The sequence below is a fragment of the Lepidochelys kempii genome, chromosome 7 (genome assembly GCF_965140265.1).
Source record: "Lepidochelys kempii isolate rLepKem1 chromosome 7, rLepKem1.hap2, whole genome shotgun sequence".
NCBI lineage: Eukaryota > Metazoa > Chordata > Testudines > Cheloniidae > Lepidochelys > Lepidochelys kempii.
In genome coordinates this window covers 85,736,507-85,790,171 of record NC_133262.1, presented here as the reverse complement: position 1 = coordinate 85,790,171, position 53,665 = coordinate 85,736,507, and the positions used below count along the sequence as shown (strand labels likewise).

At 42.9% G+C, this 53,665-nt stretch overlaps 1 protein-coding gene across 8 annotated transcripts; it reads left to right on the top strand.

Annotated features, from left to right (window-relative positions):
- The first annotated feature begins 23,709 nt into the window (after positions 1–23,709).
- DNAJB12 (DnaJ heat shock protein family (Hsp40) member B12) lies at positions 23,710–52,773 on the top strand. Of its 8 annotated transcripts, none has more exons than XR_012160006.1 (10): positions 23,710–23,911; positions 31,805–31,979; positions 33,487–33,632; positions 38,647–38,832; positions 40,652–40,731; positions 42,511–42,620; positions 44,525–44,697; positions 45,866–46,017; positions 47,458–47,503; positions 49,504–52,773. XR_012160006.1 is itself a non-coding variant. In XM_073353619.1 (10 exons), exons 2-9 carry the CDS (start codon positions 28,691–28,693, stop codon positions 45,985–45,987), a joined length of 1,002 nt encoding a protein of 333 aa, XP_073209720.1. In that variant the 5' UTR covers positions 23,841–23,911; positions 28,558–28,690; the 3' UTR covers positions 45,988–46,017; positions 47,458–49,474. The 8 variants fall into 8 exon arrangements, 4 of the variants coding, with proteins under 4 accessions (XP_073209717.1, XP_073209718.1, XP_073209720.1 ...); XR_012160007.1 differs by having other exon boundaries at positions 45,866–46,027; XR_012160005.1 differs by lacking the exon at positions 49,504–52,773 and adding an exon at positions 47,615–49,474.
- Positions 52,774–53,665: the final 892 nt, after the last annotated feature.

Genomic DNA, 53,665 nt, shown 5'->3' with positions numbered 1-53,665 from the left:
GGAACTGTTGGGGAGCACTAGATGTGGTCTTGATTGTACATGTTGATGAGACAGTGAAGGATGACCATGCTGGACATTTTTCTGAGATAAATATGTAGGCACAATGAAGGGGGCCTCAAGATCCTCAGATTCAGGCTCTTACTGAAGAGACCCCCTTTGCCTGTGGGACAATTCTGGGAGAAATTCTCTGATATGTCCAGGCCACAAACCATCAGATTTATTGGATTCTAAGCAATTCCTAGGATAATATATTCCTGGGGGAATTCTGCTCCAAAAAATTAAAAAATTCGGCACCATAAAATTAAACATTCTGCGCAGTATTTTAAAATTCTGCATATTTTATTTGTCAAAACAACACACTATAATCATATCCATTTCAATTATTTTGGTAATTTATTTCAAAATACCAAGTATGTCTGTAACAATACAGGCAACAAAAAAGATTCACCCCCCACTCAGACACCCACTCCCCCCCATCCCCATGTGGCCTTGCACCCCTCCCCATCCGGCTCTGTACCCCCTTCCCCATCCCCGTGTCTCTGTGCCCCCCCAGCAACTCCTCCATCCCTATGTGTCCCTGTACCCCTCCCCCTGTCCCATGTGTCTCTGTGCCCCCACCCATACACTCCCTGTCCCTATGTGTCCCTTCACCTTCCTCCCCTGTGAGGCCCTGTGCCTCCACTCCTATTCAGTCCCTGCCCTAGTCTGTCCTCTCCCACTAGCCCTTATGAGTTCCTGTCTGACCCCCCCAGCACCCCATGCTGTCTGTCTCCCCATAGCCCCTGTCTCCTGACCTGGCCCACTGTGAAGAAGGTTCCGCGGGCTCTTTCTCTTTCCCCGCTGGCCGAGAGCTGCTGTTGTGTTCTATTGCCACAGCACCTTCTGGGAGGCAAAAGGTGAAACTGCAACATTATTTCGACAGAAGCTTTTTTCTGCGCAAAAATTTATAAGTATGTGCAGCTCACTAATTATGCGCATGAAATAGCGCAGAATTCCCCCAGGAGTAGATAATAAGATTTAAGATTCCTGCTACATCCCCGTCCTTGCTTGTCACTTCACCATACCTTTTTTTTCCTGTTTCCTACCCCTTTTTTCTTTTGTCTAATACATTCCAAGCTTGATCAGCTTTGAAATTAATTTAATTCTATGATATAATTACCATAATTAGCACAACAGGCTGACAGCCTAAGCACCCTTGACCATGAGTCAAGGAGAACTGATGGGAGGGGACGTCATCCTACACCAGAGACGTGAGCTGGAATCTAGATTCTAAACTGCAGCTGTCTGTACAATTCAATATCCTGTCTGCAGCAGGGAATGAAGCAAACATCTGGGTGACAGAAGTTTCTCTTTCTTTTCTAACTTCTCATCCCCTCCTGTCTGAAGAGCAGCAACAATAACTGTTGAACCAAAATCCAGCAGATTGGACAAGGTCCAATACAGTGGGCTCTCACTTCCCTCCCTCCACCCGCAGAGAGAGACTTTCAGTATCTGCAAGAGACTTTTAAAGCAGTGATTCCCTTTGAAGGACTTCACTGAATGTAGAAGAGAAAAATGGGGAACTTCTCCAAGATGAATAATGATTTAACTTCTGAATTACAAGTACCCATGATCTATAATTACCCATTTAATTCTCTAACCATAAAAAAAGGGGTCTAGAAACTCCTTTGAGCCAGTTACCCATATCCAAACAACTCAACTGAAATCCATGGAGTTACACTAGCCTGACAGCTGGAAATGAGAAGAAATCCATGTTGCCAGGGTGGCGGCACTCCCTTGGGGCCCTTTTGGGAACAACTCACCCAGCTGCAGGTCTCCACTGGCATGTCCCTAAGATGGCTTGTGTAGTGGTGGTTTGGGCCTTCTGGCCAAAGCACCATTCAGTCCTACCCCTTTCAGGGCAGTAAGGTTCACAGGCAATCAGGAACAAAACAAATGAGTCAAAAACAGGGTTGTCCCATAAACTTTGTTGGGCACTGCCCTTCTATTCAGGCCTGGTTTTCCAAACAATTTGTGCTTCTGCCAATTCCCTTCTCAAGGTCTAGTCATCCCGTCCAGAAAGGTTGATCTGCACGCTCCATCTCAGGGCTGCCCTCAGGCTTCTCTCCCACCAAGAGAGGCAGAATTCTGTCTTCCTTCCTGGTCACCGCTGAACTGGGCTAGGCCTTCTTTTATCTCCCCCTCTGCATGCCTGACACTGGCTGCAGCTATAGCAAGACAGAATCAGTTGGTACCACAGGATCTGTTGTGACAATTGGTCTATAGCTTTTACCCACTTTGGAATTTATCATGGAAGTAGGTCAAGTTAAATTCAATAAAAAAATGTTATCAGCAGGTACAAGAGTAGGGTTGCCAACTTTCTAATCACACAAAACTGAACACCCTGGCCCCGCCCCTTCCCCGAGGTCCTGGCCCCCGCTCACTACAGTAGGCTGGGGTGCAGGAGTGGGTGAGGGCTCTAACTGGGGCAACAGGCTCTGGGGTGGGGCCAGAAATGAGGGGTTCAGGGTGCGGGAGGAGGCTCTGGGCTGAGGGTTGGGGTGCAGGAGGGGGTGAGGGCTCCAGCTGGGGGTGCGAGCTCTACGGTGGGGCCAGAGATGAGGGGTTTGGGAGCAGGTAGGGGCTCCAAGCTGGGGGGTGGAGCAGAGGGGTTCAGGGTGTGGGAGGGGTCTCTGGGCTGGGGCAGGGGGTTGGGGTGCAGGGCGGTGAGGGCTCCTTCTAGGGGTGCAGGCTCTGGGATGGGGCTGGGGATGAGGGGTTTCGGGTGCAGGAGGAGGCTCTAGGTTTGGGGGGGCTCAGGGCTGAGGCAGGGGGTTAGGGCATGGGCTTACCTCCAGCGGCTCCCGGTCAGCAGCGCAGCGGGGGAGCTAAGGCAGGCTTCCTGCCTGTCCTGACTCCACGCTGCACCCCAGAAGCGGCCAGCAGGTCCGGCTCCTAGGCAGAGGCGCAGCAGATGGCCCTACAGCTCCCATTGGCCATAGTTCCCAGCCAATGGGTGTCTGGAGCCGGTGTTTGGGGCGGGGGCAGTGTGCGGAGCCCTGTAGCCCCCCTGCCTAGGAACTGGACTTGCTGGCCTTTTCCGGAGAACAGCGTGGAGCCAGGATAGGTAGGAACTAGCCTGTCTTAGCTCCACAGCACTGCCAACTGGACTTTTAATGGCCCGCTTGGTGGTGCTGACCAGAGCCACCAGGGTCCCTTTTCGACCAGATGTTCTGGTCGAAAACCGGACACCTGGTCACCCTGTACAAGAGAACCAGACAGAGACACTAAATTAGTCCAGACAAAAAGCTGTTGTACCAAAATGTTGTACCAATAAAATAAAAACCAGCAGGATCTTATTAGAGGGGAACGGCAAAATGCCACATTTATTGTAAATATAATAAAGAAATATAAAACTCACACTGTCCTATCGTTACTTATTCCTTGCTTAACTATATATATATATATATGTTCATTCATTCATTCATTCATTCATTCATTCGTACCAGTTCTGCATAGGGGTTTATAGTTACCAGCCTAGAGGTTGCTCGTGACAGGCTACTGGCCAGGTAACCTGTACACGAGAGTGGAGCCGAGTCCGTGTCAGATGCGCATCCGATGCTCCTGAAGGGTAGTGGCAGAACTGGAGACTCAAAGTTCTCAGTCCTTAGTATCCATTTTTATAGGAATTTCTTCCTATGCCAGTCCATGGAATTTGCTTTGTCATATTGTTAGTCATGACTGCTCCAGGACGGCTGTCAGGTGCTCATCAGCTTTTCTTCATCCTTTGAATTGGTCGGGTGGATCCCAGTCTGCCCTCCGGTGGGGTTCTCTGGTTGTCTCCACCTGGCGTCTTCTTCGGCCAATCGATGTTAAATTCCTAGGCTGGCACTTCCCTGATTATTCAAAACCCACCATTCATTCACATACATTCCTTACTTTAATAAAAAACGTATTTCTCATTTCACCGAGTATTGTTATTTTATTTGAGACTCCCTGTCTTTTAACATTCCTTCGGTATTGCCTTTCTTCTATTATACAAAGGTGTTATTTATTTGAGACTCCCAGTTTTTTTTTAACATTCCTGATCCAAACTATAGAGGGTGGGGGTCTCTATGTGACATTTCTATGAGTGCCGCTCCAATTCGCGGTTCTTCATGGGTGTTACAAACAAGCATGTCAATCTCCATCACAAAGTATCCGTTTGCAAAGTAGAGCCAATTGAACATAACCATTTGAGAAAGTAACGTTAATTGATTGGTTTACATTTATAAGCGTCAATCTCAATTATAATCAATGAAAAGCGCCAATACAGAGAAAGCAGAGTCAATTAAGCCGTTTAGTTTTACAAGCGTCAATCTTAATAACAAGTGAGAAAGTATCAATTCAGAGTCAAATTGAGCCGTTTAGTTTTACAAGCGTCAATCCTCATAACAAGTGAGAGAAAGTATCAATTTAGAGTCAAATTGAGCCGTTTAGTTTTACAAGCGTCAATCCTCATAACAAGTGAGAGAAAGTATCAATTTAGAGTCAATATGAGCGGTTTGGTGTTACAAGCGTCCATCTTAATAACAAGTGAGAAAGTATCAATTTAGAGAAAGCAAAGCCAATTGAGCGGTTTGCAAGGTACGGTTTGCAAGCTTTAATACAGAATTGTAAATCAATATTGCAGATTTACAATTATGTCAAATAGAAGAATTATAAATGCAGATTTAATTGCAGATTTACAATTATGTCAAATAGAAGAATTATAAATGCAGATTTAATAAATATTATGAATCAATATTGCAGGTTTACAATTTCTTATGAACAGAATCACAAATATTGGAATATGCCTACATAATCCCCCTTTTGACACTAAGATATACAGATAATCGTCAGTGTCACCTATTATGTAGCCTGTTCAAGAGGAGGTACTGTGAGGCTATTTGACTCTGCGATTCTAATCGAGTGTACATTCTTTTTATCCAAAAACCCATACCACACATTCCGATTATGCAGATACAATTTAATAATAAAACTATTATCAAGGGATGTAGCATTACAGATAGGATACCAGTGGTGGTTGGGGACCATCCAGAGAATATATCATACCAGTGATAAGTTGTTATTTGTTTTTCTGCTGTGGCAATTCTTAACATGTCCCCATTGGTATGTATAATATGAATAGTTCGATTTCCCACCTGATCATTTGTTTGTTCTAGAAAATGTGTCACTTCTTTACTTCTTATTAGACTATCAGTAAGGTCGTGCCATTGAATTCCAAGGTCAATGGAGAATTCAGCCAACTCTGCATTTAATGTTAGCTGAGACTTTTTTGGCTGTGGTAAATAGTATGTGTGGCTTTTCGTGAATATAGCACTTACATTGCACTTACATTCATCTACTGGAGGACTGCTAACACTCCCGTCTTCCCAGAATACTTCCTCCCAAGAATTAATACACACACATTGTCCATTATACAATACTTTGGTCTCATTGTCCAATTCATCCCATATACATGATCCTAGTGATGTATCTTTACTACAAGGTTCTGGAGCCACAGGTAAGGTGAGGCACACCCACTGTTGAGGAGTCCATTTGGTACAACCTCTAGTGTCCAATAGCTTCCCTCCCTCCCCAGCCCATTGGCTCGAGGTTTGGGGTAGCCAGAAGGATCCCATGTGTAATATGGGAAGTGGGCTAACTTTCCATACCTTTGCCTCCAGGGACCGCTGGTGTGCAATTTTGACAACAATTTCCCCTATTAACAAGTCTGGTTTTACACTACTGGAAACGTACTGCATCCAGTCATATTGATAAGTGTCAAATAAAGATCTCTTTCTTTGTTTTACCAAATGCATCAAAACCTTAATATTTCCCGATATGACCCAGAACATTTCATGTTCCAGCGTGGCTAGGGCAAGTATCTGCATTTCAGTGCATCCCATGGCTATGGCCGTGTGGTTTCCTATATCTAAACTTTTCTTGTGCATAAGCCATGTAGTAGTATTGAGCCATTGCCAGAGATTCCACTGCGCCTTTAAGTTGCCCAGACCAATTTGGACCAAGTCTACATTGGCATGTACTTGTTTTTGTATCAAGTTGTCCTGTAGTTGAGCCAGGGAGTTTAATTTGTTTTTAATAGTTTCCAAATCCACTGAGTTGGCAAGTCCTGCTCCTGCTCCGAACCCGCCTAGCATGGTATCCATAATGTCTCTTTTAGTTCTGGGGTGAGGGGTATCTGGAGGGGACAGCTTATGTGTCTTTAGCCAGGCTATTAGTATGGGGAGAGAAAAAGGCATACACTTGGGCTCTACTTTTGATACATTTAGTCGTGTCCAATCCATGTCAATTCTTACTTTAACCAGCAGGGGGCTCACCAAGGCTTTTACCGGGGTAGTCTGAGTTTTAAATAACGCTGGTTTTGCCATTTGTACCGGGGTGTTTCTTATAAACACATACTCTTTTTCCCAAGTCCATTCACACCCATCTGGGAATGTCATTGCATGTGTGTGACTTGGGCAGTAGACTACAATTACGGTTACAAGGTCCCCGGATTTTATAAAGCCCTCCCATATATAAGGGAGCGAGGGGTAGTCTGAAAGTATGGTGGTATCTCCCACATATCCTGCCGTCCGTACCCCCACCATCCAATGTTTTTTCCTTCCTGCGGCGACTGAGATATTTACTTGTAGCCCCAGTTCCCCTTCTCCAATATATACATGTGTTTCCCCTAAAGTTGTTAATGTGAGATTAGTTTTTAGATCAACCCATCTTAAGTGAATGTCTGTCTCTTGTGGTGGAATCCATGGTGTGTTGTTGGCTTGTGCATGTATTAGTAAGGCAGTGAGAATTGATTTACCTTGTCCCATGTATCCCGGAGCATGGATATCATTGTTATTGATGGTCATGAAAGCGCCTGAGTGTCGTGTGCTCACCACTGTAAGTAGGGTTAACGCTTTGATCCAGAACGGGGGCTGCCGCCTCTGTGGCAGCTCTGATTTCCATCTCGTTGGAGGCATTGTTTTGCCCTTCTGAGAAGGATCAGAGCTGGCGGTTTTACGCAGCAGTCTTTGGTGCCTGCAGGAATGAAAATAAACGTACCACGTCTGCAGGTCCTGGTTCACAACTGTTATCAGGGTGTTGTGTCTGAAAATACAATTACAGTGTGAGAGGATTAAGTCATGAGAACAGCTTGAGTTGTGAAACGTGAACCCATTTTAATTTCCCATTCTTGTCTATGCGATAAATGAGAGGGCTGAGGCGATCAACTATGGAGTAGGGTCCAGTCCACTTCGACTCTAATGTGTGATCCCTTTTGCCCAGCCTTAAGTACATTACCTGATCCCCTGGCTCCCATAATAGTGAGTCCCCAGGTTTTTTGTTTTCCATTCTTGTATTCATGAGCTCAATGGCTTGGCTCACCCTATGCTGTAAGGAGGCTTTATCTTCCTGCAGCTGCTTTAGCCACTGCCAGTGCTCATGAGCTCCGAGCGGATTGTTTATCTCCGTATCTGATGTTTGCTCAGGGTTAATGACCAGCCTCATTGCCTGCCCGAAGAGGATTTGGTAAGGCTGTATTTTAGTTCTCAGCCTGTTGCTGCTGCGGATAGCTGCCAGTATTAGTGGAAGCTTCTCAGGCCAGTCTTTACCGGTGCGGTCCACAACTTTCCTGAGAGCTTCTTTAATAGTGCGGTTCATTCGTTCCACTTGTCCCGAGGACTGGGGTCTGTATGGAACATGAAGTTTGTGTGACACCCCCAAAGCTTTAAGCATTAGGGTAAATATGTTTCCCACAAATGATCCTCCGTTGTCTGAATCAATAATCTCGGGAGTCCCATATCTGCAAACTACTTCAGAGAATAGTTTCTTAGCCGCGGTACGAGCGCTATTGTCCCTAGTAGGGAAAGCTTCCACCCATCCTGAGAACGAATCTATGATTACTAGCAAGTACCGGAATCCTTCTTTACTTCGTGGTAATTTGTCAATGAAATCTATTTGGATCCTATGCCAGGGACCCAGCCTTCTTTGATGTAGCAGTTGAGGCTGGTATGGGGGTCGGGCTTTATCTCTGGCGCACTGAACACAGTTCCTGACCCATGTTTCTACATCATCTCTCATCCCCCTCCATTCTGCCACTTGCTTCAACCTTCCCAACGTCCCCTCCACTCCTTCGTGCATGAATTGGTGAGCTATATTCACCAGTTCCTGCCTTTCAATTCTTCCTGGGACGTGGACTGATCCTAATACCTTCTGTTCCTGCCTTCGGGTTACTGCTGCTATCCCTTCATAGTCTCTGGCTATAGCATCGGCACGGTTATTCCAGATGGTTTCAGCTGCTGAGCCTTTCCCATGTGCCTTTACATGTTTGATTTTTAACTGATCGGGATGAGAGGTAACCCAGGCATAAATCCATTTCCATTCCTCTATGTACGCTATTTCTTTACCATCCGCGGCTTTCCAGCCATTCTTTTGCCAATCAAACATCCAATATTGCATTCCATTCACGCAATAGTTGCTGTCAGCATAGATGTATACAGTTTTGGGGCATTTGTCTGCTGCATACTGTTTTAAAACTTGATATATTGCATGGAGTTCGGCATGTTGTGCCGAGCCGTGATCTAAATATCCTGTTAACACCTCTTCTTCTAAATTTATGGCTGCATATCTGATTCTCTTTTTGCCATGGATCACCATGGAACTGCCATCTGTGAACCAAATGTGTCTTTCCCGACCCACTGTGTCTAGTTCTTCAAGGGGGGGCGCTTGGGCTTGCATGATTCTCTGTTCTAGTGTAACTAGCGGACATTCATGCTTAGTCCCCCTTTCGATAAGAGCATGAGTCAGCATGTCAGGTTTAGCCACTGTGTCAGCCCGGACTCCTCTGTTTACCAGGGTTAGGGTCCATTGCGCCATCCTGGTATTAGATACCCTGCCTCCTATCAACTTTCCAGACAGGATGTATTTCAGAGGTGTATGTGTGCTCTGTATTGTAATTGGGGCACTGCCGGTAAGCGGCTCAAAGGATTGAACAGCCCATACTGCTGTCAGGCACTCCCGTTCGCAAGTGTCGAAATTTAATTCCGCTCCCTGCAATTTCTTAGATTCGTATGCTACGGGTACCAATTTCTGGTTCTCACTTTGTTGTAAGAGGGTGGCTGCCATGGCCACTTCATTAGCTGCTAACCGGATGACAAATGGTTTTGATTCATCCGGGAAGCGCAAAGCAGGGGCGGTTAGGGCTTTTTGTTTTAAGGTGTTTAAAGCGGTATCCTGGTCTGGACCCCATTCCCAATGTGTCTTTTTCTTAAGTAATTTCCATAAAGGAAGGGTGATCTCTGCATATTTATAGATATGGGGCCGTAAAAAGTTGAATCCCCCTAGCAAAACCCTTAAGGAGTGTACATCGGTAGGAGCTGGCATTTCAATTAATGCCCTCACCTTCCTTTGATCTACCTGCCTTCCCTCTTGACCAATGATAATCCCTAGGTAACTGACCTGGGTTTGCACCAATTGTGCTTTTTCCAGGCTTACCTTGAATCCGGTGTCCTGGATCAGTGTGAGGACATCCTCTGTAAGCCTTTGTACCTGCGTCTCCAGCTCCCCGAAAACCAAAATATCATCCACATAGGAAAAAACGAGTAGTCGATCTGCTGGACTTAATTGATCCAGCATATCTACCACATGTCTGTGGGCAATAGCTGGAGAGTCTTGGAATCCTTGGGGTAAGCGTTGAAATGTGTATTGCTGATCCCTTATGGTGAAGGCAAACCGGTCCTGTGAATCAGGGTGTAAGGGTATTGCAAAGAAACAGTTAGCCAGATCTATAACTGAAAAGTACCTGGAGGTGGCTTGTACTTTTTGGATAACTTGTGTCATATCTGCCACAATGGGAGCCATGGGTATGCTTCCTTTGTTGATCCTTCTGTAGTCAATAGTTAGTCGCCAGGACTGTCCGTCTGCCTTTATGACTGGCCACACAGGGGAGTTAAAGGGAGAGTTAGTTTTCCTGATAACCCCCTGTTCTTCCAGGTCCTTGATGATCTGGATCAATTGTGCTTCAGCTTCTTTGGGGTACCTGTATTGTTTCTGGGGCGGTATTAGTTCCCCTATAATTTTGACACAAGCATTGATTTTACCACAATCTGTTTTCTTCTGGTTCCAGACCACGGGAAACTTTGCACGCCACTCCTCTTTCTGTTGGGCAGTGAGGGCTGCAATTGATCGGTCTCCTCCTTTGGAAACCACGTTGTTTTGGCTCTCTTTTGATAAAAAAGGGGGGAGGGCTTCCAGCCTCCACAGGGCCCTCCGGGGTAAATCAATTAGGATATTGTTTTTAAACAACCAGTCCGTTCCTAGAATTACATCGTTAGTCATGTATTTTGTTTGAATTAAGTTCCCAGTTGTGCTATAGCATTGCACTGAGGACGGGAAACCTTGTACTGTGAAAGGGACTTGTGTCCATTCTTGTCCCATACTGGGTTTCCCCTGAAATGACTGCAGGATTACCTCCTGCCCCTTCCTGCCATTGTGGGGGGTTGCCTTAATTAGGGAGACTGAGGCTCCGGTATCAATTAGGGCTAGGGTAGGAGCTTGGTCTCCCTGCTGAATGTATATGTGGGGTCTTCCTCCTGGATCCCATGTTAACTTTCCTATGAATCTCCACTGCTGTGCTCCTATACCAGGTGGGGATTCTACACTCAGCGGGCTTCCCTAGAAGTATTCTTGATCCTCTGCGGGGGGAGGAGGCAAATCCATCGGAGGAGCGCTTGGGGTGGTTACCCCAGATACCCTCCTCTGCTGGCTTTGCAGTCTTAGGATTTCCCTCATGATATCAGCCATAGGAGCCTTGTCCCATTTTTCCCGATCCCCACCCAGCTGCATTAACAATCTCCACATCATTCGACGCATATCTGGATCGAGCTTATCGGGGCATCCCTGAGATGGTCTATTCTCCTCAGTTATTCGAGCTCTGTGTGTTTCTGGATATAACCTCCCTCCTGCATGATAATTTCCCCGTCCTCGAGACCTCCCTCTCCAGGAACCTCCACGGGGTGCTAAAATTCCCTTTTCCCCACTTTCATTTGAATAGGTGACTGTTGGCTCCATGGCAGCTACATATGCCACTCTTTCTTTTTTTATGTTAGGTTTTGGTCCTGCATGTGTGGTAATTTGCTGCACCATCCCCCTTAATTCTTCTAAAGTAGCAGGATGGCCATCCTGCCAAACAGCCAGTTTCCCTGAATAATATGGTAGTAGTGACGCGGCACAATCTCTCAGGGAGGAGATGGGGAATGGTAAGGTATATAAATTGGCAATGCCAGCCACGGTTACTAGACCGGCCATCACCTGCATTAATGCCCATCGAGTAAGATAGTTTTCTGGGTCTTCATTGGGACCCTGGGCTGAAGCCACAGCTTGGGCTATAAAATTTCTCCTGCCTATTTGTTCCCCGAAAATCGCCATAAGGGATAATTCATTGGTAGCTTCTTCTACCCTAATGCGGTCCAGTGTGGCTCTTATTTCTGGAGCTGCGCATATCCCCATAAGTCGGTAGATCTCTGTAGTGGTTAATCTCTCCCTCCCGGCTAATAGGAAGGCATCGGTACACCACCGGGAAAAGGATTCCCTATTTAGTGTACCTAGGTGGTCCGCCATTGCTTTTAGGTCTGCTGCTGACACCGGGATAGTTGTGATTTGTTCATTACCCCCTCCCTCAGCGTCCGCCCTGGGGGTAGTAATGGTGCGCCGTTCTAAAGCAGCCACTGAGGCTGAAGGACTTTCCTTTAGGTCGTCCAAAATATCTTTCTCCCAAATTCCTTGGGGGTCCCAGTGATCCCAGGCTTCCCCCCCGCAATCTGATTTTAGATTAAGGTCGGCAGGGTCCCATTCTCCTGAGCTAACAGCCGCGATTTGACGGGTGGCAAAGCCCAATTTCAATTTAAGCTGTTTGATAATAGATTCACAACGACTGTGGTTTACCGGGGTTCTGCCTTGTTCTAATGTTAGCTTTTTAACCATCCCTTGTAGGACCTGATTCTCTTTAATTAGGGCTTGGTTTTCTTTTTCTATTTGTTTAAATGCGGTAGTTTGCTCGGTCAGGAATCTCTCTTTACTTTTGTATTCCTGCAGTGCCTCTTTTATTATTTCCATCTGGCTTTGTGAGTTTATTGCCACCACTTTCCAATTCTCTATCCCTTTTTCCAATTGGGTTAGTTTTTCCTGCAGAGAAATTTTATTTTCTTTACAGGTAGTTAGGCGGAGGTAACTGTTATTACATGCCTCCCATAATAGCCAAATAGCTGCTGCGTCTCGTTTGGCAGCACTAGAAGGTTTGTACATGAGGATGTATTGAGCCAATCTATCCTCTAGGTCTGATATAGTACAGACATCTACAAGGACTTGTTCAGTCCATGGATTATGTCCATATCTTTGGAGGACTTGTTTGAAAGGTGTAATTTCTCTAATGAAAGCGGAGGCTGGAGCTCCCTCCGGTTTCATTCCTCCCTCCATACCTGCTTTACCCTGTTTTTTCTTTAACATTCTAACAAATTTTTAATTTTTCTATCACTCCTGATTTTATTCAGTGCTTAATCTATGCTTGTTCTTCCCTGCTACCTTCTCGGAGGCCAGCAGGTCCGGTTAACCTGTTTCTCCCTGCTACCTTCTCGGAGGCCAGCAGGTCTGGTTTAATCTGTTTTTCCTGCTACCTTCTCGGAGGCCAGCAGGTCCCCTGCTACCTTCTCGGAGGCCAGCAGGTCTGGTTAAATCTGTTTTTCCTGCTACCTTCTCGGAGGCCAGCAGGTCCCCTGCTACCTTCTCGGAGGCCAGCAGGTCTGGTTAAATCTGTTTTTCCTGCTACCTTCTCGGAGGCCAGCAGGTCCCCTGCTACCTTCTCGGAGGCCAGCAGGTCTGGTTAAATCTGTTTTTCCTGCTACCTTCTCGGAGGCCAGCAGGTCCCCTGCTACCTTCTCGGAGGCCAGCAGGTCTGGTTAAATCTGTTTTTCCTGCTACCTTCTCGGAGGCCAGCAGGTCTGGTTAAATCTGTTTTTCCTGCTACCTTCTCGGAGGCCAGCAGGTCCCCTGCTACCTTCTCGGAGGCCAGCAGGTCTGGTTAAATCTGTTTTTCCTGCTACCTTCTCGGAGGCCAGCAGGTCCCCTGCTACCTTCTCGGAGGCCAGCAGGTCTGGTTTAATCTGTTTTTCCTGTTACCTTCTCGGAGGCCAACAGGTCCCCTGCTACCTTCTCGGAGGCCAGCAGGTCTGGTTAAATCTGTTTTTCCTGCTACCTTCTCGGAGGCCAGCAGGTCCCCTGCTACCTTCTCGGAGGCCAGCAGGTCTGGTTAACCTAATAGAAATGCCTAGCTCACTAGAGCTGGCGGTGTGCACACCAATATTTACAATAACTGAGGTTTTTTACCAATATTCCCCCTTTCGCAATTCTCCACCAAAATGTTGTACCAAAATGTTGTACCAATAAAATAAAAACCAGCAGGATCTTATTAGAGGGGAACGGCAAAATGCCACATTTATTGTAAATATAATAAAGAAATATAAAACTCACACTGTCCTATCGTTACTTATTCCTTGCTTAACTATATATATATATATATGTTCGTTCATTCATTCATTCATTCGTACCAGTTCTGCATAGGGGTTTATAGTTACCAGCCTAGAGGTTGCTCGTGACAGGCTACTGGCCAGGTAACCTGTACACGAGAGTGGAGCCGAGTCCGTGTCAGATGCGCATCCGATGCTCCTGAAGGGTAGTGGCAGAACTGGAGACTCAAAGTTCTCAGTCCTTAGTATCCATTTTTATAGGAATTTCTTCCTATGCCAGTCCATGGAATTTGCTTTGTCATATTGTTAGTCATGACTGCTCCAGGACGGCTGTCAGGTGCTCATCAGCTTTTCTTCATCCTTTGAATTGGTCGGGTGGATCCCAGTCTGCCCTCCGGTGGGGTTCTCTGGTTGTCTCCACCTGGCGTCTTCTTCGGCCAATCGATGTTAAATTCCTAGGCTGGCACTTCCCTGATTATTCAAAACCCACCATTCATTCACATACATTCCTTACTTTAATAAAAAACGTATTTCTCATTTCACCGAGTATTGTTATTTTATTTGAGACTCCCTGTCTTTTAACATTCCTTCGGTATTGCCTTTCTTCTATTATACAAAGGTGTTATTTATTTGAGACTCCCAGTTTTTTTTTAACATTCCTGATCCAAACTATAGAGGGTGGGGGTCTCTATGTGACATTTCTATGAGTGCCGCTCCAATTCGCGGTTCTTCATGGGTGTTACAAACAAGCATGTCAATCTCCATCACAAAGTATCCGTTTGCAAAGTAGAGCCAATTGAACATAACCATTTGAGAAAGTAACGTTAATTGATTGGTTTACATTTATAAGCGTCAATCTCAATTATAATCAATGAAAAGCGCCAATACAGAGAAAGCAGAGTCAATTAAGCCGTTTAGTTTTACAAGCGTCAATCTTAATAACAAGTGAGAAAGTATCAATTCAGAGTCAAATTGAGCCGTTTAGTTTTACAAGCGTCAATCCTCATAACAAGTGAGAGAAAGTATCAATTTAGAGTCAAATTGAGCCGTTTAGTTTTACAAGCGTCAATCCTCATAACAAGTGAGAGAAAGTATCAATTTAGAGTCAATATGAGCGGTTTGGTGTTACAAGCGTCCATCTTAATAACAAGTGAGAAAGTATCAATTTAGAGAAAGCAAAGCCAATTGAGCGGTTTGCAAGGTACGGTTTGCAAGCTTTAATACAGAATTGTAAATCAATATTGCAGATTTACAATTATGTCAAATAGAAGAATTATAAATGCAGATTTAATTGCAGATTTACAATTATGTCAAATAGAAGAATTATAAATGCAGATTTAATAAATATTATGAATCAATATTGCAGGTTTACAATTTCTTATGAACAGAATCACAAATATTGGAATATGCCTACAAAGCTATATCGATATATTCCAAGGACAATGTTGAAATCGTTCTTGGTAAAAACAGAAGTCATGGAACCGGAAATTAATGACCTAAAATTGGTGTGTCAGATATTAGGACTAATTGGTGGACAAAATAATGAGGTGACTGGCTATTCCACCCCACCATTCCCTTTTATGGGTTCTTAAAAAAAGAGATGGAGAAGAATAACAGAAAGAGGCTACTGAAGCAAGCTTCAATATCATATCTGCCACCCACACCAACTCCTGGGACCTTGCGCCCTCATCATCCTGATCCTGAGAGATGTCCTGACCGAATCAGGTCAGAGAGAAGGATCCAAATGACACTGCCATCTGCACCAGCTCCAGCTAAATCCCAACCAACACCTGGAATGAAAAGGGATCAGACTTTAACAGCAGCAGCAGCAACAGTTCCAACTCATACTAACTAACTTCTTCTATTTTACCCAAAAGGACGGTTATTACCATCTTTGATGCCATCTAAGAGATTGTCAAACAAGGGAGGTTTTCCTTCTAAAACTCTCTCCAGCTAAAGGGAAAGGGAATATACAATGTTGTTAAAATAAAAGCCTTACTTAATACTTTACATTTCAAATGCTTTAGTTGTTTTTCTTTCCTGTATCTTTAATAAAAGGTTAAAGGTATTTCTTATGGTGTGTTTGCCATAGTACTCAGCAGGCTAAGGTCTCCGTATGCCAAACCTTGTTTAACTCTGTTAAATGTTGAACTGTAACTGGGTTATGCTAGCACCTTTGGCCTAGCTAGTCTATCTCCTTAAGCCTCTTGTCACCAGTGTGGAGCCTCTCTGCGTCATCCATCAACTCCATTGCTGCTAGTGTGGGGCCCCATCACACGCCTCCTACGCTGGTTTCCCCTAGAAATAACCAGAGTAGGCTGTGTAGCCAGGGATTAGTTGAGAGTGCAAAGTGCACCTATCACACATAACAGGTTCTTTATTTAGGCAGCTACTTAGAGTTAATTAAGAAGATCAGAGTGGTGAAGCACACACAGAAACTTTTGAGTTTTAGTTAATACAGACTACTGTATTAGGAAAAAATATACATAATAAGATAAGAACAGTAAAGAGGTTTCCTGCATTGTTCATACTTACATTTTTACATTGTACATACTTACAACCTTATGGAGACCATTTGACGCAAGCAGGGAAAAACAGTCAGTGCAGCATGCCACAAGAGGAAGGTGCTGGACTGGCTGCTGTATGTTATCATCCCACTGTCCCAACTAGGGATGGGTCTGACAACCTTTCTATACACCTTTTTCCATTCCACCCACATACCTCTGGGACTGTATCTGATTAAGTCTCACCCCTGTTCATATTTGGTATTGCAGGAGACCAATTTTAGGGTTCTAACTCTCCATATAGTATTCCGGTTGACCATAATTACATTTCCAACAGTTAACCCACTCATTTGTATCAGTCCCTTTCTGAATAGTTCTGATATGTCAATGTGGTTAGCTCGTATTGCAAAAAGCCCATAATATACTACCATATGTTCGTTTGTGGTTTACCTGTTTATCACAAGATGCATTACTAAACAATCACGAGATATATATTGCTAAATGATATAACTAGGTCAAACACCTACCTTTTCATAGCCTTCAAATGAGTACATAATACTCATGATAGCTTATGCCAACTGCCAACTTCTACTGGGCTCACTCTAAGGCCTTTATGCTTAAACCCAAGCCTATTTTTAATACATATATTTTGGTTCTTCTGATTGCTGTTACTGCTTCAGTAACTTCCCTTATTATTTCTATAAGTACGCTTAGCAGATAGATTATATTTTACTCAAAAGTATAGAGCCTCCAAGATCAGGTCAGGGGTCAACAGTCAATAGTTGAGCAGCTAACAGGCTTAATATACTGCAAAGGGAATCAACAAACCTGCCCTTAAATAAAGAGCCAATGGGTAAGCAAAGTCTCTAAGAGGGAATACATCACTGGGGACAGTGACTGCCAAAAGCTGCATTCTGTACTCCCGAGGGAATTCTGCACCAAAAAAATAAAAATGATGCGCACAATATTTTAAAATTCTGCAGATTTTATTTGTCAATAAATAAATGTGGCTCCAGCATGGCAGTGGGGAGCACAGGCCACAGTTTGCATTGAGGTGGGAGATCACCCTGAAGCCCCCACCTCCCCCTGTACAGGGACTCGGCAGTGAGGCTGTACCTGACCCTGACACAGTGCAAGGACTGGGCCTGCCCCAGAAACACCCTGGGGTCCTGCCCTTCTGCACCAGGTGAACCAGTGTGGGTGGGCAGGCTTAGCCCGGCAGGATCCAAGAGTGGAGGAGCTTACTGTGGGGGGATCCGGGTGTGGGGTGAGAGGTTTCTGTGTGGAGCAATCTGGATACGGGTGGCTCAGTGGATGCACAAGCGCTCATTGGGGGGTTCTGGGTGCAGGGGCAATGGGACTTTGCAGAGGATCCAGATGAAGGTGGTTGGTGCTCAGCAGAGAGCTCTCGGTGTAGGGAGGTAGGGCTTGTCAGGGTGAGCGTTCAATGGGCCTGCTTAACAGGGGAGCCCTAGCTGTTGCTGAGGGGACGCCACATGCTGGGCTCCTGCTTCCCCGCAGGATTCCCCTTTTCTTCTCCATTCCCCTCCCCTCACTCCCACATTCCCCTTCCCTGCCTTATTCCACAACTATTCCACATGGATGTTTTTCAATGAACTTTTCCCATGCTTTCATCATGTGATGTCAACTTAATTGGGCAACAATCACACAGTGTAATATTTTGTTTATGTTTAAAAATAGACACCACAATGCTTTTATACCTTTCATCTAGCATTTTCCCTTTCTTAAGAATATAAGTGAAAAAGCTTGTTAGATACTTGATGCCTTCCCTTCTCAAAGACTTCAGTGCATCCAAGAGTACTTATCTGGCCAGGTGCTTTCTTTTCATTTTCCTAAGTACATCTGCTACAACCTCTTCCTCCTGCACATAATCTATCACACCCAGGTTTGGCATACATGTTCTTAATTCCCCCCTTGCATTCTACTCATTCATCACTCTTTCAAAATAATTACTACAAACTTTGATTGATTCACCTTTTCTTTGCAATAGACCATATTCATTTCTAATGTAAGCATATTCGTTCACATTCCTCATAATTTTCCCTCTTGCCGCTCTGGGGTTTCCGCCACCGGCTCCTGCCAGCCGGGGTCCCCCGCAGGTCCCACTCAGCGCCCACTGCAGGCCTGGGTGAAGAAACCCCAGGCTGGCAGTGGGCTGAGACCCCAGCTGGAAGGAGCTGGGGGCTGGAACCCCAGAGCAGGGATGGGCTGAGCCGCTCAGTCGCAGCTCTGGGGTTCCGGCTGCTGGCCCCTTGCCAGCAGGGGTGCCCGGCTGCAGCCCCACTCACCTTGCTTCCGGTTGGAGTTCAGGCCCCCTCCCAGAGAGGGTCCAGGCCTCCGGCCCTGCTCAGGCTGGGGTACCAGCGGCCAGCTCCACTCACCTCAGCTGCCGATCTGGGGTTCCAGCCGCTGACCTCCTGCCAGCAGGGGTCTGGATCTCCAGCCTTGCTCAGCCTGCTTTCCAGCCTGAAGTCACAGCAAGCCACCCTGGGCTCTGCTCCTAGCCTTGGATCAGTGCTCTGCAGCCTCCCTGCTGTGGCCCACTGTCCCCAGCCTGGGACAGTGAGGGTTGCACACGAGGCAAGAGAGGGTGCAGCTCAGCACCCCCATTTTAAAATTGCTTATATCAGACCATGCTGTGTTTTGACCTCGTGCCTGCCTTCTATCACCATTTTTTTTCCCACTGAGAGTTGAAGGGAATGCTTGACAAAATGGTAGCTCCTAAGAAAGTGAAGCTAGATGTCCAATCATTTCAGCCTGTTTGGACAGATGCATTTGGATTTATTGAAAAGAAGGACCGTGCTGTTTGTGCTTTCTGTTACAAAAGTGTTGTTTGTCGTACATCAAGTGTTCGATGACATTTTGAAACGAAGCATGAGAAAACCTTTCTTGACTAAGCAGACAAGACTGAATAGATCAAAAAGGCAGAAGCAGGATATGAGAAGCAAAGCAGTGTTTTTAAAAGCTTAAGTGTAAGTAAAAATCAAGCTACAGAAGGAAGTTACAAGATTGCACAGTGCATTGCAAAAAACGGAAAGCCGTTTACAGATGGGGAATATATAAAAAGTTTTTCTCTGCAGTTTGGAGATTTTGTTCAATGATTTGCCAAATAAAGATACAATCATATCTAGAATAAAAGAACTACCCATCTCTGCCAGAACAGTTGAGAGATGCATAAGTGAAATGGCAGAAAACATTAAGGAAAAGCAGACGACTGCTTTGAAAGACACAGCAGTGTTTAGTGTTGCAGTTGATGAGAGCGTGGATATAAACGATGTTCCACGTTTGGCAGTTGTTGCAAGATATTGTGCTTCCGATGAAATCCAAGAGGAACTTTGTTGCCTAAAACCGCTGCATGGCACAACAAAGGGGGAAGATATAGTGGAAAATTTTGTAAACCATTTTGAAGAACAAGGAGTTGACATCAGAAAAATATTTTGTGTGACAGCAGATGGTGCTCCTGCCATGGTCGGAAAACAAGGGATTTGTAAAGTTACTTGAAGATCAAACTGGCCGCCCAACAGCCAAATTTCACTGTATCATCCATCAAGAAAACCTGTGTGCTAAAATTTCTAATTCAGAGCTTAATAATGTGATGAATACAGTGGTGCGAATTGTAAATTTCCTTGTTGCTCGATCTGCTTTGAGTCACAGATAGTTTCAAGCACTGCTAGAAGAGATGGACAGTGCTTATAACGACATCCCACTTCACAGCAACATTCGGTGGCTAAGTCGTGGCAAGGTTTTGGTGCACTTTGTAAACTGTTTTGATGCAATCAAGGCCTTTTTGTCGGAAAAAAGACAAAACTACCCCGAACTGGATGACAAATGGCTGTGTAAGCTCATGTTTCTAAATGATATCACCACTCACCTAAACAAACTCAACCTCTGTCTCCAGGGTACAGGGCAAACAGTTCTGGATCTTTATGAAACCTGGAACGCATTTGTTGTAAAACTAGCAGTTTTTTCCAGGGATATTCAAACTTCTACTTTCCGCTACTTCCAACTCATAAAAGAGCTATCAACATGTTGCACTGTCAACGTCTATGAGATTGAAAAGTACATGCAAGAACTGGAATCAGAATTTTCTGACATATTTCAAGGTTTCCAGCGATTTGGCCCAGTGCTTTCTTTTCCAATGAAACCTGAAAAGTTCAATGAAAGCGACTTGGATGTGTCTGTATTTCAGTGGATGGGTGCTGAAGATTTCAAAATGCAACTCATTCAGTTAAAAAGCTCAGAATTGTGGACATCAAAGTTTGTGGATCTGCGGAATGCACTTGAAGCTACCGAGAGAGATCATGGGGCCTCTATTCTGACCTGCTGGACGTCCCTGCCAGTGAAATTTAACTGTTTGAAGAAAATTGCATTTGCAATGCTTTCAGCATTTGGATCTACAGACCTGTGTGAACAGGTATTTTCACACATAAAATCTGTCCTCTGTCCCTCTCAGAGCCAGTTAACAACTGATCACTCAGAAGCCTGTGTGCAGCTTAAAGTATCCAAATACGTGCCAGACACTGGAAAACTCAGCAAGGAAAAACAAGGGCAAGGATCAGATAAGGCAAACTGATAAGATCTGCATTTTAATTTAATTTTAAATAAAGCTTCTGAAACATTTTGAAAACCTTGTTTACTTTACATATAACAGTTTACATATAACAGTAGTTTGGTTATATAATTAATATATAGACTTACAGAGAGACCTTGTAAAAAACGTTAAAATCCTATTACTGGCACACGAAGCCTTAAATTAGAGTGTATAAATGAAGACTCGGCATACCACTTCTGAAAGGTTGCCGACCCCTGCTATAGATGGTCTTCTCTCCCTTATATCCTCCTACTCAGTTATACAGCTTGACACGGGCCATACTTTTAGCTGTCACAACGCATCTTTTGGCTTCTTTTTTTGCCTCCATGTCTCCATCTTATCACTGCTGAAGCCATTTACCTGCCCCCTCTTTTTTTTAAGGTTACCTTTTATTTTGCTCAACAAATTATTTAACTTCAGGATTCAAGTCCCAAGCCTCCCTTCTTATCCTGTTCAGCAATGGTTTCATCACTTCTATGACTTCATGTGCCGTTTCCAGCAAAGTTGACTTTATTTTGAACTAGCCAGTCTCTACACATCCCTGTGTAATCACAAAGTCTGTGCATTACTGCTTGTTTAAAGATTTTCCACCAGTGTCCAGAGGTTCTGCTGCTTCTGAGGTCTCTGCATTCTGAAGTTCACAAGGAGAAGTCTGTGCTGTCTTATAAGGCACTTGCCAGGTATTACCTTACAGCTGATTATTCATGAGCTCTCTCTTCCTCTTATTAAAAAATAAATCAATTTGGGACTTGAGAAGGCTTCCCTTCGTCTGAACGTGTGAGTTTGCAATCACAAAGTCCAGTACTAGACAAGCCTGTAGGACCATTTCCCCCTTGGAGTTTCTGGTTCCAATACCATATCCTCCATCCAGTCTTCACAGTTAAACTTGTGCATTTCAATCTGCTCCAATAATCGTCTCCTTGTTGAAGGGTATGTTTCCAATAAGGCAAAACAAATAATTTAAAAAACTCTTACCTTTTGATCCTCTCCTAACTGTAATGCATACCTATTTACTATGTAGATAGTTACCTCTTGCCAACGCAATTTAACCCCCATCAGTTGGTCCAACCTTCTGGTAACTTCTACCACATGGCTTGGCATGGTTTCATCCAGAATAACTCTAACACCATCTGGAGAAGTTGAATTCCATAAGTTGTAGATTTTGTAACCTTCCACCACTTTCGTGGCTGTGCAACCTTTCCATTTGGTCTCTTATACCCCATGCCACATTTACTCTTCTCTTTAAGTCCTTGCCTAGCTTCAGACTTCTTCCAGTTAGTGTTCTTACATTCCCCAACACACACTTCTCAACTTATTCACCCCTTTAACTGTAGCAGCCCTGGCCCAAGTACAACAGTCAGGCAAGGCTATTGTACATCACCTGCAGGGAATGCCCTCGCCCTCTCGGGAACACTTGGCATGGACATATGAACATATCTGACACCTTTGGCTTGAAATCAGAGTTTTCTTTCTCCTAATGTGACCTGGCTGCCAATGCTGACATGTCTCACCTGCAGCTGGCACAAATATTTTTCTTATCTTCATGCATCAATACACTTTAGTGGGAATAATATGATGCTAAATGTTAGGTTAACTTGAAGTCCTAAATTTTTAGGAATGTAGGGTAATGGCATACTGCAAAACAAAAAAGAGAATTTCTTATAAGGCCCTGTTCCTGCAAGTGCTAGTACCCATGCTTAACTTTATGCATGTGAATAGTCCCATTGATTTAAATTAAGCGTATGTTTGAGGGACCTAAATTTCAAATAAGGGGAAAGGATCTGGCACAGCAGACAGTCTTAGTAGATTAGCTATTAGAACAGGTAATTTTATTAGTGTCTGATAACACGAAAGTAAATCTGGGCTTATATAAAAGGATGGGCAGTTGAGAGGGAAGTCAGGACTATGAATAGAGAATCACTAGAACGGTGTTTACAGCCTGCTACACAACATTTTAAGGGACAGCAGAAAACAGTTGATGGGCTTCTACAGAAGCTTTTCTACAGTGTTCTCATCTCAGTGAAGGATAAGAAGAGCAAAACACTTATTTTTAGAAAAATATGATTGCATTTAGTCTGATTAACAGGCATTGTTAGAAGTGCAATGGTGGGAGCTGTTCAGCCATAAGCCCTGGCCCTGGAAGTCAGGATGGTTGGGTTCTTAGCCTTGCTCTATCAGTGCGGGTCTTAGCCCAGTCTCTGCAGAGCTCTATAGATGGAGGATGGTGACTGACATTACACAGGTTTCAGAGTGGTAGCCATGTTAGTCTGTATCAGCAAAAACAACGAGGAGTCTTTGTGGCACCTTAGAGACTAACAAATTTATTTGGGCATAAGCTTTCATGGACTAGAACCCACTTCATCAGATGTTGATATTACACAGCAATGCAAAGTACAGCATGTCAGCGACAGCAGGGTCTTCATGACAATAACGTATGGGGGGGGGTGAGTGTCTCTCGCCCCCAGCATTAATAACAAATAGCACTCAGGGCATGGCCCCTGAACAGTGAGGGCAGCAGCAGGGTTAGCGCTGCCCCAGTGTGTTGATGAGAATTAAATTTTGACAAAACCAGAAATAAGTTTTGCCAAGAATGTTCATTACTTTTCTGTTCCTCTGCGGCCAGGAGGACCCAAGGCATAAGGCAGGGCAAGGATATGGGCAGGGTCCCATTGCAACACATAGGGCGGTTCAGGCCCTGCAGCCTCCTGACTCGCAGCCCTTCGCTAGACATTGGAAACAACAAAAAGAAAAGGAGGACTTGTGGCACCTTAGAGACTAACCAATTTATTTGAGCATGAGCTTTCGTGAGCTACAGCTCAATAAACTGATTAGTCTCTAAGGTGCCACTCGTACTCCTTTTCTTTTTGCGGATACAGACTAACACGGCTGCTACTCTGAAACCTGTCATTGGAGACAACGCGTCTCTTCAGTAGCGCCTATGGGGTCACCTAGCTTAAGATTCTGCGCTGATATACTGGCCAATACGGTAACTCAGCCGCTACTCCTTCCCACACGGTAGCTCTGAGGACGTAGTTCTCCGGTCGCTCTTAGAACTTCCGGCAGGGGGCTGCTGCACGCACTCGGTGGGTGACGCCATCGCCGCGCGCCGGCCCCTCCTCCCGTCTCGGCCACTGCCGCCGCCATGGAGTCCAACAGGGACGAGGCGGAGCGCTGTATTGCCATCGCCGTGGCCGCCATCAAGGCCAGCCAGCCCGACAAGGCGCTCCGCTTCCTGGAGAAGGCCCAGCGCCTCTACCCCTCCCAGCGAGTCCGCGGTGAGCGGGGTCCGGGGCGCGGGGGAGCCGGGGCCTGCGGCGCGAACGGCGGCGCTACTGACCTCTCACCTGCACTGCGCCTGCGCACTGAGCCCCGCCGCGCTGGGACTCATGGGACATGGAGTCCTCGCTGGCCCGGCAGGAAGGGCGGCGGGGGTTGCAGTGTGAGTCCCCCCGTGGGTAAAGCTAGGTTGTGACCGCGGGGAGTCCTGGGGAAGCTGGGGCGGAAGCGAGCCCCTCTGCGTTGGGACAGGAGGCGGAACCCCACACTACTGGGGCTTGAGGGACTACAGCTCCCAGAGGGCACCGCGTTGTCAGGCTGGGGGGGCAACAGCCCCCGTCCCAGCGAAACACAGCCCCCCGGCAGAACCCCCCCCCGTCTGCCTGACCGCCCCCAGAGACCCCGTCGCTCCCCTGCCCCTAGGGAGCCCCCACCTGCTCAACTTCCTCCATCCCCCTAGCTCTCCCCCTCCCCCCAACCATCCTGCAGACCCATCTCACCCATCAACAGACCGCTCCCCATCCCTGCCTCTCCCTCTGGAGTGCCCCTAAACCCTCGCAGCTCCTCCCACCCCAGCCTGCCAGGGGAAAAGGCCAGTCTGGCTAATGGGGTCGGGGGAAAGCTGCTGTCCTAGCCCTGTCTGTGTTGCCCTAGGCCTTTGCACCCAGGCATGGGGCAGCTCATCCTATGTCAGTACGTGTTTCCCAATCCTGTACGTATTATTTTGCTGCACACTTTTGGGGTGATGTTGTCCTCTAACTGCCAAAGGTGTGACAGACCAAAACTGAACTTCTCAATCAGAAGTGATGGAGGAAACAAGGCATTCTATTAGGGTCCTTTCCTCTATGTAAAGTGTTCTGAAAATGTGGGTTTACTATGGACCTACAAAATATGTAAACTGCTTTTAAAGCTGGACAGTGAAATAACACCAGATTTGGGTGTGCAGAAGTTTGAGTCTAGAACGAGGTGATGTTTCACATAATGAGGTATAATAGAGATATAGGGAAGAGTCCTTCTTATGTGTAAAGATCAACTCCTGTTGAGATGATTCAGACTTCTTTAGGATGAGCATCTTTGCTCAATATAATAGCCTTTATTGTAAAAAATGTTACGTGCTTAAGCTTCGTCCCTTTCTTAACAGTGAAAAGGCAGTATTTCTGCTGAAAAAGTCTAATTAATTCAGTTTGGTGAAGTATGAAGACAGACACTTGATAAGCTTCTGAGTGAAATTGTGCTTGGAAAATTATTGTGTCTTAAATATTGTGATGTTAGGCAGATTATATGTGGACATGGAGTTGTAGGTTTTGAGGGTGTAGCACTGGTGGCGTGTTATTTGGCAATATATAGGGCCTAGAATTGCTTCCCATCAAGCTCTCACTTGAGGATTTAAATAATGAATAATGAAACTCTTCCTGAAAAGTGCTGAGAGGAAAAACTGTGAAAGAAAGGAAAGAGAGAGCAGAAATGGCATCATGTTTCATAGAAGCTTCACTCAGGAATGGACTGTTCTCCACTGTTTCAGGAATAGGCAGTAGTGTTAAATAATTACTGGAAATAAAAACACCAGACACTGTGAAGTTCTGTCCCAAGTAAATGCTATCTATCACTGACAGTTACCTGGGGGATCTTGTCCCTTCTTCTTTTACAGCTTTTTACATAGGGAAAAAGCCCAGAATAACTAGTGCAGAAAAACTGTTGCTGAACAGCTATTCCAGACTAGCTCCTTGTGTACATACTTTGGAATTGGATTAACCAAATCCACAAAAAGACATTCTTAGTGCAGAATAAGAGTGTCCACACAGGGAGCTAGTACTGAACAGCTATTGTGCTTTGAATTCACACCCTAGCTATTTCTTATGAACTTTGCTGTGACTTCCCCATGTAGACAAGACCTAAGTAATGCTTGCATAGCTTGTCATGCCAATGAAACATAATAAACTTGTAAACAGTGTTGTGTTTTTTTTTTTGATGGAGGTAGCGTAACCAGGTTGTAAGTTTTGTCTGATTTTATTTTATTTTTTTTTAAGCAACTCAGAACAAAATACCCCAATCTTTTAAAAATCCATCTGTCCTGCCACGGTTTCATTGCAATATCTAGTCGGTCCCCCTCTCCCCCCCCAAACACACACAATTTAGAGGTTTTGTGGTCTTCAGGGAGCTCATTTTCAGCCCCCTTCTCTCCCCCCCCCCCCCCCCCGAAAGTAGATGACTAGGACAGAAGCAGAGTGTTAAATGAAAGGTTTGATAAAGTATCCCCTGCTCCTCACCCAAATTAGAGGCATGATTACATCCGGAGTATGACGGAACAAGTTCATGTTGAAATCTTTGGTAGGGTGGAGGAGGAAAACTTGCAGTACAGCTGCCTCCATCATAATCAGCATACATGGGTAAACTGGAATCCAATTCCTGCATTACCAGACCTTTCACCCAATAAGGGTAGATGCTTGGAATAAATTCTTAGGTTTAACACATACTAAAACAAAAATTCTACCTGCCCCCTCTGGTTCCATACTTGTTTTCCACCAGCGCTGCGGGGTGTGATTCACAGCTCAGGTAGACATATGCTCTTGAGCCAGTGCACTAAAAATAGCAGTGCAGCCACGGCTGCCTGAATACATGTCAAGGACCTCGGATGGGGTTGTACTTGGGCAGCTCGCTCATGCTACCATAGCCACTTGGGAGTGTGCTAGCTCAAGCAGGGCTAGTGAGTGTATGTCTACCTGAGCTGGGTAGACATGTACCTAGAAGTACTGAAACCCAGCAGCAGACAGAGCCTACGTATTTTTCCCCGAGAGGAGTCCTTGTGCCTTTGACAGCCCAGAGTGGCCACATTTCACACCTGCTTTACACCCTATCCTAAGGCTGAGGATGCTCTTTAATTGAGGAGGGAGACTGAACCATAGTCTACTCTTAAAATGTATATCAAACCAGCCTTGTCACTCAGATGTGTGAAAAATTCACACCCCAGAGTGCTGTGGTTAAACCAAACTGATCCCTGGTCTAGTCATGTCTACACCATGTCTTCAGCTGACCTACCTACCGCTGCTCGGGGAGGTAGATTACCTACATCAATGGGAAAAATCCTATCTGTTGATGTAGGAAGCATCTACACTATGGCTCTGTAATGTCTGTAGTATAGACCTGCCTGAAGATGGCATAGACTACTTGAGAGAGTGTTATGTAATGGTTAGAGTCAGGAATGAGAATTACTGGGTTCTATTTCTGGCCCTTTCAGTGACTCACAGTGAATGGCACTGAACAAGATATTTTTTTCTCTGCTCCAGCTTCCCTATCTGTAAAACCAGGATAATACACTTCACAGAGGTTACACGGGACTTACTGTTTATAGAGCGCTTGGAAGGTGCTATGGAAGTGCACTTTATCATTCTCTGGGAGCAAGTTATTAGTAACATGCCTGTTATTTCAGTGGCCAGGGTGGGCTTTGAGAGTCACGGAGAGGGATTTGCATGCAGGGAGAAGGTGGGATAAATGACATTACTCAGCTCTGTATTTTGCAACTAACTTTCCAAACTCCCATTGCTTTCTTTCTCCTGGCATCTCTTCTGGCTGTGAGGTCATATCCCTGTGTTTATGATATTGTGGTCATGAAATGACTGATGATGCATTCTGCATTATGATATCACTACAGGAATAAGGTGACGAAGCCTGGGTAGGTGGGAGAAAACAGTCTCACGCTACTGGCCCTTCCTAGTCTGCACTGCTGAGATTCCATAAAGTCCTCTGTGATCTAGGCCTGAGGGTGCTATATACAAGTGATGGTCTGTCCCCTAATGTCTCTCTGGGGAAGTTGCAATAGACATAATTGCCTTTATTATTATCCTGAGATTCCATTAGCTGTGTTGCAAGTAGAGCTTTCTTGGTTTACAGACCCAAGCTACAGAATTCCCTCATTGAGCATATGCACCAGAGTCCATCCCTCTGTAGCTATCTTTAGGATTCTCTGCAAAGTCTATTCATCTCATTTCTACATTGTTGGGTTTAATTTGTTTTGTTTTTAAACAGCTCTTCCTTCTCACCTGCTTTATTTTGCAAGTGACTATCTGGCCCATTGAACTGATTTATTTGGGGATTGGTCCTGCTTTTTTGTGTTTTTTTTTCTGAGCAGGGGGTTGGACTAGATGACCGCCTGAGGTCCCTTTCAATCCTGATATTCTATGATTCTATGAACTGGGTTTGTTTAACTATTTTGAACTATGCAGCATCCCAGATGTGTGTCTGTGTAAGCTTTAGAAATAAAGAGTAAACACATGCCTTTGACATTTATCAAAAGTGACCAGGAAGTGAATAGTTAAAAAATAAAAAAGGAAAAGAAAAGAGGAAAGAAATTATTTTATTGGTATATATTTATTGTCACTTGTGTGAATTCCTGCTCTAAATTTTTTAGACAGAACCAAAGTTGGCTTTGATTTCTCAACTTTTTTGGGGGGGGGAGGGGAAAATCTTGGGGGGATCATTTGTTTTGCGAACTCTTTCCCAGTGTGGAGCTCTAGGCTGTTTGTATGCCTCTCTCTGGTCCTGTCTGGCTTCCTCCCACAACTGCAGACATGATGAATAGGCTTGTTCTGTTTCAGATGTGATTTTTGCCTTAAGGTTGGTGTTTAACCTTTCTTATCTAATTACCCAGGAAAAAGTGTAATCTTTTTGTGGAAAAACTCATCCTAGAAACTGAGAAGCTCTGTTCCAGCAAGAATGGATCACCCTCAGAGATGCCGTGGCTTTCTTGAAGAGTTTTGCTATGGTGCTGATCAGGAAAACAGATGCTGAAGGGTGAATAAATACCAGTTTGCTCATCATGTGTGGGCATCCTTACCTGCACCTGGAGCAGTTATACTCAGGCCTAAATATCTGGCTTGGGTAGGGCAGAATAGACAGAAGACTTATTTAATGTGGAATAATGGATGGGTCAGTGGAAATGGGCAGATTAGAATCCTAGGATGCGAGGAAAGAGGGGTCCATTATTTTTTTTTTTTAATGTGCCGCTTAAAAGTTCCTACCATAACCCCAACCATTCTATTATTATGTCTCTCACCTTCCTACAGCCCATATCTGAGTGTAAGCTCTCTTTCTTTACATTCTGTGACATGCCTAGTAATATGCTGCTGGGGAGAAATCTTGAAGTCTCTGTAATTACATGATGTTAATTTAGACTTTGTATGGTTAATCTGATTCCTAAAAATCTCACTTACAACTCTGTTAGTGAAATCAGTGCTAGCAAAGATCAAAAAGTCATTTGTGTAGACCATGTGTGTACACTGCCTAGCGCAATAATAACAGTACCTAGCTCTTATATAGCTCAGATTCTGACTTGGTTCTCTATGTGCTATCACTATATAAATTAATGTCTACAATAGGGAATTTTACAAAAAAACACCACCCATGATGGAAGCCCTGACATAGACAAAGTGTCAGTGGCTTATGGTAGTTTTACAACTGTTAATTGCCTTTGCTAAAACAACTTAATTTGAAAAAATGCAAGCTAAGCGTCTGAGGAAAGGTAATCTAAACACACATGCTAATGGGGAGGGAGAAAGCTGGGAAGTAATGCTGACCGAACTACAGGGGTAATAATGGACAGCAAGTTTGACACGAGTTTGCGATGTGCTATGGCTGCATAAAAGGCCATTGTGATTTTTGGGATGCATATGGAAAGGAGCCATGTTATGAAGCAGAGAAGTAGTAGTCCCAGCATGTGACTCTGCTGCAGCTGAGCCTGGAATTTAACATTCAGCTTTGGAACCACATTACTGGAAATATATTGACAAATTAAAGGGAATTCAGAGAACAACAACAAAAAATAAGGGGGATGGAGGGATTGCCTTTTGAGACAATATTTGAAGAGCTAAATAGGTATAGTTTAGCTAAGGAGTAGCAGAGGACCATAGATCTACAAATATTTGAGTAGTGTAAATATTAAGGAGGAAGATAAATTTAATATCCAGTAGAATTCTAGGTATAAGAGTAGTGAGATGAAGTTGAGAGAGAATTTAGACTGTGAAGAAATTTCTCCAGATATTCAATGAGGTGTATTAGACTGGAATAGTTTTCACAAAATAAATTGTGGTAGCCCTCTTGCTTGGGACTTTAAAAACTAAACTGAACAACATATCTGAAAATGTAATATAAGAAACACTCCTGCTTTTGTAGAGAGGGGGACTGTCTAATCTAATTGAGATTTTCTGCATTTAACTGGTGTGGGAAATGTGAAAAAGAATGAGGCAGCCTATCTGGTGTCACCTATAAGGTCAAGAGAGGCAGCCTGTAAACTACAATCTATGGGGAGTTTTGTAACAGCCAGATCTATTTAACAACGTTTTCTGAAAGAAGAAATATCTTAAGGTTCAGAATCTCAACAGGCAATTCAGCAAGGTACTTAGCCTTCAGTGTTCTTTGCTTTTTTATCCTTCATTCTGTAATGATTCTCTTTATTGGTTGTAGGATTATTGATCTGTTTCTTCTTGCCCAAACATAAACTCTGTGTAGCAGATATGATATCTTGGTTCAGCTGCTGGCTTGCATATGTTGTTTGCTGTTACATAAAGAAAGCAATATCCCTGTGGTAGAAGGTCTTAAATGTGCATTCAAGTAGACTCTTGGGCACTGCAATAGATGGAATGTCCTTCTCTGGTATAGATTCTGGATAAAGGATTGCAACCTCTTCAAGTTACTGATATGCCTGTAAATACTATTTTCCATTTCTAGTTTTATTAAGTGTGTATACTTTTTATACAGTAGGGACAAACCTTATGAAATACGGAAACTACAGATTTGAAGAGTTGTCTGAAATTTAGTAAAAAGATACTTTGCAAAAAGGTGAACGTTGCAAAATTAGATGAAAAAGTGAATTTGGGTGGTGGTTTTATGTCTGCAGAGCACAATGATCTTCAGCTTCCTGCTCTGGCCAATTACGGAGCTGCATTGTTGGGCTGTGGTCTAAATTATTATGTCTGCCATGCCCCAGTCTGAAAGGTGGTAGGCATAGCATGGAGTCCTGAGGATGGAAGGAGAGGTTTTAAAACAGAAGAGCCTTAGAGCAATATACAGAAAATACTTGCACATCCCACTTAAAATGTGAATTTGAAAAACCTCTCTATATCTCATAGCTTTCCTGCAAATAAATGAGACACAGTTCCCTAAACCAAAGTGCTCTGGATCTGATGTTGTTAGACTTTATAGTCACAACCCCACCACCGTTGCTGTGTACTGTGGCTGTCCGTGCTTAAAGGAAGTTATTCAGCACATACTGTATTTGAATCATTACAGTGTCTCTAGAACAGAGGAAAATTAGAAGGAAGCTTTATTTGTTTCCCCCTTTTACCAAATTTGTGACTATCCCATGGGATTGTAACTTATTGTAACTTATCGAGCATTGTGGGACTGAAAGTCAGGAGGTTAGTTGAGTTAAATGGATGGAGGTGAACTTGTTCCAAGGGTACCATTCTCTAATTCCCTGAAGATGGAATACAAACTGGGAAATAATTGTTCCTAAAGGAAAGGCAGGAAAAAGTGAAAATGAGAAAACAAATGTCTAGTAATTTGGGGACCCTGGTGTGACTTCCAGACTCTTGTCTCCCAGGCTGGTAGGGCCTGGGATTGCTGTGGAGGATGTGTGCTTTGCCCCTGCTGAAGTAGTAGTATCTGGAATCAGTAAGCAGTGCCCCCCTATTTTTGGTTGAGAAGCAGTGGGAACACTGGCATTCCTGGGCTGAAAAGATGGCGTCTCTGATGAAGGGGGAAGAACAAATGGAGGATCCTTATGGTTGTGACAGAGATGAAGTGGGCTCCCTCTTTCTCAGTGGGTAAAGGGGCAATGCAGCTTCTGTGATTTGGATGATCTCTAAACTTTTCTCTTTTTCAATTGTTTTTAATTTTAGTGCTGATCGAATCCCTCACCAAGAATGAACAATCAGCCAATGGCCAGTCCAAATCCAGAGAGTCCACAAATGCCCACTTTAGGAAAATGAGTGGAGACTTCCCATCAGCCAATGGGGAGGCAGGTGGGGAAACTAACAAAGGTTACACCCAAGATCAGGTGGATGCAGTTAAGAGGTAGGCAGTCACTGCTTCATTTTTCATAGGACAGAATAGTTTGTTGTCCGGTGACATTAATGATCTACCCCAATGGTGTTTGGTTTTATTGCATGGTATCAGTCTGTTCTCCAGAGTGTTTCAAAGACATTTAAAACATGCAGAAACACAGATTTTTGAATACCTGGAGAAACTGTGTGTGATGTGTGCTGCTGTAATGATTGACTTTGAATTATCTGAGAATTTTGGGTAATTGGAGAGTTGTTAATGGGATTATAATATAAAAGTGTTAGAGGGATTTAATAGCCCTGGCTGGAATTGGATGTCCTGTGCATAAGGTTCCCCCCTCCACCCCCCCCCCCGCCAATATGTATGCCTAGTACAGTGAGGCTCAAATTTCTAGGCACCTTAATACAGATAATTAATATTAAGTAAATTCTGCCAGTGCACATCAGGCCTGACTTGTAGTGCCTGCTGATATTCCGGTCCTGAGTCTCTCTTGATGAGAGCCTGGTAGTGGTATTGTGTGGTGGTTTCCCATTCTGTCACACTTTCAAGTTGTGATATGCTTAGTAAAACTCCTGCTAAAATTGCCTGGAACAAGTTTACCTGGTATGTGCAGTATACTGTTTGAAAACAGGTTTTCAGCTGGCATTTATCCCGCACCCTGTAAATACTAAGAGCAGATAGACCTAACTAGGCATAATCAGTTGCTAAACTCTTTTTAAAGCTATGGTATGTTTGAATTGCACAAGAACACTCATCATCTTGAGCTGATTAGCTTCTGGATATTTTTCTACTTAATCCATTTTTTAAGAAGAGTCCATTCTGTGACCTATATCATATTTTAGCTCTGAATTTTTGCTGTATAGGTTGGGGGGAAAGAGAGTTCTTGTGGAACTGCTAATATACCTTGAACAACAGTAGTATGAACCAGACCACTGTAACACAGGGCTCCATGCCCTGAACAGGCTTTTTTCCTTCCTGTGGAAATCTTCATCAGACTATTTCAAAAGTCAGTTTGGTCTGTGAATTAATTGAATCCGAGAGAACTGTTTTCCCCAGATCCTGTCCCAGCGTTTGAGGGATCACTCTTGCTATCTGTCCCTGTTGTTGGGGGGAGCTCTCAAACCATGGACTCAGCTTCCCTTAACCAGCCCTTAGAACCTGAATTTATTGAGTTTCAAAGCATGGTGTGATGCTTATTAATTCTGTCAAACCTTTTCTTAAATTGCCTCCACACCAATGCAAGGTGACATTGGGCCACTTGAGGGCACAGTCATTTTACTGGGTTGAGTCATTTGTTCTTTAAGGACTGTAGATACCTGGTAATAAAAGCACAGGGCAAACAGATATGTGACATAAACTGGTTCATACCGAGGAATCAAAATTGAGTAAACCAAAGTTCAGAGGACAATATTAACCAGAACTGGGATGTAGGGATGCTGAAAAGTTGATGCATACAAAGGTAAGAAGCCTCCTTACCTCAAACTAACTGCCCCGTCACCTAATTTCTCTTAACTTCTAGGGTAAAGCAATGTAAAGATTACTATGAAATTCTAGGAGTGAACAGAGAGGCCTCTGACGAGGACCTGAAAAAGGCTTACCGGAAACTAGCACTGAAATTTCACCCAGATAAGAACCAGGCGCCAGGTGCTACAGAAGCATTCAAAGGTAAAAACGTGTTTCCTGTTTCTTGAACTCAACTCCCTCACAAGCTGACGGTCGTGTATTGGGGTGACAGTCTAAGTACAACCTCATCTAAAAGATACTAAAATGATAAATGAAGGCTGATGGGTTGTTAATTTCTGTGTGTGTATTAAACAAAAATAAAGAGGGGACCCTGTAAGCCAGTGAACAAACTCGCCAGCCAGGGAAGTAGAATAAAGCTCCCAAAACAACTGAGTTCATGTCCTTTTCCTCTGGGCTCATTTTATTAACAAGGCTCAAAATAATACAAACACTGGGGAGAAAAGGCCTGGTCCACTTTCCACCAACTAACTGCAAAGCAAGAGGACACATCTTTCCCCTAAGTAGCCCTTCCTGGCTATCTCTTAGGCCTCCTGGAAGGAACTTCCCTCAACCCTCATGTTCAGCAGACTGAGCTAGAAGAAATCCTATACAGTTTTCAGCAAGCAGTTACATGATGCTTAGTCAGCTGACCCTTCTCCATCATGAATTCTTCCTGGAGACAATAACTCCCCTCAACCTTCCCGGTCTTAAAGGGACAGGGCTTGGAACGGAGGGCAGGGATGTGCACTTGTACCTAAGGACCAGCAACCTGTTACAGACTCATTAGGGTGTGTAGCATAGGAGTCAGCAGTTGGGACAGTAACCCTTGTCTCTTATAACTGCAGGTATCAGAAAGTGCCTTAGTATAACTCTAAAAGGCACACCGTTTAACTGAATTTATCACAAGTGGGTGGGGGGGGGGGGTTTGGAAAAAGTGTCTGGCAGAAAACTGCCCTCTTCTGAGCTGGCATCAGAGAAACCAGTTACATAGTTTAAATTCTCCCACCCAATGAGCTTTCCAAGCAGTCCTCTAATAAGACTTCAGATTTCTCAGCAGACACATCAATACTGCAGTTAAACAAAAATATCATAAATGGAATTACTATATATAAACCCCAAATAACAAACTCAGTTGTGCACCTGAACCAATTATGTAACTAATGCCAGCCAAGATTTTCTTTTTTAATCCCCAATAACTTAAAACAAAACATAACTAAATGTAAAGATCCTGATTCTCAGACCCTATGTCAACTATTGTAGGCACTGAAAAGGGAAATTTTCTTGGTAATGAGATCTATTAGGTTGTGGAATAGTTTACCAAGGGAAGCCCTGTCACTTGGAATATTTAAAACTAGACTTAAATGTAGCGCTAGAGAACATAGGGTGTAGTCCTGATTTTTAGGGATAAGGGCTAAATTACTGAACTTTCACCTCTAATTTCCATGATTCTTAACATTTTCTTTTGTGTTAATGTTGCATCTTAATTTTATCTGAGCAGAAAGAACTAGAAAGCTTGCGTTGTCAATTTTGTTTCAGGGGACTTTGCAAAGTGAGCATCAATACTCAACAATTGATTGTGGCCCAGGTAAATACTTGGTGTCACTTTGGGAAAATCAGTAGCGTTACATGAGGAATGAGTTTAGCTCATTATGTTAAGGTCTGTAGAAAAAAGCAGTGTGCTAAGAAAAATAGGTTTATTTTTATATACATTAAGTACTTGATAATATCAAATTAGACAAGCCTGATAAAACAAACGCTTGAAAAGGTGGGCTCACTGGCTTAAAAGTCTATTTACTAGAAAATATTCCCTCTAATATTAAGCCTTAAATTTAAGTGTAGGTCTACTCTGAAAAACATCTCTAGTGAAAGTTTCCTGGGGTTCTATGTTCATGGTGTTTCACTGATGCCATGTCAAAATGACATAGTTTACCAATAAAATAAGATTTTTCCAACTGACAACCTTCCTAACTTATCTTGGGGCTTGTACACACTAACACTTTTATGTCAGCCTAACTTATGTCGCTCAGGGATGTGAATAAGCTACCCCCCCCGAGTAGTGTACATTACACCGACCTAAGCGCTAGTGTGGACGGTGCTATGTCAGCAGGAGAACTTCTCCTACCAACATAGTTACTGCTGGTTCTGGATGTGGTTTTGTTATGCCAATGGGAGAGCTCTGTCCTGTCTGCATCAAGCGTCTTCACCAGACACGCTACAGTGGCACAGCTGCACTGATGTAGCGCTTATAGTGTAGACTAGCCCTCAGTCTTTTAGGGCCTGAGTTTTCCTATTCCAGAGGCACAGCTGGGTGTGGCCAAGGTCGTTTAGGATTCTGAGGCTGCTGGGGGCCATTTTGGCCTCTAGTGTAAACTAGAGTAACCCCAAAGGCTACTAATTCGTGCCTGGGCTGCAGCAGTTGCTAAAGGACTGTCCAGCAGCCCAGAATTGCCATCTGCACTCTGACCCTCCCTTCTTCCCCTGTACCACCCAGGGAACTTGCACCTGCCAGGGTAATATTTTCAGGGAGGTTGGAGTTGGCCTCCAGCTGTTTTCCTGTCCTTTTAACAGCACAAAAATTGCATAGAGGTGCTAGAACATTGCCTTGAATTGGGACCTGAGAGTCAAGTTCCATCCTCGGTGTCCTTCTCACTCATGACCACCAATAATAAAGACTGTGCAAGCCAAATTATGTTCTTGGTGGCACCTGTTCAAATCAGAGTGAAGCCAGTGGGATTGTATAGGTGTCACTGAAGGCATAATTTGACCTGCAGAGTGTTTAATACTGGTGATGTTGGCTAAGAAGAAAGCCACCAAGCTTGATTCTGAGTTTAGGATGAGTTTCTAGGGGCGATGGTGAGAAAAAAGTATCATGTCCGGTTTCAACTAGCTAGCGAAATACATGAGGTTCCGGTGGGAGTTGGAAAGTCTATTTTCAAGTGTATACTGCTATGTTATTTGATATTAGGGTATGTTTTTTTAAAAAAATAGGCATAAATTGAGGAGCAAAAGTCAGAGGCAGGGGTTGTTCAGGCCTATTAATTCTTAAGTCTATGACTGATAAGTGTATTGCCATTAGCAAATAGTGGGCTGAGCCTCTAGCCACCTGGGAGAGACCTTTTATGCATTGGGTTCAGGTCAAATCTGCATATGTGTGCAGACATCCACATAGTGGCTATCATAAACCTTTCTTCAACAGTTTACTCTTCAATCCTTGAACAGTGGCAAAAGGCAGGTTTCTTCACCAGTAATCTTAAATAATCATATTTACTGAAGGCTTAGACGCAAGTTACATGTCAAAACTGCATTAAGCAAGGTGCACTTTATCCTCCATTACTGGGCTATCAACTGTCAGGTTATCTCTCCTCAAAGCCATGTCTCATTGATTCTCCATTCCATTATGCCTCTGATGTTAACACTTTTCTCATAATGCCCATTAAAGCCCAGCTGTTTGGTTCCAGAGGATGAAGGGAAAATATGTAGTGCGAATTTTAGGTTTTTTTTCTTACATTGATGTATTAGCTGATGCCTTAACATTCATCTTCCCAGTGACATCTGATAAAGTGCTATGTTTTGCCTTGAGACCTTGTCTTAATCAGTGTTGCAATAGCCCACACTGTCCCTTGGAGTTCCTATCACTAGATCTGGCAGACTTGGGGGGAAAAAAATTTAAACCTGACCACTTTAGCTAAACTTCCGGTTTGGAGTGAGCTAGCAGCAGTACAGTGCCAAATACTTATTGGGAACGCGACTGCTAATATCTCTTGAGTTTTAATGTCAATAAAAGTGCATACATAAAACAAAACCAAGACCTCAGATTCTTCCATTTGAATTTCCTGCCAATGTTCCTTGAACCTTAACTTATACTGGCATAACTTTCCCATATAGATAAGCCCTCTTGCTGCTCTGGCTACATGTGCATCAACAGGAAAGGAGGAGTTAGATGAATCTGTCTGAAGGAGAAAGCCTTGCAAGGCTTATATTGAAAAATCCTCCATCAACTCCAGTACAATTAACTTGTATATATCCTCACTCATAAGTTATCATATCACACTATGTAGTTGAGGATGATGAGAGAAAATGGACTCTTGCAGAGTCAGGGACAGAAACTCTCAGGTAGATGGGTAGGTAGATAAGGGAGTTGACAAATGGAGGTGTGTAAAGAAAAGAAAATGCAAATGTAGAAGCAAATGCAAATTTAGCAGCAGTAAAGCTGCAAGTAAGCATTCTTGCAGGTTGGTTACAGTGAGGCAAGAGTGGAAGAAGGGAGTCATGAAGAAAGGAGACTAGGGTTTAGTTTCAGTACTTTTCCATTGTCACAATGCTATGTAAGCTTGTTCCTCTTAATTGTCCCCCTTCCCTCTGGCATGTGGAAATTTCTGAGACCTGTAACCTGCATGGACAAAACCTTTACCCGGGATTTCTTTAAGATGTTTTATTTATGTGCTTTGGGCCTTTCAGTGATTTGAGCCGTGTTGTAACTTCTGTGAAGTTATGTTTTTGGACAATAAACTTGGAATCGCATAATGTCATTTTTAGAGTACATTTTCCAAGTAAAGCCATGCTTCAGTATATATTTTCGCATGGCTCAAGAAGTTAATTTGAAAATTAATCCTTACACATTAAAAAAAAAATTTATTCAGCAGAGTCAGGAACAGAAACTTCTAGGTAGATAGGGGAGACCTGAAGAGGAGCTCTGTGTCGCTCAAAAGCTTGTCTCTTTCACCAGCAGTAGTTGGTCCAGTAAAAATTACTACATCACCCACCTTGTGTCTCAAGTAAAAAAAAACAACTTTTAAACTCAGCAAAATGTAGAGCCAGTATCCTTGACAGTATCCTTCCAGGAATTTCGAGTTTCTGATTCATCTGGAAGGATATCTCTGTCACCCCAGGATTTGAGCGAAGAAGCACTGTGTGTATTGATCCTGGTTGGAGTTAATCAAGGTCTCAATCATTTCATCAAATGACCTTGTTCTCTTCTTCTATTTGCATCCAGCCGAGAGATGCATTCCTCTAATGATCAGGGATGTTAAATAACCTTTTAAAGAGGGTGGGTAATTGACAATTGAATCTATGTAATGGGACCTGTCAGTTTGCAGGTTCAAAACTTGTTCAGAAGAGGGGAATGTATTACCAGGAGAAATAGGCTAACTGTGCTTCCTTTTTGCCAATATTTCAGCCATTGGTAATGCATATGCAGTATTGAGCAACCCAGAGAAGCGGAAGCAATATGACCAGTTTGGAGATGAGAAAGTTAACCCTTCAAGACATGGACACAGTCATACAGACTTCCACCGTGGATTCGAAGCAGACATCTCACCCGAGGATCTCTTCAACATGTTCTTTGGTGGTGGATTTCCTTCTAGTAAGCCTGTCAAGTTTTAATCTTCTCTGTGGGCAAGGGTGATTCCATTCAGCTATCTTTGCTGCCACTCTTGTGACAGAACAATAATGCAGTAATGGTTTATTTGGCAGTCTGTGGTGATACTGAAAGCTGTGTTCCTCTCAACAGCTGAAGTACATGAGAGTTCTCCTTCACAAGTGATTGTCCGTTACTGATGTAAACATCTCAGTTTCCTAAATGGTTAAAATTAGAGCTCTGAGAACTCAGCCCACAGGACAAATAGCTTACTGAACCAGCAGGTAGTGTCATCAGAGCAGGAATTCTTAGGACCCTCAAATGGATGTTTGCATACTGGTCATATTCACCTTTTTTAACTTGTCTTGAACATTTTTAAGTCACTTTTTTACGTTAGCTTTACAAGCCTGTTTTGAGGAAGTATTAAAACCCTCTTCATCAGAATAAATATACTAACTTCTAGGCCACTAAACACCAAGAAGAGATCTCTTACCCAAATTGCGTCTTCAACATCTGCTGTGCTGCACAACTAAGACACTAAAAGTAGCAGGTATCAGTCTCCACTTCTTTCACCCTACTTTCCTATCTCTCCCCTCAGAAAAATCAATCAAAAATATTTATTTCTGTATATGTGTCAAGGAGGTGTTGAGTAGTCATGGCCTCCCCCGCTAGCCAAATCTGACCATAGTGAACTTTTAGGGACTTCTGTAGTACATGATTTAAATTTGTTCAGATTGAAAGTAAATCTGTATCTTGTCTATATAAATTGATCAGGGCAAGAAGCTGTCTCCCTAATTTCCTTTGTACACATTTTAGTGGTCACCATTAAAATATTTACTGTTTTCCTTTTACAAGCACGTAAAGTTACTGTGTTATTCCCTCTCCTAAGTAGAGGAATTACCTAGGAATAGCACAATAACAGTAAGTACTTGCAGAAGCATTGGTAAAGCTTTTACTAGTATTCATTGTGCTAGCTGTAATGGACTAGGTGTTTGAGAAACCACTGAGACAACTGAGAAAGATGACTATTGGGGTTGGTTATAATTTCTTCTTCCCCATTACCATGTGAATTCATAAACAGGTTAATAGTAAGGCTATTTCTATTATTCAAAACTACAGCTAAGTAAAGATGACAGCTGTAGGAACTCTACACTTAATTATAAAAGAGAGCAGGTTTTTTTCTGATCAGGAAACTAGGAAAAAATATTATTTTATTAAAAACTTCTTAGTTTTATAATCTAAAATTCAACACTACACAGTATTGAAGAGACTTGCACAATGTCTCCACCCGCCCTGAAGTCCTCCAGTTTGGCTACACAAATAGTATGGACCATCCACCAATTACCCTTCAGGCAGGTCTGCTTGGCACTCTCCCATCTTGGGACTAAGTCTTTTCTGGCAGTAACATTGTTCATTTTAGGGCTCACCACTCATTTCTTAAATGCTTACCAGGCAGTGAATCCAAATTCTTCCTTTAAAAAAATCTTTTTATCATCCCTGCTGAGTTGGCATTCACCCTCACAGCCCACCTGGTCAGGTACACTTTTTAAAGATGCCTCCATTATTATTTTCTAGAGTGATGCTGCAGTGTCATTACTTGGTGACACCTGGCTAAAACTCCAACCAACATCACAGGGTGGCTTAGGTGAAAATTTCTGAATTTAATTGTGATATGTCTATGTCTAATCTGCTCATGTGTTGCATTCTTAATCAGGTAGGATGATGTGGCATGTGCACAATTCTTCTGATCTCATCATCTGCCAGGCTAGCTGTCAGAAAGTCCCCGTGTTCTGGATTCTTTTTAATGGATTTCTGTTGCCCACAGGTAATGTTCACGTATACAGCAATGGCAGGATGCGATATACCTACCATCAGAGGCATGACAGACGAGAACATCAGGGTGATGTAAGTGGAGACAAGAGCAAGGGGAAAGTAAAAAGGCTTTAATGTGTGCAACCCAAAAAACAGGTTGCTGTTGTAGCCATTGTATGAAATTGGCCACCTAGTTTTCCATTTTCCTAGATAAGTGGAGTGCTTTTCTATTGTAATCTCACATGAGTTTATTTTTTTTCTAGAAGAGTTGCCTGTTTAACTTACTTACAGTTGAATTCCCATGACTTTCATACATATGCAGATGCAGCTTATCAGACTGGATCCCATTTACACAGTGGGAAAATAAATGTCATTTTCTCTTTGGCATAGCGTCATATTGAAATAAAATTATAGCATCAGCCAAATGCAGCATGAACTGAAGTTTCTTTTTTACCTAAACACTTAATTCCAAAAGTCAGATTTCTCTTGAAACAATGAGCAGAAATTAACTGAATAGTGGAGGGTTTACCCACCTTATATGTGAGTCCTCATAACATCTACACCCATTCCTCCTCATTTTGCTACCCAGGATGTGCTGCTTGTTGCATGATACCACAGTGTTAACTTCAGGCCCATTTGAAGCTGTTATAATCTAAGAATGCCAGAAAAATAAACAGGGTGTTGTGATCATTTTCTTAGAGGGGGATGGTTAGTCAAAACATCTGTCTTATTCAATGACTTTCCTATACCCAGATCTTCTCAGGGACACTTTGTGAACCAGACCTGTTGAACGCATGGACTCTCACAAAATACAAAACCAGAGTGGTAGAGAAGGGACCTCCAGACTTGATGAAACCAAGAGACAGAAAATTTAAAGATCTACCAATTTTTCTTTTCTGTCCCCAACCTCTCTCTGAACTCTGAGATTTTCTTGCTCCTGAATCTCAAATTACCATGCCACTACCTTTCCACTGAGCACTGGACAGGGCGGGACTTCCAATCTGTTCCTCTCTCTAATTAGTCAAGGAAGACACTTTTATAGTGACAGGAGGCATTTCTGTGCCTCCTTTTGTCACAGAGGCCAAATGTACTGCTTCTACAATGCTCCCAGCCCCATCTGGTTAGGGAAATAAGACAGAGGGGCCATAGAGCTAACCCAGATCTCTTTCGCAGCAGTATAGATCATTAATCTCTGGGCTGATCTACAGTATATTTTAAAAAATGGTATTGGGTGTTTTTTCTTAGGTCTTTGGGGCCAGATGTTCTGCACTAGAGTGGGGAGGGAATTTAAGAGATGAGGCAGAAAGGGAGGCAAACTCATCTTGCATATCATTGTAAAGGGGGAGCACTTTCTAAGGAATCTATCTAGTGCTGTGGTACTAGTCTCTACAGACTGACATGGATATGAAATACGCATTAGCAACTGTCCTAGAAATCTTTAAATATAACAATGTCATGAGTCCTTCCAAACTCACATTCAAGGCTTTTTTTTCCCACCCCCCCCCAAAAACGTGATGGTTGTTTGGGATGTGTAGCATGGCTTCAGTACTTTCAGGTATGCTTTCAAAGTAATGCTCAGGGATTTAACCCCATGACTGCCATCACTGTTGGAGGGAATCACTGGGCAGCGAAATCCCCACAAGCTGCTTTGGAAGTGTTCTCTTTACTCTTATTTTTATTTTTAAACCTCATTGAACAGTCAGTCCTGTTGCGTCTTTGACTAATGCAAAATGCAAAACACATTTCCCGCTCACATCAGTGGGATCAAGGACACAGTATGATTGGGTTTGCAAGGGAGGGTGAGATGCTAAATAGTCTTATGCATGTAAACTTATTGATGACATTCCATTGTATATTTCTGTTCCCCCTTAGGGTGGCCTTGGGTTGTTTGTCCAGCTGATGCCTATTCTCATCCTGATCATTGTTTCAGCTCTCAGCCAGATGATGGTCTCCAGTCCACCTTACAGTTTGAGCCACAGGCCGTTAGTACCCATAACTCTCATATATATTTAGCTTGGGGGTGGGCTGGGAACGGGAGGAGAAATTGGAAACAAGAATTGGTATGTTAGTGGTTGGGATCTTTGTGTTTTATTTTCACTTTTTGGTATGTTTTGTTTCCTTTCCTTTCCTAATGTTCCTCTTGCTTTCACATGCCCCATAACATTGTGTAACACCTGTAGTTGTTGAGAAGGATGACTTGGAGATCTGCCAGCACCCATTATCAATGAGCAAAAATAAACCCCTTTAATCCCATTTTTCTTCTTTGAGTGGCTATGCATATTCCCACGTATGGATATTGTGCCACCTCATGGTGCCTAACAGTAGAACCTTCTCCAAGAAGCAGCCATTAGAGCACTCACGCACCCCCTCCTACCTCTGCTGTCGGTGTCTCTGAATGTTCTGAGGATATATAAGAAGGTGCAGTGCCCTCTACTACCTCAGTTCCTTCTATCTGCTGTGCCAGATGGATGTGAACTACTCCAGTCCATTCAGATCCAGTTTTTTTCCATTCTTGCTGTCATGATAATTTAGTTAAGTGATAAATATAGATAGTTTAGTTATTTAGTAGCCCAGTTCCGGGTTATGTTGGGACTGAAGAAAAGAAGAAGCTGGGATTCAAGAGATGTTCTTCGTGCCCGGCTGTCTTCCTGGCCTTGAACAGCCACGTTAGGAGACAGACACATGCCACCAGGCATTTCAGAATTGTATTGCTTGTCTAACTCGGTTATAGGCTCCTCAGGTCATGTTCCTCCTCTGGTTTTTACAGTCAAATGATATATGCTTTGATTCTCTTCACATGTGCCCAAAATGTCATCTCCTTTCTTGACATAACACACAGGCATGGGGCTCAAGCTTGCGAAGAACCTAGGGCTCTGTTTTGAGTGGCAAGAAGGGTATGCTTAGGTTTCCCTTTTTTCAAATTACATTAAGCTAAACAGGAACAAGGCACTCTTGTTCTGAAATAAGTCTGCCAACGCATTAAGTTAATCAGGATCAACCTCATGTTTAGACAAGCCCTTGCTTAGTATATCTGGGTGACCCTACTGAGGGATGTATTTGTACATCTGCACTGTCTGAAGTGTCTGGTCAGTGAATCAGAAGAGAATACCTTTTGGAGGTATTCTCTGTCCTGGCTCTGTCTTGAATAAAGAGGGAAGGAATTGGAGAGGAGGAGGGTACGGGGAGAGGGGAACGTAGCTCCTTTCCTGCAGCAATAGTGGATACTGCGGCATGTTGCTAGGTAGAGCAATGTGTCACTCTTGGGGTTAACAGTAATCTGCAGTGAGAGGAGCTGAGGGTCTGTATTCATCAAGCAGACAGCCCTATTGAGCAAGCTTAGCTATCAGCAGTGTCTTTGTTCTACTTTGACCTACATTCTGACTTCATGCTGTGTACAAATATATTTCTGAAATACTGGTTTGTCTTAGTCTTCAGCTCGAGATCCATCAGCTTCAGAGATTCATAACCAGACACACACAGCATCTTTGGGGCACATCCTGAAGGAGAAGGGCTGCGTATTTGGGAAGGAAGTAGCAAAAAGTATTTCAAACACTAGCTGCTGAAGATTGTAATGAGCACTTAATTCTAAAACATATATGGAGTCCTCTGGCAGTCAACACCCAAGATACACCAATGTTCTGAAGCACACCCATGTAGCTCAGGGAAGAATTGATTGGTTGGGTAGGTAGGTTTTATTTCCACCTGGTAGAATGTTCCACTATGTCCATTCCACCAGAGATAAAACTCTCCTTACCAAAACAGCAAGTGTACAGGAAGGATATGTCCTTTGAGTAGATTAATAATGCTTATTAGTTGTTGCTTGTCCACAAATTTCTATTCTGTGTTTGAATAACATTTATTATTTTGGCTTTTCTCCCTGGACTAGGTCTGTGGGTCACATACACAGGAGAGTGACAGAGCACTTGAAAGTAGCTTACTATGTAGCTGAGAACTTTGTAGAAGAGTACACTGGTACAAACCTGAAAAATGTTGAGAGGAGCGTGGAAGACGATTACATTGCAAACCTCAGAAATAACTGCTGGAAGGAAAAGCAACAAAGTGAGTGGCATGGTGGGAGGAATGGAAACCTTTTGAGGACACTTTCTTAAAAGTCTGATTTGTTTTAGAAAAAAGTCCTTAAGGAGGAACTGAGATACATAAATCTCCGATAGTTCAATCATAATTTCATTGCTGTGTAGGACCTAAGGCAGCCCATCGGCCCTGTGTCTTCAACGGTTTGATGACAAATCGGTCACCTCTGTCCCGTATAATGTTTTTAAACAATAATATTCTAGAAATGATCAGTGTAGCAGCTCCATTCTGTGGAGCTCCTTTGCCATGTCAGTGGGATATGAACAGAATTCTCTGATTTCCTGAGGGATCAGGAAGGTAGGGCCAGGAGACTCTCAGGAGTTTCCTGATGTTTCCTTATTGCCCTGGGGGTTATCATTTCATTTTAGAAAAAAGTGATTTAGTGCTTACAAAGTGTATATCTTTACAGCCCCGTTATGTCTAACAAGCCATATCAGAGAGTCTACAAAGTGAAAAATGGAATCCTCGTCATTTTCAAGGTTTTTTTATGACTGTTTAACTCTAAAGAGTTATCATCAAAGATAACATTTTATTGACTCCACCCTCGATTGGCCCCTTTCTCAAATGCCTATATGATAGGTGATTACAGCTGCTTTGAACTAATGCTCAGTTTGGGATTTGTGTGTAAATACATTGGCATTGTTGTTTGTATGGGATAAAAAAGATTCCAAAGCTTTCTTGGATCCCCACAACATGCGAATTATCTTTCTCACCAAGAAGTGCTGAATGTGACACCCTGACATTGCTATTCTGAGTCAGCCAAAGTTGTTGCTGCAGAGCAATGCAACGGACCAAGCTAGAGTGATAAACTCTGATCCTCCATATTTCTTCTTTCCCACACTACCAGGCTACCCCTTATGTTACTCATTTAATTCACACTAGGGCTACTTCCAGTTCCCAGCACATATCTAAAACTTCCCTTAGGATGAGCCATTGAAGGGCTCAAAGATCACTTTTGTTCTGTTCCAAAGGACATCAGGTATTCCGTACCCTCTCGCTGTACTTCATCTGGCCTTGAAGAACTTGAGGACAGATCCTTTTCCCATTGAAATCAATGGGATGTTGAGGAGTTGAGACATCACACTTCACATCTTGGTGAATGATTGTTTTTAATGTTGGAATTTTTCCTTTTCAGAGGAAGGCTTGCTTTATCGAGCACGTTACTTTGGAGATTCAGATCTGTATCAAAGAGCACAGAGGATGGGCACCCCAAGCTGTAGCAGACTGTCTGAAGTTCAAGCCTCTATGCATGGATAGTCACTACTAGACCACTCAGCGGAGGTCTAAGTACGAGCTGGTGATTTTCCTGTGACACTGAAGCATGACACATCAATGATTTTCATACTTATTTAAATGTCTAATTGAGATCTAGATCTCCATGTGTCTCTCCTCTCAATGTGCATGTGTAACAAGGAGAAAGCATAACCCTCTGTCAAGCATATACACCTTCACTGGGATGGTTGGTTTAATTTGCATGCCAGCACCTCAAATGCTCTTCCAGTTCACATCTGTTTCTTAGCATTGCTGGTGTCAGCTCTCTGGGAGCAAAGTGAAAGGCCTGGCTATGTTTGCGAGTCAGCTGAGTTCTTGTCAAGCATCCATTTGAGACAATGTCACTTTTTGCTTTGGCTGGTCAGAAGTTGTTCCCCTTATCAAGCATTTATCAGATTGGGCAACTGGCAGTCACATTTCTAATGCCCGTTTTTGTTGCTCTATTCCCTATTTTATTGTACCATGGCACTTGAAGAAATACGATAACAGGGAAGAGATTTCTGTAAGATAGATGTTTCATGTCCCTCTGTCGTCTTCCCTAGACACTCAGTGAAACCAAACCAAACTCTCACTCTATGCAGCAGGTTGTAAAGGTAACTCACTTCATTGAATTGGGAGTCAGGGAGAAGCCAGCTGAGAGTGCTGGAGACTCATGGTGTCTTCGCAGCACAATAGCGTGGTAAACCTGATGAACCAGAGTGGTATGGTGGCAGTTCAAATGGCATAAACGAACGTAGCACTAGATTACTCACAGGAGTGCTGTGTGCAAATAAATTAAAATTTGGCCCAGGGTATGGAGTCTCTTCCCTCGGTCATTATTAGGTCTGATTTTTTGCAAAGGCAGGAGGCTTCACCCATCAGCAACTAACAGGATGAATGTAAAACACACAGGCTTTCCCCATCTCTCACAAATTTAATTAAAAGCAGGGGCTTGTTAGTGGGGAACAAAATGACACTTAGCACCATATTTTCAGATGCACGCACACCCATTACACCTTAGTTATCTTGTATGTCAGACATCTGGTCACCTAAGTTGTGTACCCAAGTAAGTTAGGAGGGCTAGGGTTGGGTTTTTTGTTTTGTTTTTCGGCAAGTGGCGCACATTTGAAAATTTAGTCCTTCAAGTCCGTTCTGAGCTCAGGTGTCTGCCATTTTTGAGTGTGTCTTGCATTTGGGATTTTTCTTTTTTTTTTATATGCCCTGTACCCTGTTTTGATAACTGTTCCTCTTATTAAATGGAAATATTTTAATTAACTTTGTCACTTTCTCTCTAACTCAGCATATCTCTGTGTATCCATGGTCTAATGAAGAGTGTAGCTGTAAAATAAAGAACTACTTTAGCATTTTTCAGTTAGACATGTTACCTGTAATTTGGGGAGGTGGGTGGGGAAGGTGTTTTCTGTTAAATGGTTACCATGGATTGGAGACTGACACAGTTACCACTTTTATTCCCAGACTCTTGAAATGCCTGAAGACTTTTGGCGAAGTGCACTGAGCCAAGGTGACAGACTTTATATTTAAAGAATCAAACCTTAAATTAAAGTGGAATTGGAGAATTAGCAACGCACAACTGCCCTCTCTCTTCTCTCTCTCTCTCTCTCTCCAATGTTAGATGCAGCAGGCAGCAGTTAGGAAATAAAGCTGCCTGTCTTCTCCCCTTCTTTCCAACACCACTAGAGTGCGACAGTCTAGTCTCTCCTAGGATACAGCAACCATGAGAACAAGTGTAGAATAAAAAAACAAACTGCAGCAAGCCGTGAAGCAGAAGGAGACCCTTCCATGATTGCACTGGTCACTTCGAACGGAGAGAGAAATTGGAAGATTTTTTTAGGACTAAAAACCAATTAATAAGAAAAGAATCTATCTATTTAGAATTAATTTATAGCTGTATGTATGTTGTACTTTTAAACTATGCAGGGATTGGATTAAATTATTTAGTTTTCTGCCCAATTTAGTAAAGTGTGAACTCTAACCTGTTTTGGGGGGCCATCCAGCCCTGCAGAACTATCCAATTTCAGGTTGTCATTTGATGACCCTTTACATTTATTTTATTTTTTTTATGTTGTTGAGGAAAATATAATTTTGTGACTGAGTTTTTTTTATAAAAGAATCTCAAATTCTGTAGAAAGAAGATTTCTTAAAATTGACCAGACTTCTGATTTGTTTTTGCTATATTAATTTAATTGGTAGCAGTCAACTGAGTGCTGGATTCTTGTACGGCAAGGAGAGGATTATTGTAAATGGTCTTAGCTCATCAGTGTTCAGTTTGGTTTGTGTGTGTGTGCGTGTAACTTTTTTTTCCAGAGTCTGCTTTATTTCTGCCTTGTAATCAGTGTGCAGCATTAGTTCTGTAAACAGGGCCTGCCACGAGCTATATCCTTTTGTTCTTCTCGTTCCTGAACTCAGAGTTCTTCATCCAGCAGACTGCTAACTGTAATATGGCTGTTACCTTGCCATAACACTTCCGATGTTTCAACCTGTATTGACATCCCAAAAAAACAGAGTCTTTGATTCTTGTGAAAGAAGTTTTGGTGGGGAGATCAGAAAGGGGGATGATTAATTTTCAGTTGCTTAATTGGGCTTTGACGCATCTGACAGTGTAGTGTAGATCACACTACATTTTACCCATTTTACAGCAATGGTTTTGCCCATCATTCATTTTAGAAGAAGAAATTATGCTGCTAAAAGCCTTAGGTTTACTTGCTTGAGCAAGCAGGACTTGGATTAGAGCAACAGGATAGCGCTCAAGGTTATTCTAAACCTAGCGTATCTCTTTGACACATGAAGTGAGAGAGGCAAAAGTTGAATGAGCTAAGTTACCATTAATGGCACAAACTGGATTCTTCTCTACCCTGATGTTAATTTTTGCCTAAAGACGTTTCCTATAAGAACAGTTTTCAGAGTTCCCTTATGGTGTAATTTATCAAAATAGCAATGGCTGCCAAGTAAGGTGGTAAAGGGCTGGGAGAAAAGTGAAAGGCCAGATGGGTTTATTTCTCTTTGTTTGAAATTGACCAGCTCTATTTTTTAACTGGATATTTATGTAGCAAAATGGTTCTGAGCCCTCCTGTTCATTGCAAGCCTTACTATCCACGACTGTGGTGTATCTGATCTGATTTCAAGTTTTAAAAGATATCCCCCAGATTTTTGGAGAGGGGTATGGTGGAAATAAAATATTTTGGAATAAATGCTGTTTACAGAGGCACAAGAGCTACCCAGCATTAAGAGATGTTGGAGGGGAAATGTGAGAGACAACTCATGTTTGCAAAAGGTGCTGACATCTTGTAAAAATGGCACTCCTGCTCCAGTGCCCATCCAACCAAATCTTTTGATTTCTCAAGTAGATATCCATGGATGGTAAGCGCTATGTGCAATAAAGCATAGATCCTAAAGGATACTCACAGAATCTGTATTTCTTGATTTAGAATTAATTATACAATTGTACATCTATAAATAAATGTTTATTATGTGAGAGACTCTGACTGCGTTTGTGCCCCTCAGGGTCTGCTGTGTTGTGTGCTGACAGAAGTAATGAGTGGGGAAACAAGTCAGAGATGAGGCCAGTTACCGTTTCTGACATGTCACCTGTGAGACTGAGGAATGCCCCCTAACGATGAATTATGCTGAGTTGATGCAAGATTTTTTTTCTGCTGACCACAACTGCTGCCTTCCAAGGTTGGCAAAGTCCAACCAGCAGTGGCAATGGAGATTAAGCATTCTGCAGGCACAGACAGCAAGAGCTGGAGAGCTTCCTAGTATTGTGTGTGGAAAGCTACTGTATACTAAAAATTAGAATTTAAATGATCCGGTCTGTCTAGTTTGTGGGGAATTATACTGTGAATTTGAATATGCCAGTTTTCCATACAAAGTCCAGTTCTGCCATTAGCAATTTCATCCTCCCTCAATGGTTTTCTGTTTATGATAAATGTGGTTTTAAAAAACAAAAAAAACCCACCATGTAGATTCCCCAAAAGGAGCCAGGAATTTGTGAATATTAAGTCAAGCTGTAATATTTAAAGATCAGGATTGAGATTTTTCAAAGGTGACTCTGGGATTTAGATACAACTACCATTAACTTCAATGGGAATTGGCTGTTCAGATTCCATAGTTGGCTTTGAAAATCTCAACCCAGAGCTCCTATAAGTAGCAGAGGGAAATGTATGACCTTTGGTAGAGAAGGGACCATTGTAGTTCTGGGTTATAACTTGTTTCAACACTTCTGAGCCACCCATTACAGTATCTTGCTGCTGAATGACTAGTTAGTTTGCAGGAGAAGAAACTCCCTCGGTAAGATACTGCTCTTTTGCCTTGGGCTACAGCATTTTACTAGTGCTATTATATTCAATAACAGTGAGCACTTTAAAGAACAAATATTTAATTCTCAGCAGTTCAGCATTCATGAACAACCTGACAATAACAAATCAGTACCACTATATGATAGAGGAAAACTAATTCATTAAGGAAAGAGTAGTCATTAGTTTCACAATTTCAAGGAGCAGTTCTAATACCTTGCCCTGACCTCTTGCAACAGAATGACACCTCTGATGTTGTTTGTTTCAAACATTACAGCTAGGCCCAAGGAATCAAAATCCATCCTAGCATAACTCCATTAACTTCACCGGAGTTACACCGGGAACAATTTGATCCATGGTTAAGCAATAAGCTGAATGTGGTTATATGGAACTGTAGTGCTGGACACTGCATCACTTGCACAACCATAAGAGAGTTCCCATTCTACAAAAGATGGGATTTACTCCCTTTCTGTTTGTACAAGAAGAAAAAACTGCCCCTGTTCTCTTAAAATGTTGTTCCCCTGTTTAAAGCCTTTAGGATCTACATAGGAAAATTGAAATTGCAGGTTACTGACATGCTGTTCACTGACATACCAACATAGTGTTCCCAACTAATCAGAACATAATCAACGGCGTGATTTAAAAATAATGAATAGTATCCTGTAAAATGTTTGCATTTGTGCAGACATATTGGTGCTCATGGGCCTGACCAAGCTTCCACTGCAATCAATAGGTGTCTGTCTATTGACTTCAGAGGGAGTTGGATCAGGCCCTAACTCCTTTGTAATAATAATAATACCTAGCTCTTATATAGTAAAGCTCTTTACAAAGGAAATAAAAAGGTGGTATCAGGCTGCAGCCACTGGAGGGTGACATGACCACATGCATCTGAATAAAACTCAATCCATCTATTAGGGTGATGGATAAACATGCAGATAGTGGTAAGATGTACACCCACACACAGGTTGCATTTGGCTTTTGATGTAAAGCAATCCAATCCACACACATTGGAACAAATTGGGCTGGATGGGGTTGTGATGAGAGAGTTTAAGCTTTTTCTACAGACCAAGTTGTAGCTGTCATTCAAAGACCATTCTTTCACCACTTTTAAAATCTGCAAAGAAAGGTTGCTTTGTTACTTTCTTCTTTAGCTCCCAAACTGACTACTTGTATGAGGCATCTCACTAAGCTTTCTGTTCTAGTTAGGTTTTTAGGCTACTCCCATCACCATGGTATCTGAGCTGGCCCTTAGTATGGGATTATAAACAGCACACTAGTATACACACCTTTCTTATATGAAGACTAGAGGAAAAAGCAGACTGACCAAAGCACATTAAAGGTCAAAAGGGACATTGAGAGCATGGGGGCGGGAGGTGACATTGGTAGTCAGAAGAGTGACTAAACAATGTTAATGTACCTTCTCCCTTTCAATCTTGTCTTTTTCTGTTTAGCAAATTTTCCTTTTACCGTTTAAATGGAGCTGAACTTTACTGTGTCTATTTTGTTAAATTCAAAAGTACTAATCTCTTTTGTCTGTGTCATATCTTTAATACGGGTCTGGGAGTAGTACTTATTACTGAACTCCTGTGGCTGGAGCACGACCATTGCTCTTTGTAGATGTTACAGAAATAATGGGCTCTGTTTAATTTCCAGGTGATGTTTATAGATTTTTAAAATGTCTCTTAGGATTTATCTCTCTCACCATGTACTTGAAAAGAAACTTCAAACAAGTTTAAAGACTTTCGTACATGAAATTGCCAAAGGCTGGCAAATATTGAGTGTCTAATGTCTGAACTGTACCAACTAGAGATGGAAGACCTAGCATGTCATTCAGCTCATCGCCCTGCTAATGCAGTTTGTTCCCATGATACATGCTCAAGTGCTATGTTCAGTCCAGCTTTAAAAAAACTTAAACTCACACTTACTTCCCTGAGGAGACTATTCCACGGCATAAAGCAGGGAACTTCTCCCTGATGCTCAACATATGTCTCTTGTTGCTAAAGTTCATTCTAGAACTCCTAATCCTTGTTGTTTGTTTACTTATTTAGTTATTATTTGTATTACAAAGGTGCCTTGTTCTGCCCTGAACTATTCCTCTCCCTCCATGGTGTTGATATACTTGTAGAAAGTTAGTGTTTGGAGCTGAGTTAAATTTTATTGTGGGTTGAGTGAAAACCTCGTTGAAACTGATGTGTGAATGTACCTTTCTCTCAAGATAGTTGGGAGACAGTTAAGGGACCACTCCTAAAACAAGCCCTACCAGCGCCAGCCCAAGAGACAAGCAGAGGCAAGAAGCAAGAAAACCAAGCAGTAACCAGTGAGCACAATGTAACCCAGGAAAAAAGCTAGTGAGAAATCTGGCTAAAGAGGCTTGGGGCTATAAACTAAGAAAATGCTCCTTTTGTTCTTGGTTTTTCCTCCTGTGTTAAGAGAAGCAGGACTTTGTACATTCCTTGTAAATAAACAAGATTTAATCAAAGTATCAGACTCCATCAATTTCTACTTCAAACTGGAATATCCCCAGAAGGCAGAACCCTGAATTGTGACTAGCTACTCAGGTCAAAAAAAGGCAACTTTATCATCTCTCCTCCACCATATAGCTAAGATCTACATATTCAGTTATTTTAATTAATAATCCAGTCCACTTCCCCACACACACACACTCACCATTCTCTGAATTCTTTCCTACTTATTAACATCTTTCTGTCTCACACTGTAGTATTCTATATGCAGTGTCAGTACAGGCCTGATCTGTGAGGCCTTAATGTGTACTGCCCAAAATTACATTGCCTTATTTTGCCACCATATTATGCTGTAAAATAACCTGCTTTGCTATCTGATTTACTTTCCGCTTTACTATTTTCCAGGTGTCACCCTTCTATTGTGTATTGTCTTCAATAATTATTACACTGATGTGTGTTTGCATTTTTCTAGGCTGACTCTCTCTATTTTTGCCTGTATATCTAATCCCTCCTGTTGTTTCTCTGTACTCTTGGTGTTAATCACCCCTCCCAATTTAGTGTTCTTTGAGAACTTCATGTGCTGTTTGTTTATCCTATCTTTCAAAACATTAACAAAGATATAAATGCAAGTGCTGGGAGGCTGGGAGGAATGTATATTTCCTGGTATGCCTAAGGCCTGGAGCCAGTGCTGTAGTTAGCTACAGTGAATGGTGGCTGAAAAACAGGAGAAAGCTACCGAATATAAAAAAGGGGGCTTGAGATTTGCCTTTTGTTAAATTGACCAAAAGATATGGAGGAAACTAGCAATTTTGAAAGCTGCCTCCTTTCATGCAATCGATTCCCTGGCTGCATTTCCTGTTCCCAGGATGGCAAAATGACAGCTCTGTCTTAAAAATTATATTTGACACT

What these genes read in the sequence shown, in the direction of transcription:
- DNAJB12 (XM_073353616.1), top strand. Translation starts at nt 23,779, where the DNA reads ATGGAGTCCAACAGGGACGAGGCGGAGCGCTGTATTGCCATCGCCGTG. An exon ending in TGGTGGTGGATTTCCTTCTA is followed by an intron (nt 38,833 to 40,651) that starts GTAAGCCTGTCA and finishes TGTTGCCCACAG; the next exon opens with GTAATGTTCACGTATACAGC. An exon ending in TACAGTTTGAGCCACAGGCC is followed by an intron (nt 42,621 to 44,524) that starts GTTAGTACCCAT and finishes TCCCTGGACTAG; the next exon opens with GTCTGTGGGTCACATACACA.